Consider the following 72,089-nt stretch of genomic DNA (forward strand, 5'->3'; position numbering starts at 1 on the left):
ACTTTCTAGAGTTGTGAGGACCAAATGAGATAATATGTGTAAAGTGCTTAGCACTGTGCCTGATGTAACAGTTGCTTAATAAGTTCTTCCTTCCTTCCTTTCTTCCTTCCTTCCTTCCTTCCTTCCTTCCTTCCTTCCTTCCTTCCATCCATCTTTCTTTCCTCCTTCCTTCCTTCCCTCATTCCTTCCTTCCTTCCTTCCTTCCTTCCTTCCTTCCTTCCTTCCTTCCTTCCTTCCTTCCTTTCTTCCTTCCTTCCTTCCTTTTCTTCCTTCCTTCCTTCCCTCCTTCTTCCCTTTCTTCCTGTTTATAGCATTTTCCCATTTCTAAGGTATAAATGCTCACAGTAAACATTTATCAGTCAGTTCTAGTGAGCCAGTATGAACCAGCACACCACTGAGTACACATGAGAGGTGGGAAAAGAGTGGCCTTTCTCTATCCCAGCATTTTGATGATCATGTCCACAGGGTGGCTAGCGCAAGGAGAATCAACTAGGTGAGTTTGTCCCTGAGTCTCTGGATACCTTTTCCTCGTATGTGTTCCTTTCCTGTGTAGGAAAGCATCAACCTTGAGATGGCCCTGTACAGGCTTAAAGGTGACCTTGTGATAGTATGACCTTGAGACATATGTGAATGCAGCAGTGACAGTGCCCAGTGGAACAATAATGTCAGAATCCACTGTACCAACAATGCCCTACAGCAGGGCACACTATTATATCAGAGAAGGCATCCAATGACAGAAAGATTGAGCTAAGCCTGACTGTTTTACCAGTAGTAATGTGCAGAGAGTGGTTTTAACAGTACATGGTCAAGGTTAAACGTAAGGTGCCTTACTAGGCATCCTGTGGAAAATGCTTTATCTTCCAAGGTGGTTTGAGTATTGATATCTCAGCAAATTTTAATACTAGTTATAAGTTGTTAGTAAACCCTATTTTAAATTTGTCTTTGTCAAATGTGAATTGTGAGTATACTATGTTTAGCATTCCTTTTGTGTATGGGAATAAATGACCTGCCTTATACCAGATATATATTATACATCAAATATTTTCTCCTTCCCCCATTTTGGGGAAAACTTACATGTGAGCTATCACTTAATTACTTAAAACCAACCCTAAGTACTAACATGAGGGACTTGAACTGAAAAGTGTTAGAAGTGGGAGCTTAAACTATCTCATTAAAGTCAGTTTCTTTTAAGATTAATAGTAGTCCAACCTGGGTTCAGAACAAGGAGGGTACAGTGCCATACCCCAGTAGTGAACCAGCAGTGGTTTCTCAAGCTTAGATGATAAAGCAGATAAATCATAAACTGATTATACATGCCAAGGTGTCAAAGGACAACCATTTTTAGAGATGAGGCAAAAATAGTTAATAAATATTTAAGTGCCTACTATGTGCCAGGCACTGTACTAAGTATTGATGATAAAAATATGAAAAAAGACACCTTTTGCCCTCAAGAAGCTTGCAGTCTAATGGGGATAGCTAACAAACAAAAGAATATGAAAAGCAAGGGGATTTAGAGGAGGTACTGGAAAAAGGGGGGGTGTGGCAAAGACAGAAAAGTCCTAGGGCAGTGCAGCCAGGTGAGAAATGAAGAGATAATGGAGCTCAGCTACCACCTACAATGGAGTTTTGGGAGTTCATGCCTCCACCCTCCTATTTGAGGGGCAGAGAGTCATCCGAAATCTGTCATTTTACAGATGAGGAAAGAAAAATTATGGAGTTTAAAGGAACTTTCTTTAATAGCACAACAAAATAAGGAATCAAATAGAGGTCTTCTAATTTCATATCTAGTGCTCTTTCAGCCTCAGGGACCCTGCTGTTTTTCATTGAATGTTACTAATGATGATTAAATTCCTCTAAATTCATTTCTGGTAATTGCCATTAGATTTGTTTTTTTACTCATTTGTTCATTTGTCTACTTATTTGTTTGTTTACACAGTCATTGATTTATCTATCTGTATGTTTTTTTTTTCATTTGCACTTTGACATACCCTGTAGATTTGTGTTCCCATGGCCCTTCCCGGAAGTAGAGATACAAGCAGTTCTGACTATGGTCTCCAGTTGAAAGTTCTCCATGGCTTATTTTAATATTACCTTCATTTGTGCATATGGCTTTTCTTTCTCCCCCACCAAGTAAACTGTGCCTTGTAACAAAGAAATAAAATAGGAGGGTTTAGGGGAAAGCAGTTCAGCAAAACCAACCAACACATCAACCATATCTGATAGCATATGCAGTATTCCATCTTAATAGTCTTCCATTTTAGCAAAGAAGGGAAGGAAGTACATTTTCTACTCTTTCTCTGGGGACCAAACTTGGTCATAATTATTAACATAGTGAATAGGTTCCCATGAACTGATTTTTCAGCGTTAGCATGCTATTTGTGCAGCTCAATTTTTTTCATTAAATCTTAGCAGGCCTTGTGCCTGGACAGGTCAGCTCAGTGGTGCTAATAATGCGACAGTCATTTTCAGTGCTGATGCAGTGCCTGAAGCTCATAAGGGCAGCATTGTTTTTGCTAGAATTTATTGCAAGGGCAGCATTGTTTTGCTATAATTTATTGCAAAATTACATATAGCAGAAAAATTTGGAACAAGTATATTGTCTGTTACTGTGGTTCTTACAGACTGGCTTTATGACTGAGGAAAATTTAGATACTATTGATAAGAATTACAGTAATGTATGACCATCAGAAAACCCTTAGTAGGAAAAAATGAATTTGTTTTTGAAATGCATTTTTATAATTATGTATGGAGACCATTAGCCTCTCTGATGTTCAAGTACTCACACTACAAGGGGCAGCACAGAAAGAAATGAAACAGCAGTTTGATATTATAAGAGACAAGTACTATGAAAAATGAGAAGGCAGTCTAGGTTTTTAGATGAAAAGCTTAAGTGTTGTATTAGGATATTATCAGGAACATATTTGACTGACTCTAATGTCAAGATGTTTAAAGTGTATAGTGAGAAAAAAATCAGAATCCAGTCAAGGACCTTAGATGAGAGGCCGGAGAAGATTAAAAGTAAAAAGACACGATTCCAGGAGGCATTGAGGGTATAGGGGAGTGGGCTTGGATCATTATTGTCACGTTAGGTAGCTTTGCCATTGTGCCAAAACCTCTAATTCTCTATACTTGAGGGACCACATATTGAATTCAATTCAAAGATACTATTAGGTATCTACTATATGCCTTAATAATAATAACTCGCATTGTTATAATAACTTGTACATAATAACTCACAGCATCACACTCACATAGGGCCTTAAGATTTGCAAAGCCTATTACACATATAATCTCATTTGATCCTTCAGCAAGTCTTTGAGGTGAGTGTTATTATTATCCTTATTTTATAAGTGAGGAAAGCGAGTCTGAGAGAGAATAAGGTCTTGCCCAGGATCACACAACTTAGTAAGCATTTGAACTCGTCTTCCTGGCCCACTCCACGTCCAACACTCTATCGTGCCACAAAGGCCATACTGGAAACTGTCCTAGGCACTGTGCATACAAAGAAAAAATGAAACACTCCCTGCCTTCTAGGTACTTCTATTCTTCTAAAAGGCTATAAATAACATAAAAGATAATTTGCAGAGGTAAAGAGCAGTAACTGAGGCTGTGCATACTGAGCAGGTCACCACTAGATGGCGAGCTTCTTCACTTTGTTAGAAATAACCAAGTATGAAGTAATAGTAATAACACATCCATATAGTTTTACAATTTGCCTCATGGCAATCCTATGAAATAATCCTTCTCTGAGATGGGGCTGGGGATAGTACCTGTAATGAGCTGCTGATTTCCTGCTGAAGGGAGCTGAGGAAGACTGCAGCTGCTTCAACAGTTCCTGCTCCAATAGCATAGGATGGATTATGGGAAAAAAAAACAGGCTGTGACCATGGATCTGAGGTGTTAAACAAAGGGGCCAAAGGCAGAGGGTAATAACTAGACTGGAGGTAAGGTTTAATGTTGGTGTTATTTTTCAGTCATCTCTGACTCTCTATGATCCCATTTGGGGTTTTCTTTTTTCTTGTTGATGTATTTTGTTTGTTTTTTATAATTTTTTTTATTTTTAATTTACAACATTCTATTCCACAAGTTTTGGGGTTCCAAATTTTCTCTCCCTTCCTCTCCTCCCCCCTCCCAAGATGGCATGTAATCCAACGTAGTTTCTACATATACCTTCACATTGAACTTATTTACCTAATAGTCTTGTCGGAGATACTGGAGTGATTTGCCATTCGCTTCTTCAGCTCATTTTACAAATGAGTAAACTGAGGCAAACAAGGTTAAGTGACTTGCCCAGGGTCACACATTTAGTAAGCATCCAAGGCCAGATCTGAACTCATGAAGATGAGTTTCCTGATTCCAAGTCCAAGCACTCTATGCACTGGGCCACCTATATTAGTATACAGACAGTCTGAAGACAGAAAAAAGAGATTTGGTGCAGGGGCAAACATGTGCTGGTAAATATTTAACGACCAGCTCTCCAGATACATACATACATACATGTATGTGTTTGTGTGTATGTGTGTATGTATGCATATGTATATTCCTGGCATTCTTTTAAGTTTAATCATCATTAAAACCAGGAGAACATTGTGCACAGTAGCAGCAATACTATATGATGATCAACTGTGAATGACTCAGCTCTTCTTGGCAATACAATGATCTAAGACAATTCCAAAGGACTCATCATGGAAAAATGCTATCTACCTCCAGAAAAAAAAAAAAAACTGATAGAGTCTGAATGCAAATTGAAGCGTAAGGTTTTTCACTTTATTTTTTCATTTTTTTTTCTTTTAGTTATGTTTCTTCTTTCACAGCATGACTAATTTTGATGTATCTTTTGCATGATTGCACATGTATAACCTATATCAAATTGCTTACCATCATAGGGAGGGAGAAGGGGAGAGAGGGAAAAAATATTTGGAACTCAATTTTTTAAAAATGAATGTTAAAAATTATCTTTACATGTAGTCGGGGACATATTGTAAACAAAAAAGTTTAATCACTATTATTAACATCTTCTCCCATTACTTTCTTAAGTCTAGACAAGCAACAAAAAAAGAAACCAAGTCCTAATTTGTAGTGTTTGCCAGTTTGTGAGGTATCGCCTTGGAAATTTAATAATCAGCTCTCTTGAGTTCATCAAAGCTGGCTCCAGCACACCCCTGCTAGTTAAATGAATTTATACAAATGCACTAAAACTGGCTATCTACCGAGTGGATCTCAATGATTCCTTAAGAAAAGACTATACTTGCGAAGAAGTTGACTGTACAAAGTATTAATTTACTGCAAAGAGAACATGATATGCTAGAGGACAATGTGGATCTGATTCCCAGTCACTTCCTAGCCATGAGATTCTCAGGGCACTTACATAACCCGCCTAGATTTGTGCCCTTGTATGTAAGGTGGTTATAATAGTGCTTGTTAGTATGAGTTAGCTGTCAAGAGTGGAAGCTACAACTAATTTGAGCGAGGTTAAAAGGTGGGAATGACTAAAGGGACAAGAACTTGAGTGCCAATAAATTATGTGAACTTTGAAGAGCTCAGATTCTTGCTGTTACCCAAGTATTGAACTCATTAATAATAGAAGCAGAAATTGCACCCCAGCATTCCAGACTTCAGATCTGACTCTAGTCACGATGCCAAGCTGCCTCTATGGCATTGACATGACATTTTATGAGTATAATGAAAAAGAATCTTCAGAATTGTTTCACATTGCATTTCTCTCATTAGCAGCAATCTGGAGTGATTTTTCTTATGATTGGTAATAATTTGCAGTTCTTTGGGGAAATTAAAAATGCAGTTCTTTGCAACTATTTGTTTATATCCTTTAACTAAGACAAAATCACAGGATGTGAGATTTGGAAGGGACCTCAGCAACCACATAGTCCAACCTGTATTCAAAGGGACTACTTATCCAGCCTTTGAGTGAAGACTTCTAGAAAGGGGTGGAGGCAATCTCTTAAGGCAGCTCATTCCACTTTGGGATAGTTCTAATTGTTAGGTTTTGTTTTTGTTTTTGTTTTCCTGAACTGAAGCCAAAGTTTGCCTCATTATAACTTCTATGCATTTGCTTGTGGTTTGGCCTCTGAGGCCAAATGGAACAAATTTATTATCTGTTAAATAAATATAGCAGCCCTTTAAATGTGTGAGGATAGCTATCATATTCTTCCACCTAACCCTGGTATTTCTTCTTGTTTTTAGTGTATTTGTTTTTGTTTGTCTGTTTTAGAGGCAGGGTCTCCTTATCTAGCCCCAGGGCTGAAAGTGGTGGGGGGGCACTCCTTCCTTTTAGGAAAAGCATGGGAGCTTTATCTATTCCATTTCCATCCTAGACTAGTTTGCCCCTCCTGGAGTCTCCCTGTTCCCAAAGGTTCAGTATGCTGATGTCTGACTTGGTGAGGTAATATGGATGCCTGATCTGCTTAGTAAGCTGCATCTCTGAATTCTCGAGCTCAATGCACCCTGAAGCCATAGCCTGGGGTAGCAGAGATTAGATATATGCAACCACCCCTAGCCCAACACAATATATTCTATTGATTTCTTTAATATTTTGGATATAAAAACTTTATCTCACTTTGTGCAAAAGTTAGTTTTCTTCATTGGTAAATTCTTTTCTTATCCAAGTTGTATTTTTATGAAAAAACATTTCATATAATCAAGTCCTATGAAATTTAGAGTTGGAAGAGATATTACAGGTCATCCAATATAACTCCTTCATTTAACAGTTGTGGAAAGTAAAGACTAGAAAGGGGACATGACTTACCCAAGGTCATATAGCTAGATAAGTGGCATATCCAGGATTTGAACCCAAGTAACCTGACTACGAATCCAGCAAATTTTGAACTACACCATGCTGTTTCCTTTTCAATTCCAAAAATTATCTATATTTACCTTTGATAGTTTTCTATATTCACTGTTTCCTTGAGAATATTCCCCTTAGCCATAATTGTGAAAGGTGCTTCCTTCCATTTTTCTGCATTATTTATAAAATGTGAACTTTCATATTTCTATCGCAAATCCATTTGGAAAATCATCATATTATAAGATGCTCATCTAACCCTATTTTCTGCCAAATTATTTTCCAATTACTACAGTAGTTCTTTTTAGAGGACTTCTCACCATTCATTTATGTTTTAGCTTAATGGAACCCTGAATTCCTCAGATTGATTCTTCCTAATACATGCTTTTCTGGTTTATTCCACTGATGTCCTTTTCTATTTTTTAATCTGTACAAAATGGTTTTGATGATTTCTGTTCTCTAATATAGTTTGAGGTCTGCAAGCACTATGTCCCCTTTATTCCTACTTATTTTTTCATTAAAATTCTATACCTTTTATTCTTCCAAATGAATTATGCTATAATTTTCTCTAGCTTTCTAAAAGTGATCCCTTGGTAGTTTGATTGTTATAACACTAAATCTATACATTAATTTAGGTAATATCATAAATTTTATTATATTGGCACAGCATAATCATGAGCAAATAAATATCTCTTCTGTTATTTAAGTCTTCCTTTATTTCTCTAAAGAGCATTTGGTTTCTTCTTCTAGCTTAGCATCCCTCCTCCCCACACACACCTCAATCCTTCCTTTCTACTTATTTTATCCTTCTTTCCCAAAGTTCCATAAGCTTGAATAGATATTGAAGGAAATGTTTCCTTCTCTGCTCACATATGGACCTTTTTTTAAATAACCTAGAAACATGAGAGCATTGATTTCATTGCTTAGTCTTTTCTTGAAAGGGTATCTATTTACTTTTCTTTCTCAGATTGGTGGGTTTTTCAAGTCAAGGGCTTGTCTCATCACTGGTTTCTTTTTTCAGTAACTCAAATGGCTTTTTTTTGTTGAAGGTTCATCATTTTTCAACCGGGATTAGGCTCCACTTTGCAAGATATGTTATTTAGGGATGCACCTTAATCTTCTTTGCTTTTTTGGAATACTCTGTTTCTATATTTATTGTGATTTCTTTATGAGTTCAGAATCATCTTAGCCTATCAAAATGCCTGTCTTTCATAGGTGAAGAAAAGGCTTTCTGCTGGCTGCTTATAATATTTGTTGTTTGATATTGAAAGTTTGAAGTTTAACCACTACAAGCCTTGGAAGGTCAAGCTTATTTTGTTCCTTTTTTTTTCTCTCTGTTAGTGAAATGTAGAATCAGTCAATTAATATCTTATTGCCAATCTTTGAAACTTATGGGAAGTTTTCCTGTGTTGTTTCTTGCAGTATGATATTCAGGCTTTTCCATTTATCATGTTAGCAGGTTTGAAATTTCCTATAATATTGAAATGTACCTTACTAGATTGAAAGCTAGTCTCAGAATCCAGAAGACCTCTGACCGATATTGGATGTGTGACCATGGATAAGTCACTTAACTGTATCTGAAGCCATTCTCTAAAACTATAAATTGATATATACAGGTCATACACAATGAAATAGACAAATCCTCCTCCCTAGTCCACCTATCCCTTTGCAAAAACAGTTAAAGATCAATTATATATGCCTCCCAAAGACAGTAGAGATACAAAGGAGTTAAGAAGCAATTCTTAAGCTAAGGGGAAAATATGCAGATGAAAAAACATCTATCACATTTTACCTTATTCATTTTTACACTGAATATGGCAGAGAATACTTGCCTAATTATATGTGATTTATGACTGTTACCACCTATACTCTAGGGAGGAATTTACTGTGTGAGAATATAGCATTTGGTTCCATAACAATTGGCAAATATCTTGTAAGTCTCCTTTTGCTACAAATGATATAATTATAAGCTTTCAGTATGAACCATGTGGGAGAGAAAGAATGTTTATCTGCAGATTTAAGAAATAAAGGTGAAAGGGAAATGTTTTCCAAACTTCAGATTTACAGACCCCAACAGGCACCACTGTAAATGTAACAAAGCTTAAGAAACTGGAAATACACATCTACCCACAGGTACATAAAAATGAAGAATGGGACCGCCGAACTCCTTAGCCAACTTCTTTTCTCCTCTCGTGGCTGCTGCTGACAGAGGTAAGCTCAAGCTTCCATGGGCTCTTCTCGTTGGCCTAATAACAAATCAAAACCTCTTGTATTTACCTGACATTAATTGGTTAGAAATTGCTTTGTTGGGGCTCTTCAGCTTCATACATTCTCAGCTATTTTCTGCATGCAGTAAACACTTTTGTGTTAGGACATGTATCTATTTCCAATTACCTTCTTTTTTTTTCCTAAAGAAATCCCTAACTTCACAGGAAGAAGGCTGGGCTGGGTAACTTAATCATCATGGCCTCTATACTTCACACTTTATTTCTCGCTGGGGTACAAACAGCTCCCTCAGTCCCTTCCATTTTTGTGCTCCCTTGTGTTACAATTACAATTTCCTCTCTACACATAGCCTGCTAACTCAACACAATAAAAAAAAAAACTGGCAACTTGAGCCATGTTTGGCCAGAACTTTCATTTCCCTGTTAGAGTTTGAACAACAAAAAAGGGACTATCACACATGATCAAACAAAACAGAGAAAGAAAGAAAGAGGGGAGCATCATCTCAGAGGTGTTAAAAGAAAATTATGTTGTATTAGAGGAAAATCACAGGAAATCATCCACTTCAGACTGCCATTCAAAAGAGAATTCTCCTTAAATGGATGATACATTTTGCCCTAAGTAATGGACTTTTCACTGTCTCCACAAAGTTAGCTCCTAGTCGATCTTGGCAGGTTTTGAATCCTAAGATACTTCGATTCAATCGAAATTCTCCAGAGATACAACAATGTTCTGGAAATAAAAACATGAAAATAAGTGTCCTTTAAAATAGTAGAATAAATGGTATTAAATTTGTTATAGCAAGTATCACAGATCTATAACTAGGACGTCTTTCAGTTTGGGCAGAAACAATCGCGAAGTGAGAATAACAATGCAGAAATGGTCCAATTGCTGGTGCAGTCATGATAGAAGAAGTAGCCCATTGCCAAAAGAGCCAAAATGCACACCTGTGGTTCTGAGTGGGGAAGGCAATCCCTTGGAAGAGGCATTATGGAAAGTATACTCTGGGAGTGAGTTTAGGGAGAGAGTCTGACAGGAATGGGCTGGTAAATATTTAACAAGCAGCTTTCTAAAAAAAGAAAAATGTATTCACAACACAATTTTAAGTTTAATCTGCACTATTGACATTTCTTCATCACTTTATTAACTCTAGAATTCAACAAAACAATAAATCAAGCCTAAATTTATACTGTTTGCAATTTCCAAGATATAAATTCTCAAGCTAAAAAATTTAACTTTTGGCTCTCCAGAATTAGTACAAACTGGCTCCAATGCACCCCTGGAGCTGAGTGATATATACAGTGATGCCAATCAGTAAAGAACCACAAAGTATAACTCCTAAGGATATGAGGATCTGGACTACAAAGAGGAAGCATACCTCATGGATTTTAACACTCTGGGACAAAGCTTTGGTTATCCCCAGCTAGTTACATCTGTGATGTAACACCCTAGAGCTAGAAGGGACCTAGAGTAAATTACCTCCTCTATGAGACCTTTGCCTTTAGGCATGTAAGGCATTATCATTCTCATTTTATATATAGGCCTCTGAAGTCCAGAGAGTTCAATGGACTTGCCAAGGAGTCATTTAATAATTAGGAGAATAGAGATTAACATTGTCTCTTGGAGCAGTATTCTTTTCATTGTAATATATTCTTATTGCATTCTGTCATGAAGTTGTCACCATGCAGTGGCTCAGCTGAGATTTAGCCTATGCCCCAGAGAAATCTTTCTTCTTATAGAAGCAGAAATAAACTCCCTGTAGCATTGTTAATTATTTCATTTAGTCTATTCTTATTTGTCATGACCCCCAGGAAAGTATCCTTTCAGAGTAAAAAGAAATGAATGCATTTGGCTATTATTTTTAAGAGCAGTGCCTCTGGACCTCTGGGCCAAATCCACCTAAGGGGCCATGGAGGAGAGAAAACTGGTACAAGAGGTACTCCAATCCATATACTCACCAAACATTGCCACTAGGAGCTTTATTTAGCCCTGATGAAATATGCAGTGTGACTCAGTATAATAAATAAGCCAACAAACCTTTTTGCAGAATGAATAAGTACACCCTGCATGTAAAGGCATTACTACTTCCAAATTCTCTTGTGATTTATAAAATACAGATTTTTTTTCCCTTAAATTGGAGAATGTAAAGGTCTGATCCTGTAATTTCACATATGTAGGGAACTCTTAGCACAGAAAATTCTTCTACCAAGGTTGGTCAACAACTGTTTTCAGTTAATAGTAACCATTTATGAAGTGTTTACTATGTTATTTGCCAGGCACTACCCTAACTACAAGGGATAAAAAAGAAGGGCTAAATACTCTTCCTGCCCCGAAGGAGACAACATGCAAACAAACATATATACATATTATACATATATATATATATACGCACACATGTATACACATATGTACATATATGCATGTGCATATGCCTGACACACAGTAGGTGGTTAATAAATGCTTACTCCCTCATCCTTTCCCTTTTCTGTCTACCCTAGCTTCCTTCAAAACTCAGCTCAAAACCCACCTTGTGAAAGAAACCTTTCTTGCTTCCTCTCCCACCTTTCCTCTGCCTGCCATTTATTATATGTGTGTATATGTGTGTGTGTAATTATGCATGTATGTATGTATGTATATATATTTGTGTGTGTGTGTGTGTGTGTGTGTGTGTGTATTTTACAGTCATCCCTTCCACAGTGCAACTTTGCCCATCATGGTTTCAATATGTCTCAGGTCATCATAAGAAATTAAATAAAAATTTGGGAGGAGTTCTGCGAGTCACAGATAACACATGAAGGCCAGCAGATAACACAGAAAAAATTTAGAAACTCAGAAATGCATAAAATATATGTATAGTATTGCATAATATCAACATATTTTATCTTTTAATACCATAGTAATTGAAACTTCTTCTCTGGTACAAAGGGAGGGCCAAAAAAAATTATATAGATCTTCCAGATAGCAAGGCACCATACCCCTAATCCCTGTGATGTGGAAAGGATAACTGCATATATGCTCCATATAGTATATTATATATACCATATGATATGTATGTTATGTAAGGTATATACACCATAAACTATATGGTATATGCACTATATATTATATCTAGTGTAAATGGGAGTTAATCCCATCAGAAGGTGAATTTTGGCTGAATTTTGAAGAAAAGTAGGGTAGACAGGAAGGGAAAGGGGAACTAAGTAAGCAATCACTTACTATGTGTCAGGCATTGTGCTAAGCACCTGACAGAAATGAGCACAGACAAGAGGCAGAGGTGAGGGGAAACTACATTCAAGACATTGAGAGACAGCCTATGGAAAGTGAGGGCTGGATCAAAAGATCCGAGAATTCTCTGCCTAGAAATGATCATTAAACCCATGGGAACTGGTGAAACCACTAAAGTAGAAAGTCCAGGTGGAAAACTCTTGGAGAATGCCCATAGTTAATAGGAATGACCTAGAGTAAAATCCAGCAAAGGAGAATGAGGAGCTTTCACTATGTGGAAAATAAAGTAGGAGAATAAAGAGAGAGTAGTATTAAAAAAAAAAAAACCTTCAGTGGAGAGAATATCAAGGAGAAGAGGGTGATCCACAATGACAAAGGAAACAGGGAGGTGAAGGAGAATGAGAATTGAGAAAAACTCATTAGAGTTGGAAATTAAGAGATCATTGGTAACTTCGGGGAAAAAAAAATAATTTCAGTTGAATGACGAGGTTGGAAACCAGATTGTCCAGAACATTTAGAAGAGAGTGAGAGAAGATTTGGAGGAACTGATTATAAATGGCTTTCTCAAGGAATTGAGCCACAAAAGAGAGAAAAGATATAGGAAAATAGGTAGTGGAGATGGTCATACTGAGTAAGGATTTTGTTTTTATTTTTTTAAGGTTAGTGGGGACTTGGGCTTATCTGTAGGAAACAAAGAAGCAATCAATAGATGGGGAGAGGATAGTGAGAGAGTAAGTACAACTGGATAGTCTCCTAGAAAACAGAGGATGAGATGGGACCTTGGCAAGGAGAAGGTATAATTCTTTCTGTGAGAAAAGAGTGAGGGAGGAGAAAGTAGGGGAAAACATCTTAGAAAAGGGAGAAGAGGGAGATCTTGGTAAACAGTCTCTTTTTTCCCCCTTTTTTAAAAAAATATTTATTTTTAGTTTTCAGCATTCACTTCCATAAGTTTTTCATTTTTCCCTCTCTCTCCCCAAGACAGCATGCAATCTGATATGGGCTGTACATTGCATTCCTATTAAACACATTTTCACATTAGTCATGTTGCATAGAAGAATTATTTTCAAATGGGAGAAACCATGAGAAAGAAAAACAAAACAAAACAAAAAAAGTCTGCTTCACTCTGCATTCCGACTCCATAGTTCTTTCTCTGGATGTGGATGGCATTTTCCATCTTGAGTCCTTTGGAATTGTTTTAGTTCCTTGCATTTTTTTGTAATAAAAGTTTATCCTTACACAAATCTACAAGCTTTAAAACAGAGTAAAAATACCTGTTGTCACTTAGCAAAGAAAACATTAAAAGCAGCGAACAGGCAGGGGTGGCCCCGATCATCCTGATTGTGGCTCTTGGTTATCTGCTTTGTTCAATGTATGTGGAAATGTCAATTTCTTCAGGCAGTTCTGCCATGTTTACTTCAAAGTGGTCCTGGACATCATTAAGGATCTTGGCATCCCCCTCATCAGACACAAAAGTGATGGCCAAGCCTTTGGCACCAAATTGGCCAGCCCTGGCAACCTGGTGCAGGTAGGTGTCAGAGTCCTCAGGCATGTCGTAATTGACCCTCTCAATATCCATGCCTCAGCCAAAGAGATTGGTGGCCACCAGGATCCACTGCTGGAAATCCTTGAACTGTTGGTATCCTGATAGTCTTTCCTCCTGAGAATGGCAATAGCTGGAAAGTTCTGTTCTACCAGGAGCTAAGCCAAGGCTACACAGCGCTGCACTGACTTCACAAAGATCACCACCTGGTTAAACTCCAGAACATCCAAGAAATCAAAGAGTTTTTCTGTTTTTCTCACTGTCCTTAAGCTTCACATAGTATTGCTGTGGTCCATGCAGCATCAGTTTTGTCTCATCATCCACAAAAACTTCCCTTGGATCCTGTATGAACTTTCTGCAGATAGGTCTTAACTCCTTACTTGGAGTGGCACTGAACATCATGCACTGCTTCTTATGGGGTGTCAAGTGGAAGATCTCTTGCACATCCCAGCTCATATCAAGCTGCTCTAGCATCCTGTCACACTCATCCAGTACAAAGTGCTTCACATTTTTCAGATTGAGACATTATGTACTAAGGCCAGAATTTGGCCAGGTGTCCCCACCACTACATGAGGGCAGTTCTTTTTCAGAACTTCTTCATCCCTCTTGATCGGAAGGCCACCAAAGAACACAGAAACCTTGACATGGGGCATGTACTTGGAGAAGCGCTCATACTCCTAACAGATCTGGAAGGCCAACTCCCAAGTGTGGCATACAACAAAAACAATTACCTGTCCATCCATGGGCTCAATCTGCTGCAGGGTAGCCAACACAAAGACTTGTCTTGCCCATTCCAGACTTGGCTTGCCATAGGACATTCATTCCCAAGATGGCTTGGGGAATATATTCATGCTGGACTTCAGATGGATGCTCAAAACTGCAGTCCACAATAGCCCTCAGGAGCTCAGGCTTCAGAAGGAAATCCCTGAAGCTTGAGCTAGTGGAGACATAGGAGCCCTTCACAGCCTTCTTGGCAGGGGTAGGCATGCTCTCTGTTATGGACTGGGGCTCCTCATTCTCTTTATAATCAAGCAGGAGAAGGACCAAGTCAATTAAAGTCTATTAAAATCAGTCATTGCACACTGTGGCTATTACTGGGTACAGTGTTCTCTTGGTTCTGTTCACTTCACTCAGCATCAATTCATATAAGTCTTTCCAGGTTTTTCTGAAGTCCACCTGGTCATCATTTCTTATAGCACAATAGTATTCCATTATATTCATATACCACAACTTGTTCAGCCATCTCTTTTTTTTTACTAATGAAGTATATGAGTCATGGTCCTCACCTGAAAGTGAGGTGGGGAAGGAATGCCAAGGGAGACTAGAGGAGCAATCAAAGAGTTCGGATAACCACTGTGATAGTTGGGATAGTGAATTGATTAGGGAGGTTTAAAAAGGATTGCCTTACTACTGTGACAATCCAGTTGAGATTATAAATAGTATCCCTTAAGTCTTTGTGAAGTTTAAAACTTTAACAGCTTAAAGGAGAATATAGACTCCTCAAGGGCAGATTATTTTTTGGGGGGGAATGCAAGTGACTTGCACATTTTGAGAATTGGAGGAGGAGCAGGGCTATGTAATTCCAGTGTGAAAACTCCCTTTACTAATGAAGATCAGCATCTGTTCTACAGCACATTGTCTTACAGAGTTGCAAGGAGCACTGAAAGTTCAAGATCCTTGCCCAGGCTCTCAAAGCCAGTTAGTGTCAGAAATAAGACTTGAACCAAGTACTCGTAACTCCAAGACTAGCTCTCTAGAATTAAACTGTTCACCATGTAGTTTCTCAGTTAATGAATATTATACTCAGAGTATAACTACTACCATTTTTATGTCTGTGAAAGTTATTGACCAGAAAAATCAAATAGTTCGGGAATCTTTTTTGTTAATAATGGCCATTGGTTATTTCAAAAGCTTGTAAAGGAAATAAATAACAAAGCAAGTTTTGTTTAAAGAACAATAAGTTGACTTTTCTCAGATACTGCATCAATCAACAGAAGAAAAAAATGCTACCTTCCTTCCTAGGATAACCCTAAATTCTGAAGCTGCATCTACATAAAGCCTCAAAAAAATTTTGGAAATAAAGAATGGTTAAGTCAGCAGCTGATTATCATTAGGATAATCCAAATTTGATGTCCACCAGATACATTAGAGTGAATCGTAAGGCAGATAATTTTTTTCTGATCATTTATTTTTCTTTTTCCTTTGGTCTAGGCTCCTGGCCATCTGCTTCATCAGTGGCTAAACTTGATTGACATGTATGCCTAAAACCCTCAGAGAAGATCTTTGGAAAAGCAATGGATGACTCTGAATACATCAATTACCTGATACTCATCAGACTGTTTACTTAGGCTTGACAATCCAAAGGTGTGATTCCAGGATAAAGGTCCACCCCCTTAAAGAAAATTATTTCCCTAGAAAATATTTTTGCTTCTGCAGGCCTGTGATAAAAAGCAAGTGGCTCTATGTAGATTCACCCTTAGTGTTAGTGAGATATTTCAGGATTCTTTTTCCCCAAGATCAAGAACACCAAGAGAAAAGGAACAGGACACATTTGATTTCCTTTTTTGTCATAGGCAAGGAGATGGGAGATATGCAGCATGAATGATTTATCAAAATTCTAGTTTAAATGGGTGCCTAGAATTGAGCACAGTATTCCAAGTGTAGTCTGAACATTACAGAATATAGGGAGACTATTGCTTATTTTCAGCCTGGGATATACACACAAACACACACAATATACATTGAGAGGGATATATACATACACAGACACACACACACACACAGACACACACACACACACATATATATACACACACGTACATACATATGTATGTATATATTTGTAGGTATATTTGTGTATGTCTGTGTGTTCATATCCCAAGACGATATCACTTTTTTTGCAGGTGCACCAAGTTTTGGGCTCAAGTGAAGTCTATGATCAATATTCAAACTTCCATGAAATTGTGATATGGCTTACTATCAAGTCAGATTCTCCATGATTTGTTTAATTCCTTTTAGAATTATACTACGTGAAATCTTTAAGTTTGGCCCTGATAAATCTGACCTGGTAAATTTCCTCTTGCCATTTTCAATCCACCATTTCATCTGGTTGAGAAATTTTGAAATCTTTATTCTGATATTTACAACACTGCCAATCTCACTCAGCTTTGTGCTATCCCCACTGCCTGGAATTTTCTGCCTCTCACCTCTGTCTCTTAGTTCTTCTAGCTTCCCCCAAGACTCAGCTCAACTCCCAGTTTGAGCAGGAGGGCTTTCCTGTTCTTTTCCAACATCAAGACTTCCCTTCTCAAATTGTTTTCCATTTGTTTTGTATACATCTTGTATGTACCTAGTTGTTTAAGTGTTGCCTTACCCATTAGGATTTAAAATCCATGAGGGCAGGGACTGTCTTTTGATTTGGTGGGGTTTTTTTGGGGGGGTATCCCTAGAACTTAGTTCAGTGTCTGGCATGTGATAAGCCTTCTCCTATTAATAAATGCTTGTTGACAGACTATGTGAATAAACATTGCAGGGCCAAGCAGAGAGTTCTGGAGCACACTGCTAGAGAACTAGTCTGAGCTAAGGGCTTATGGTATGAATGCTACATGAAGATGTAAAACATTCACTTAAATTTTGCAAGGTTATAAATGACAATGTGCACCTTGATCTTTTCTGGTAGCACTTTTTGACAGGGGGTAGCAGGGTCACAGTATGAAAGCTCTCACCAAATAAATGAGGGGAAAGAAAAGAGCAAAAAGGTAGAGGAGAGGCATGCTGAGGGTGTCCAAGATAAAAAGGCCTTATCCTACAGCACAATTTTACCTAGAAGCATCGTTCTCTCCCCGAACCCCCTAAACTATTTGCATTTCTAAGAGAGTCTGGGAATAGAACAGGGAAGAAAAATAAACTCTCAACACTTCTTCAAGTTAGGGCTCCTTTATTTCTTGGTCACAATAATGCCAAATGCCAGCTAATAAAAAAAATTTTGTTTAAGAGTAATTCCAGGGGCAACTAGGTGGCATAATGAGTAGAGCAACAGCCCTTGGAATCAGGAGGACCTGAGTCCAAATCTGACCACAGATACTTGACACACTTACTAGGCATGTGACCTTGGGCAAGTCATTTAACCCCAATTGCCTTGCTTCCCCCTCCAAAAAATTAAGAATAATTCTATGTATTATATTTTATAATATCAATTGAATAATTTTCCTTTGCTAAAGAAGGGGTTATTTATTTAAAAAATACACTACATAGTGGTTTTCATATAGCAAAACATAAATGAAGAGTTAAATGGGATCATTCAATATATTCATTAGGTTGTGTAATATATTAGAAAGGGCTTTGAACTTAGAAAAAGGTTCAGATTTTGCTCTGGCAGTTACTATCATAGTATCTTAGAGTTGCAAGGGAACTCTGAGGGCAACCAATCCAAATTAAATCTGAATAGGAAACAATTTTTACAAGATTTAGTCTCCACTTGAAATTCCCCAATGAGTGAGAGACAGCCCATTCCACTCTTGGACAACCATAATATTTAGGAAAATTTTCTTTAGTGTGGGCCTAAATCTCAGTAATTTCTACTCATTTCTATAGTTCATCACTTTTGAACCAAGTAAAACAAACTTAATTCCTCTTCCATATGAAAGCCCTTCAAGTATTTGAAGAGATCTAGAATGCATCTCCCCTGAGTTTCCTCTTCTTCAAGTTGAAGATCTTCAGTTCCTTCAAACAACCCTCAAATGGCAAATAAACCTTCAGTTGAACTTGAGACATTTCACCATCCAAATATTACTTCTGTAGGATATTCCTCCAGCATTTCAATACCTTATGGATTTGTAATTTTATTGGTATGAATACCCTCACCTTGGTTGCAGATTAGAATCCTTCTCCAATTTAAGAAATGGTCCTCGAGAGATGCAATAGCAAAAAAAAGAAGAAAGGAAGGAAGGAAGGAAGAAAGAAAACACCTTATAATGAACCTCCAAAGTCAGGTTCATCACTGGCCCATCAACCAATCACTCAACAATTATTAAGTGCTTACTATGTGCCAGGCACTGTGCTAAGCTCTAGAGACATAAAGAAAATGAAAATAAACAAGGTTCTTACATTCTAATGGAATATTAGTAACTAAGAATTCGATGTCTTTCCTAAAATGTGGCAGCCCAGAACTGAACGTAATACTTCCTATATAGTTGAATGAGCATAACAGGATATACCAGCACTCATTCTAGACACTATGGATCTTTACATAAACTAAGAATATATTAGCCCTTCCAGGTGCCATGTTATACTGCTAAGGCATATTAAATGTGGTCTTAGAGTGAGGAAAATCTGGGTTCAAGTACTGCTTCTGACAGAACAGCTGACACTAGGCAAGAAGATAGTCACCCTTGAGGCAGCCAGGTGGTGCAGTGGATAAAACATTGGGCTTGGAATGAGGAAGACCTGATTTCAAAACCAGCCTTGGATAATAGACAATGTGTGGCCCTGAGCAAGTCACTTAACCTGTTTACCTCTATTTCCTCATCTGTAAAATGGAGATAACACCAAATACCTTGCAGGGCTGTGAGGATCAAATGAGATAATGTTGGTAAAATGCTTAGTACAGTACCTGGTACTTTGTAGGTGTTATTTAAATGCTTATTCTCTCCCTCCCTCCCTTCAACATCCCCGAAAGCATTCTCATACTGTAAGTAGAAGTGCAGGTAAGGACCTGTATTGGTGGAGAATTTTTCCTCATTAGGAGTTCCCTGATGAAATAACAGAAACAACCAATGGAATAACAGGGCCAGCCCCTCCTCCACCCCCAAAAATGTCCTTGATACCTGTCCCCTCCAAAACCTGTATTTTACGTGAATGGTTATCTAAACATCTTTATTTCACTTATGAAGCTTATGCTTTGAATCTGTATCAGATTTTTGCCTCTATTAAATTTCATCGCTCATGAAGGAAAAGGTTATCTACCCTTAGAGAAACAGAAGGCAAATAAGTATAGTATGGTCTTACATAGATGCATATGAATGTAGATGTCTATATATGACTTGTTATCAATATCTAAGTATATGTATTGTAAGTGTACATATGTATGTATGTACAGGTGTATGTGTATATTTGTATATCTGTGTGTATGTGTATATATGTAAGGGTGTGTGTATATATGTATATGATTAATTCTAGCTTTCTGGGGTAGGGAGGAAGGGGGGAAAACAAAGTAAAAAGTGCACAGTAGAGAATAAAAGAAAACTTATGGGGAAGCAAAGAAAATATGGACAGCTCTCAACACAATGTGTAGTATTTATTATATAGGCTTTCTTGAAATGGAAATTTATTGTTATATATTTTGAATTCTCTCTTACATTCTTTTGTGCACATGCCAATGCTTTTTTTCTTTACTTTTGTATTAAGTTTGTTTCTCTTTTTCTCTTATTTTGTATTTAAATTCAAAATAAAAAAAACTACAAAAAAATTCATCTTTTTAGTTGTAGCCCATTTTTGTAGCCCAACCATTCCATTTTGAATATTGGTTCTGTTGTTCAACATTGTTTATTGTCTGTCACACTTGTATTATCTGCTCATTTGATAGGCATTCCCTCTTAATTCTTTATCCAAGTGCTACATCAAATGTTTTAATAGCAAAGGACCAAGGACAAATCCCAGGGTCTCTTCAGTAGAGTCCTCCCTCTAAACTGGCAAGAAGCCATCCATAGCTATTCTTTGGTCCAATTGTTTTGAATCTGCCTAATTGTGCTTTAATTTAGTGCACATCTTCCTGTCTTGCCCAAAACGATTTCATAAACGACTTTGTCAACTTCTTTGAAGGACCCTAGACATGCACTATATGTCTACAGAATTCCTCCGATCTAACAATCTAATAATATTGTGCAGAAAGGAAATAAGGAAAATCTGTCAAGACCTTCAGCAAGGCAAGGCTTGCTGATGTCACACCTTAATGATCTCTCATAACTTTATAAATGCTCACCAATTATTCTTTCAGTAATATTATCCAATTTATGTTTCTCCTCTCCACTCACACAGACACCATAAGCTTGAGGGCAGGGACTATTTTGTTTTTGTCTTTGTAATTTTTTTCTTTGTATCCCCACCCAGACAGTGCCCTCCACATACTAAGCACTTGATAAATATTTACTGAACTGAGTTGCATTGCATTACACTGAAATTAATTTCATTGAATTAAAGTTTTTCTTGGAGACTCACAGCATTTCACAAAAGAGGCAGACCAATCAGTGACACTAAAATCAGTGGGCAATGTTAGCTCCATTTTAGCCAACACAAGGGAAGTCATAATGTCAAAATAAAACACCTAAGAATGGGAGAGGGCAAACCAGGATGTACCTGGGAGAGAGGTCGGGGCAGAGACAATTAAGAATATAATCAGGAAACCTTATACACCATTGTTTGTAGGCTTCAGGAGAAGGAAGGGAATCACAATGGCCAGCAGGAGGCTGCCCTCTAGATTTAGACCACTGATTTTACATCAAGTTCTATCATATCTCCTAGTCGTTTGTAAGTGACACGTGGATCCTTCATCCATCCTATATCAGGACAGCTCAGCATTTGACCACTTATTATGGATCTTGTAAGGGGGATTCCTGCTCAGATACAGAAAATAAAGGCTAATCATACTTTCCTTACTAACTACCTAAAAGACTTGTTTTTAGAAAAAATGCTTTGCAAATCTTACATCTGCATTCTTCTTATATTCATCATTAGGGAAAAAAAAAAGCAGGTGCTAAAATTCTGTGATGCTGGACAGTATTTATTTGAAAGCTATAAAGGTTAAAATGATTGCATAACAGCTCATCAGCCTTCCAGGTGATTTAATTTTATTGTATTTCAAACTTCTTGGGTGGATCTGAACTAAATAGAACATTCATTTCTGCTCTTCAGTGAAAAGCAAGGAACCAATCACTCACTTAATGGTTGTTCTAAAGCGGATAGTCCAAGATGTACCACATTCTCTTGGAACTAATCCAAGGGTTTTCTAGGAAATTGTCCTGGAAAATATGACAACACTGGAACACTTAAATCTGAAAAACTTTGCTTTAGGATGTTTAGCTGCAATAACCCAAATCCTAACTCCACACAATCATTTTAAAAAAGGATCCCTGTTTAAATAGTTACCTTTATCCCATAAATCATCAGAGAGATGCTTCGATATACAATTTTCTTACCAAAGACACTATTATCCTCAATGATTTTCATAGTAACAGTATGATAAAGTGGGAGAAGCACTAGGTGTAGAGTCAGAGGACCTGGGTTCGAAGTCTAGTTCTGACACTCTCTACCCTTGTATGACATCCAATGATGTCCTTAACTTCTCTGGGCCTGTTTCCTTAATGAGGGTATTGAACTAAATAGTCTCAAAGGTCTCTTTTGGTTCTATGATCCCATGTTTGAAAGGGACTGTGGCAGAGAGTGACCCAATGTATAGAGAATGGAGTTATAGAGTGTGTAGAACAAGAAAATAAGGGAGAACAATAAAGTGAATGAAAATCATTGAGTGAAGCTTTCAAGGCTTGATTTGCACCTACGTCCCCACACCAAATTACTTTATTTATTTTGTAGGCACTTTTATAAATCATTAATGTATATGTCTCCCCTTGGGGAGTGTAAGCTATTTGAAGGAAGGGACTGTTTAATTATTTGTCTTTGATCTTCAGTGCCTAACATAGTGGCTGGCACATGAAAGGTATCCAATCAATGCTTCTTGATGGATTGATTAATTTTTTTTGCCCATGAATTTTAAGCCTTGGTTTGAGGAAACTTGAGAGAATATAAGTCATCCAACAAATATTTATTAAGCACTATTATGTGCCAGCCATGGTGCTGGCATACACTGGGGATAACAAGGAAAGGCCAAGATAATCCTTGCTACAAAGAACTCACATTCAAATGGGAAAGACAACATTTAAACAACTATGTACATGTCAGACAGATAGAGGGTAAATGGGAGGTAATCTCAGAGACTATTGAGAAGGACTGAGAAAGGCCTCTTGCAGAAGGTAGGATTTGGGTTGAAACCTGAAGGAAGCCAGGATGTAGAGACAAGGAAAGAGAAGATTCCAGGTGTGTGGGAAAACTAACAGAAAGGCATGGTTTCAGGAGATGTAGTATTGTGCACAAAGAACAGAAAAAAGAACAATGTCTCTGCATCACAGAGTCCTAGAGTTGAATTAGGTTGAAGAAGTCTGGAAAGATAGAAAGGGGTCAGGTTGTAAACGGCTTCAGAAACCAAAAAGAGAATTTTATATTTGATCATAAATATAATAGGAAGCCATTCGAGTACAAAGTAAGTCCAGAGGTTGGTATATCCTAACTGCTTATTAAGCCCGGAGGAATTATGCCCCAATGCCCTCCAATACTACAATGTCAGTTGGAAGCAACAGATTGATCAGTTCAGCTGATCAGCCTTTGTATATCTAAATGATATATTTCTGAACCTGCCACTGTGGATGTAAGGAAAAAGAACAACCAGGGGCAATACGAGCCAATGTAGGATTTAAGATACGAATGAAATCAGTAGTAACAACACTGCTACCAGTGTATATCTCTATAGGTGGGTTGAAGAAACAAAAATCTATTCTTTGAGCTCGATTTCCCCATTCGTATAATGGGAATAGTAAAATTGATACTGCATCCCTTGCAAATTTATTGTCAGTAAAATATTTGTAAACTACAAATTCGAGGTGGTATTATTTTCTACTAGTCAAGTCAATAAGTGTTATTTAGTGCTTACTGTGTGCTAGGCCATGTGTTAAGCCCTGAGAATATGAATGCAAGAGAGTCCCAGCCCTCGTGGAGTTTACATTCTCATGGGGGAATATAGCACATAAAAGGGACCTGAAAAGGAAGGGGGAGGACAAGGGCATTGTAAGAAAAAAAATACAAGGAGATTGAAGAGTGCAGCTGAAAGAATGAAGATTTCCTTTATCTACAAAAGAAAGAATATGAAGAGAAAATTGATAGTGTGAGAATAAGTCACTAATGTAAAATTTCATGAGCAGAGCAGAAATTATCAAGAAAACTCCTTAAAACATTTATAATACTAATGGAAAATATATCAGTCTATGTTATTGCCATCCTTATTTCACATTTTCAAGAGACTGAGCATTTAGATAAAATATCCCAGAAGGCAATCCTATGGATCATTTAGTGGTCTGCTTTTATATCCAGTAAAACTTCAACTTAAGTGTGCAAAATGACTCTTCAAATAACTAATTTAAATAATTTACATCTACAAATGTTTCATCTGAGGCAATTAATGATTTTTATCTGACTCACTATTAATTACCTTTGCAAATACAATCATCTAACCATGAAAATAAGCTCTAGTCCACCTAACGAGGCACTAAAAATGGTCAAGGAAAACTCAGGATAAATTTCAGGGTCTAATGAAAACTAGGCAATAGGGTTATTACTCACTTATTCAACAAATATTTGTTAAGCATCTTCTAGGGCAAAGTATTGTGCTTTGCAATAAGAGTTGAGGAAGAGATGGTGGCTTTCCATGACGTATAAGAACTGATCCCAATCCAGACCATGGGAGTTTACAATCTATACAGACAGATGAGACATGAGTGTAAGTAATTATAGCATTGGACAATATATGATAAATTCAGATAAATGGCATTTTAAAAACTGCTATTGGAATACAAGAACAGGAAAATACAGCTTTTGGCTGAAAGATCAGGGACAGGTTGGTGAAAGTGACAGGATTTGGGTTGTGGTTTGAAGCACAGAACAGAGTTCAAAAGATTGATATTAAGTTTCATCCTTATTACCTCTTCTTTCTACTTTCCCTTTGAGTTGAATGTCATTTGTTGTAGTAATACAATGATACAAGACAATTCCAAAGGATTCATGATGAAAAATGCCATCCACCTCCAGAGAAAGAACTGATGGAGTCTGAATGCAGATCAAAGCAGACTATTTGCCAATTTATTTTTTCATGTTTTTTTTAATATGTGTTTTCTTTCACAACATAACTGATACAGAAATATGTTTTTCTTGATTGCATATGCATAACCTATGTCAAATTGATTACCATCTCAGGGAGGGAGGAAGATAAGAGAGGGAATTTGGAACTCAAAATTTTTAACAATGAATGTTAGAAGTTGTTTTTATATGCAATTAGAAAAATACAAAATATTATTTAAAATAAAGAACCCTGGATTTAGAGTCAAAAGACTAGGGCTTGAATCCTGGTTATGTGTGACTTTAATAACTTTGTCTCACCTCTCCAGGCCTCAACTTTACCACTTTTCAAAATAAAGGGGTCAGAACAAGTGGTCTGTCAACTCCCTTCTAGATCTGAGGTTCCATGAAAATGTGTGTACAGAAGAAAGTTAAGCAAGCATTCTTCAAATGAGTCATTAATGTTGGAAAAAAACAAGCAATATGGCCACTAAGAGGAAGTAGCAAAGTAGGAAGCTGCAGTCATAGCAGTATTTCAAGAAGATGTGGGGACAGTAGAGGATTTTCAGAGGATTGTAGAGACCATGAAGGATTGTCAGAGGATGCTGAGTACTATACAGAATTGTCAAGGGGTGGTGGGGATCATGGACGATTGTCAGGGGATGATGGGGACCATGAAAAATTGGCAGGAGATAGTGGGAACAACGGAGGATTGGAAAAGGACGGGAGACCCAGACTACACAGAATTTGGTGAAAGAACTAAATGAGCACCACCACCTGTAAATCTTGGCAAGCCAGGGCCCTGCACCTCAGTGAGCCAGACACTTTGGAAGATCCAATTCAAATAAATCTAGTTGTTCATTCTCAAGGAAGTAGGAAGAGAGACCTCACCACTGCCTAGGTAAGCTTTTCACCACAGAGGCAGCAATTATCCACCTGAACTAGGAATCAGGAACTTCCTGCCACCTTCCTATTCCACCTACTTAGATGCCACCTATTCCCCAACCCTCCTACTGTGTGTTCTTTCCTAATTAAATTTTTCTTGGGCTCTTTATATCCTATCCTTGTACTTGTCATAATGTATTTGTGCACAAGCCCCAAGAGGGCAAGAACTGTATCCTTACCTTTGCGGTTTCAAGACAAAACAATATGCATGTATTAAGAGCCTGCTATGTTTCAGGTAGCTAGGTGCCATAGTGGATAGAGCACCAGGCCTGGAGTTAGGAAGGCTCATCTTCCTGAGTTCAGATCCAGCCTCAGATACTCACTAGTTGTATGTCCCTGGGCAAGTCACTTAATCCTGTTTGCCTCAGTTTCTTCATCTGTAAATGAGAAGGAAAAGGCAAACAATTCTAGTATCTTTGCAAAGAAAGCCCCAAATGGGGTTACAAAGTGTCAAACACCACCGAAAAACAACAAATGCTTTCAAGTACTACGCCAGGTGCTGGAGTGAGATACTGATGTTAAAGTGAGACAGTCTCTGTCCTCAAGGAGCAACATTTTACTAGGGGAAGGCAATGTGTTCACAGATCAGTAAACGTGGGTTATATTGAAAATAGATAAGCAACGATTTGGAGTGAGGCTAACAATTGGAGGAATCAGGAAAAGTCTCTTGAAGGAAATGGAACTTGAGCTGAGGCTTGGAGGGTTCTAAGGGTCCAAGAGGTGGAGGTAAAGAAGGAGAGAATTATAGGCATCAGGGACAACCTGTGCAAAGACACAGAGAGGAGATGGGATGTCATGTATGAGGAACATATAACCATACTGGAAAGATAGGTTAGATCCAAATTGTGAAGGCTTTAATTGCCAAAAAGAAAACTCTGCATTTGATCCCAAGGCTAGTAGAAAACCATTGAGGCTTCTTGAGGAAATGAATGACAGTCAGGGTTGCACTTTAAGAATATGAATTCAACATCTGTCTGTAGGATTATTTGGGGGAGGAAGAGCTGGATGCAGAGAGACCAATAAGGAGGCTGTTTCAAGTGATTTTCAAGTGATGATGATGCCTGAGGCCAGTCACAGGATTGTAACTCAAGTGGTCATGTGGATTATTGGAGTAATACAAATTTAGACAGTCATTTCAGTTCTGTATAGTTCTGTTGTAAATCATAATACTTCTTCTAAAAGTGCAAGTGCTCCAAATCTTCATAAAAAAATAAATGTGCCTCACATGGGTCCATGAATTTTATAATATGTTTTTACATCGAATTGCTGATATAAACAGGAACTTACACACACACACACACACACACACACACACACACAATATATTTGCCTGGGGGCCCACACACCCTGAGAGTAGTCCTGTGATTGAGCAACACAGCTGGATCAACAGAATACTAGGTCTCAAATGCAAATCAGAACTTTGAAAAGACCTGACTCCTTTCCACTCATCTTAAACCTTATAATCGTCATTATATTCCATAATCCAACAGCACTGACCTTCTGTGGATTGCTGTTCCCCACACAAAATATTTCATACCCCAACTCCAAGATTTTTCATTGGCTGTTCGCCATACCAAGAATACTCTTCTTCATCATCTCTGCCTTCTGGCTTCATTCAGGACTCAGCCAAAATCCCATATTTGGGAGGAGGCTTTTTGGTATCTTCATTCCCACCTTACTCCACTAACCCCACCCCCACCCCCACTGCACACATACAGACAGAAACAGACACAGATCCTTCCAATATCTTCCCTCTGAGATTACCTTTCATTTAAGCTGTACCTTGTACATACAGAGCTGTTTGCATGTGGTATCCCCCACTAGGATGTGAACTCCTCAAGAGCAGGAACTTCATTTTTGCCTTTCTCTGTATCTCTAGTGCTTGGAACATAGTAAATCCTTAATAAATATTTATCGACTGGCTGATAGAGAATGAAACAAAATGAAGGAAGGGGAGAAATAATGAAGACTGAAGCATAATAAGAAAAAAAGCAGTTACAGCTGGTTTGCCAATTTTTTTTCCTGTTAGGTACATAGGTGAGACAAACAGAAGGGAGACACAAACGTGTATTGCTTCTGTAGGGGAATGAAGACAATGGAAGAATCCTTTCAAATGAGCATTAGTGGCTAGGGTCTGCTCTATAAATGATAGAATGAATACAACATCTGCCCAGCCCTGGAAGATGAAATGAAGACTCTAATTGTCATTTCAATCCAGATGATCCTAAAGGGAGTCTTTGCAACCATTCAAAACCCTGGAAGTAAAGACTTGAATGGGAGCTTCAGATTTACAGAGAAATTGAATTTGTTTGGCAGAAAGCATCCAGAGAACAGGGGGTAGAATTGCTGAAAGAATTCTTTGGGTAATTCCACTTAGCCCAAGTGAACTAAAGATCCTATTCATTTTTCATTCTATTCAGGAATGAAACAGAGGCTATAGGAGAAATAATAACCAGGTTAGAGACTTTGTCATGTGTTAACAGTTAGTAATGTGGTAAGAGGCAGATACTATTGGAGTTTTAATTATCTTCCAGGTGGTTTTCATTATTGCTGGTAGAGGGAACAACCAAAGACATGCTATGGATATAGCCCAAGAAATTATTAGAATATGGTGTGTCTCAAAGACAATGTTTCAGGTGCTTAGGAGAAAAACACTTCTATAAAAATAAATAAATGAAAGTGAGGAAGAATTGTGCTTACCATTTTGGCAAGAAAGATATACCTGTGAAAACTAAGAGTATGTTAGGGCAAAATGGAACCAGGCATAGTTGGAGCAACTTCAAAGACCCAGAACAGAAGAGAAATCATAAACTTGAGTCTTATCAACCCAAATAAATAGGGAAACTAACAAGGGTGCTAAGAAATAAAATCTCACTTGGAAAGGTCCCTCTGAGCCTATCTCATCCTGGGAGTCTTTAACAAAGAATCCATGAAACAAATTGTGGTAGACGAATGTAAGGGAATAAGACTATGCAGTAAGAAATAATTCATATGATGCCTACAGAGTATCATGGAAAGATTTACATGATGTGATGTAGAGTGAAGTAAACAGAGCTGAGAAAATAATATAAATGACAACAACAATATAAAAGGAAAGAAAACAAAACAATCAACAATGAATCTTGCAGAACTAGAAAGAAGCACAGCCCCAATGAAGACATGAGAAGGCGCACTTACCCCACTCTTTTGCAGAGACAGGTGACTTATGGGAATGGTACATTGCACTTATTTTCAGACTTTCTAGATATATTGATAAATTTTACTGCTTTTTTCTCTCTTTTCTTTATTGTTATGTAGGATGTAAAAAAGATAACAATAAAATATTTTAAGTAGAACAAAGTGAACATGGAGAGATTTCAGATGAGTCTGTGGAATTCTGTGGGAAAATTACTTCTATTTTCACTAATCTCTAAGTGAAATTTATCCTTTCCTTCAATTATGATGTTTTGAAAAGTATTTTAAGATGGGGTCCATGAGATTTACTAAATTTATTATCAAAGGGGCCCATGACACACAAAAATGTTAAGAAGCCCTGACTTAGTACAACCCATAGTTTGAAGAAAGGGAAGCAAGTAAATGAGGTCTTTAGACAAGATTAGGAAAAATAAGCTAGAATTCTAGGACAAAGGAAAGAAAATAAAAGGACCTTAGAATAGTAACTGGGTATCACATTTTAGGAATGGCATTGATGAATTGGATAATACTCAGAGGAGAACAACTACAATGATGAAGGGCTTTGAGTTCAAGCTATGAGCATCAGCTGAGGAAGCTGAAGGTTTTAAGTAGATAGAAGCAGAACGGCAGTTATGCTCAGTGTTACGAAATATGTAAAAGTTAAACAGGAAAATGAGAAGAGGAAATAGTTCCTGCTGAGTAATGGGGATGGTGTAGTGTTAGGTCAGGAAAAATAGTTTATCTTAAGTCAATAGAAAAATGGGGGGAAATAGAATGAGGCCCACTGTAATTGGAACTAAAGTCCAAGAAGTAGGCATAGAGAAAAGGAAAAATAATGGAGTCTACAACAGAGAGAAGAAGCTGAAAGAGGGAGTTTAGTGAAATAGAAAAAGAAACACTAAAAACAATTAAAATCACACACATGAGTAAAATAGCTTAAAGTCATTAATGATGAATATTATAAAAATTAACAATAAGCTAGTGTAGCGTATGTGGTGCTGAGAAAAGAAAAAAATGATATAGACAGAACAAGAGGGTAACATTATCCATGAAGTGACTGAACTCGATGCTCTAAAACTTGACCATTAGGACAAGAGAGACATACTTTGGTGGAAATTTTGATTAACAGAATATATATATATATATATTTTGAAAGATTTATCTCCAGGTCAGATGTATAATCTAAACTCAAGAATAAAAGAGAACATACTAGAAAGTGTATTTGCTCCTTAGCAAACTAAGTGTGAGAATTTAAAAATATTCAAGTATCAGATTTTTCAGGCATACAATAAAAAGGGTGATTTTAAAGAGATTTCAACTGTCTCAGGAAAAGGGATTAAGATGGAATATCATCTGTGAAGTCAAATTCTCAGGATTAGTATATAAGAAAACAAAAAGAATTAAAGGATCTTAATACTTTTGTTTATTGTCAACAATATAATTAACACCCTCTTTCACATTCCTTCACTCCATAAACACTTAAGTGCCTACTGTGTGCCAGTCACTGGACTAAGCACTGGGGATACAAAAAGACAGTCCCTGCCCTTAAGGAGATGACAATCTAATGGAGGAGACAATATGCAAAGAAATATATACACAGCAAACTATGTACAGGATAAATAGAAAATAATCAAAAGAAGGAAATCACTGGAATTAAGAGTGTAGGGAAGGCTTCCTGTAGAAGGTGGGATTTTAGTCGGGATTTAAAGGAAAATAAGGAGGGTATTTCAGGCATGGGGGGTTATCCAGAGAAAATGCCCAAAGAAAAAATGGTCTAGTAGAATTGATAAGGCTAACTTATAAGTGGGGGAAGTTGTAGTGTACAAAACAAAAGCTGCCGCTCTTCTGATCATGTAATAGTAGTAGCTCAAATTTATTTCTCAAAATTGCTAATGGCTTGAGGAGGATGAGGAAATTCCTATTTGAAAAAGAAGACATGAGGAGGATGACTAAAATGGTGATGAAATCAAGTCATCAATAAGCATTTATTAAGCACCTAATATGTGCCATTCACTGTGCTAAGGACAGAACAAGGGGAAAGACACCTTGTTGCTCTTTCAAGAACGTGGTAAGTTTAAAGAATGTAAAAATACTTGAGGGGAAAAGCAGAAGTATATAGTCTTTAGAGACCAAGATCAATCTTAATATCTAAAAATGAATTAAGGATGAGTATAGATTATTTTTAAAACTATGAAATCTGAATAGGAAAAAAACTAAACATTTTATTTCTGTCAAAGAAGCCTAAGTTCTCATAGTAGTTTTTTTTTGGGGGGGGGGCAGTTGCAGCACGTGATTGATTCTTTTATCTTTTGATCATCAAACACACATAAATCACAATTCTCCTCATATTTTTCAAAGCTGAAAGTGACCTTAGTGATAACATAACCTAGCCACCTCATTTATACATGATGAAACTGAGGCCCAGAGTATTACATTCTGTGGCTTCCAGACTTGAAAGGCAAATAGTTCTATATAAAAGGAGACTGCCTAAAATTGTTGATTATTCCTCAGGTGGTAAAATAATTAGGAAACATTATCTTGAAAGTGATGATCATGGCTGGCATGATGGTAGGTATAATACAAGAAGTGGATAGAAAGGTAGTATGGTGATTGAGATAAGGCACAGATTAGTTATATGAGTCTAAGAAATATAAAGATTAGCAGTTAAGTCACTATTAATGAAAATGAGTAAAAGGGAGAGGAACATCCTGACAAGATAGTTGCTTAAATAAGAGGCAGGCTGGCCAGCTGCCACGTATTAAGAAAAGAAAATGAAATACCACTTTTCACATTAGACTGAATGATGATCAAATATATGCATAAACACATACATATTTCACTTGAGAAACTACAATGACTTTTTATTTTACGCCAGAATTACACAAAATCTAGCCAGAAGAGAGAGAGAAGGGGGGGGGAAGGAAAGAAGGAAGGAAGGAAAGAAGGAAGGAAGGAAGGAGGAAAGGAAAGAAGGAGGGAAGGAAGGAAGGAATGAAGGAGGGAGGGAAGGAATGAAGGAAGGAAGGAAAGAGGGAGGGAGGGAGGGAAGGAGGGAAGGAAAGAGGGAAGGAAGGAAGGAGGGAAGGAAGGAAGGAAGGAAGGAAGAAAGGAAGGAAGGAAGGAAGGAAGGAAGGAAGGAAGGAAGGAAGAAAAGGAGAGAGGGAGGGAGAGAGGAAGAGAAAGAGAGAGAGAGAGAGTGAGAGAGAGAGGGAGAGAGGGAGAGAGAGAGAGAGAGAGAGAGAGAGAGAGAGAGAGAGAGAGAGAGAGAGAGAGAAGTCAATGCTTCCCATCTTGACCAGAGACTGCCAAAGACACAAGTAGTTTGCTATGCTATGTATCCTGACCTAAGAATAGAGCCCTTGCCTTCATAAGGCCCTGGGATGGTTAGAAAGCCCCTAAGTAGGGACCTGGGAAGTGCCAAAGCACTGCCAGTTATCTTATTGCCCAGCATATCAGTGATCAGGCTGCGCCCTGGACAGCTCAGACCTAAACTAAAAATGACAGGAATATCTTAGAACACAATATTCCAAAAAGCAAAAGAGATAGATTTATAAGCAATAATAACTTATCTGGCAGAACTGAGTATAATCCTGTGAGGAAAAATGGGCATTTAGTGGAACTGAGGACTTTTAATCACTTTCTGACAAAAAGTTTAAGAGCCGATTTGGAATTTTAAAATACAATGAAGGGTAAGTTTATTTCAGCAACTGGATTGAACTGTATGATGGTGTAGGGCTAACATTCTAAAGTAGAAGAAACAAAAATCCCTTCAGAATTTCAGTGTCTCCAAAGGGTATTTGAGGGAGTTAAAAAAAACAGATAAGAATGGAATGGTAAGCATTAAAGGAGAAGGAAAAGAAGAAGAGGGAAAGGTTTATAATAATATGAAAATAGCTTATATGCTATTTCTCAAAATTGACATGCATGAAAAGTATGTTTGTTTGTGTGTGTGTGTGTGTGTGTGTATAAACACACACACATATGAAGAGAGAGAGAGAAACAGAGAGACAGAGAGAGTTAATGACAGTAAACCCCAGATGAAATTCACTCTTATCTGAAATAGAACATCTGATAGGGAATACCTGAAAGAAAAATAAATTTCCTGATCCTAAAATGGAGGGAGGAGAGTAAAGAAAGTAGGAATGGAGGAAATGAGCTTCAGATGAAACTTATTCTTATAAGAAACAGACAAAAAAGTGTTCAGAAGAAAGCACAAACAGGAAATATTTTAAAGTCTAGTGTTTTATTATGTAGTTCCAAAAAAAGTGGAAGAGGATCAGAAAAAAAAGTAATAACCATTTGAATGTATTGTATTTAATAAGAAATTGGTAGTAGTTTTGTGGAAATTTTGTTGGTTTTATGGTGAGAAAAGAATATCAAATATGTATAATAAAGAAATATTTTTCATACTAATCTTCGACAAGATAAAACGAAATGAGAGATATAAAAATCCTAAATCTGCCTCTCTTAGATCTCTGCCTTGATCTCTCTTAATTTCTTTGATGCCACTTTCCACCATCTCCTGCTAGATATTCTGTCCTCCTTTGACTTCCAGTACAATGCCCTTTTCTGGTTTTCCCCCACTTGCGTATGATTCCTCTTTCTCAAACACCAGCTTCACTTCCTCCAAACTTCCTAGAGAAGGGGGATAGTTAAGTTATATGTTGGCCCTAACACTGCACAAAAGCCATAACTGTCATTGTTGCTACTGATAAATGTATATAAAATGTATATAAAAGTCACGATTGTGGACCAGGTGGTTGGAGGACAATGACCACACCTTCTCTTCTTAGCTTTTGATCTTTGTTATTTGCATGCCAAACAAAGATGATCTTGGGTTTAAACTAGGCTTCATTGCCCAAATCAATACAAAGCTTCTTCTCACCAGGCTTGAGGTGGTGGGGTGTTAGAGTCCTCAAAATATTTTTGTTTGTTTCAATGGAGTTACACAGGATATCCTTTAAGGATTAAATAGAAATCACAAGGAATTTTCCAATCATGTCAGATAGCTGTCAGAACAATGGTCTTTTAGAGCATCGATGAACTGAATAGTATCCAGAGGAGAATGACCAGAATGGTGAAGGGCCTTGAATTCAAGCTATGAGAATCAGCTGTGGAAACTAAAGATATTTCTTGTGGCCACTAGAATGTAAGATCTTTGAGGGTAGGGATTGTCTTTTGCTTTTTTTGTATCCCCAGTGTTTAACAGTGTGCCAGACACATTAATATTTTTTAATTGAGGGGGATGGAGGCAAGATGGCAGCTGGAACGCAGGGACTTGCTTAAGCTCTCCCCCAGATCCCTCCAAACACCTGTAAAAAATGGCTCTGAACAAATTCTGTAGTGGCAGAACCCACGAAATAGCAGAGGGAAACAGGGCTCCAGTCCACGAAAGCCTGGATGGTCATTGGGAAGGGTCTATCACTCTGAACTGGGAGCTGAATGGAGCACAGCCCAGCATGGGCTACACCAGGACCAACCAGACCAAGAGCCAGGCAGAACAGGCAGTAGGGCCCTGAATCATTGAGCTCTGGCAGTTACCATACTTCTCAACCCACAAATGCCAAGATCAACAGAGAAGGTTAGTTGAGAAACTGCTTGATAGGAGTGAGAGGAGTGCACAGTCAGCCCTAGCCCCAGGGATGCAGAAGTGGTGCAGCTCTGGGGCTGCTTCCAGAGCTCCAGCTGTAGTTGCCTCCAGCCCCAGGCACACCCTGTGGGAGCAATTAAGCAGTGGATAAGAGCAGGAGTGCAGAGGCTGCTTGGATGTGGGTCCCGGTTGGGTTGGCGGTTCTTAGGGGAGGAGGAACACAGGTGTGGCAGACTTTGCTATGTAGAAGTAGCTCTGAAAATAGCAGCGCAATCCCTAAAGCTTGGGAAAAAGTACTCTCTACTCTACAAGCAGTCATACACTGACAAAAAGTTCAAGGGTCAAGTAATTGGCTGGGAACATTAACAGGCAGTGAAAATAGACTCAGATTCAGACTCAGAGTTTGGAATCCTTTCTTGGTGACAAAGAAGATCAAAACTATATATAAAACTATATATAAAACTAAATATAGCTAGAAGAAGTCAACAAAGTCAAAGAGTATACATCAAAAGCCTCCAAGAAAAATATGAATTGGTCTCAGACCATGGAAGAGCTCAAAAAGGATTTGGAAAAGCAAGCAAGAGAAGTAAAGAAAAATTGGGAAGAGAAATGAGAGTTTTGCAAGAAAATCATGAAAAACAAGTCAATGACTTGCTAAAGGAGACCCAAAAAATACCAAAGAAAATAACACCTTAAAAATAGACTAACTCAAATGGCAAAAGAGCTCCAAAAAGCCAATGAGGAGAAAAATTCCTTGAAAGGCAGAACTAACCAAATGGAAAAGGAGGTCCAAAGGACCACTGAAGAAAATACCACATTAAAATTAGAATGGAGCAAGTGGAGGCTAGTGACTTTATGAGAAATCAGGATATTATAAAACAGAACCAAAGGAATGAAAAAATGGAAGACAATGTGAAATATCTCATTGCAAAAAAACTGACCTGGAAAATAGATCCAGGAGAGATAATTTAAAAATTATTGGACTACCTGAAAGCCATGATAAAAAAAGTCTAGACATCATCTTTCAAGAAATTATCAAAGAAAATTGCCCTGATATTCTAGTGCCAGAGGGTAAAATAGAAATTGAAAAAATTCACCGATCGCCTCTTGAAAAAGATCCCAAAAAGAAAACTCCTAGGAATATTGTTGCCAAATTCCAGAATTCCCAGATCAAGGAGAAGATACTGCCAGCAGCCAGAAAGAAACAATTTGAGTGATGTGAAAACACAATCAGGATAACACGAGATTTAGGAGCTTCCACATTAAAGGATCAAAGGAGCTAGGATTAAAACCAAGAATCACCTACCCAGCAAAACTGAGTATAACACTTCAGGGCAAAATAAGGATTTTCAGTAAAATAGAGGATTTTCAAGCTTTCTCAGTGAAAGGACCAGAACTGAATAGAAAATTTGACTTTCAAATACAAGAATGAAGAGAAGCATGAAAAGGTAAACAAGAAAGAGAAATCATAAGGGATTTACAAAAGTGGAACTGTTTTGTTTACATTCCTACATGAAAAGATGATGTATGTAATTCATGAGACCTTTCTCAGTATTATACCTATTGAAGGGAATATACATACACACATATATATGCATATATATAGACAGAGGGCACAGGGTGAGTTGAATATGAAGGGATGATATCTAAAAAAACAAAATTAAATTAAGGGATGGGAGAGGAATATATTGAGAGAGGGCGAAAGGGAGAGATAGAATGGAGTAAGTTATCTCACATAAAAGTGGCAAGAAAAAGCAGTTCACTGGAAGGGAAGAGGGGGCAGGTGAGGGGGAATGAGTGAATCTTTCTCTCATCAGATTTGACTTGAGGAGGAAATAACATACACACTCAATTGGGTGTCTTACCCCACATGAAAGTAGGGGGAAGGGGATAAGAAAAGGGAACAATAGAAGGGAGGGCAGATAGGGGGAAGAAGTAATCAAAAGCAAAGACTTTTGAAAAGGGACAGGGTCAAGGGAGAAAATTGAACAAAGGGGGACAGGATAGGATAGAGGGAAATATAATTAGTCTTTCACAACATGAGTATTGTGGAAGTGTCTTACACAATGATACATGTCTTTCCTATGTTGAATGCTTGCCTTCTTAGGGAGAGTGGGTAGGGAGGGAAGAAGGGAGAGAATTTGGAACTCAAAATTTTAAAAGCAGATGCTCAAAAAAAAGTTGTTTTGCATGCAACTGGGAAATAATATATACAGGCAACAGGGCATAGAAATCTATCTTTCTCTACAAGATAGTAAGGGGAAAGGGATGGGGGGATGGGGAGTAGGGTGACAGAAGGGAGGGCTGACTGGGGAATGGGGCAATCAGAATACTGGAGTGGGGGGGAGGGTAGAAATGAGGAGAAAAATGTGTAACTCAAAATCTTGTTGAAATCAATGCTGAAAACGAAAAACTATTAAATAATAAAAAAATATTTTTAATTGATTGAATCTGCACCAGACGCAGGTAATCAATCAATAAACATTACATAGCTACTGTGTATCAGGCACTGTACTAAGCACTGTGAATGCAAAGAAGGCAAAAGACAGTCCTAGGCCTCCAGGAACTCACAAACTAATAGGCAAATACAGAACATTAAAAGAAGGCAGCAGTGGTTGGAGAAAGAGAGGGCTACATGCTGCTTAACAAGAAGAAGTCAGCCAAGTGAAACATGGGGGAAATGAGGGGTTAAAAGATGAAAGTAGTGAAAAACAGAGAAAGAGTGAACAATCACAACCTAGGAACCTTCTAGCTAGCTTTTGTTAACTATGTTTGTTGGCTCACAGAAAAAATACTTTTAAAAAAGAAAGTAATAGACTACAATCAATAGACTTTTTTTCTCAAAGACTAATACATTACACACACATTTTGCATGTTTTGTTCACACTGCCCAGATACTTTCAATTCTGTATTTTTTTTAACATGGCTTTAGTGTTGTTTTCAAGCAGATACTCTATATGTTTGCTGAATTGAATTGAATTCAGGTTGTTGACAAATAGAAACAATGGTGCCAAGAAGAAGCAAATATTGTGACCCAATTAGAAGCAGCGAAATCTAAAACTTTTGAGAAATATACAAACAATTTTCAAATCCAAGTGCTAGAGGCCCTTTCCTGAAATGGTCATGCTTGGACTTACTTTTGAAGTCATTTGGGAAATCAGCATCTGACTATGCCTCACCCCAAGGTTAATCACAGTTCCCCTTATGATCAAGGGAGCTAACAAGTCTTAAAATAAGACATATTTTTATTTGTTTGTTTGTTACAAGTTAATGGATCCAGATAGGACTGCAAGCTCATGTTGTCTTTATCAGGAATAGGCTCCCTAGTCCTCATAGCATAAAAACAGTGGCAAGCACTAAATAGGTGAAACCACAAAGAGGCTAACAAATATAAACTCTGGGACCACAGGATTCACAGAAATAAACAAGAGAGACAATACACCCGGAAGGGATAAGTGGAAAGAACAGTGACGATATCATGTCATCAGAGGATATGGATGGCTATTCATCATTAGAAGTGTCCATCATGCAATTCTCCAGGCACCATACATTTGTTCCTGTATATGTGTATTTGCCACATGGATTCCTGATTCATGCCCTTTTGATATATGTTAGCTGGCTGTACATGTTCCCTACATGTGTGCCCTCCACATTCCCTGGTCCTTGATATTCTTTCTTTATGTCCTTCCCCCCAGTGTTGTGCTCATCCATAAGAGAGTATACCTCAGGTGTGCATAGGTATGAGGGGCAGTGTTGCCACTTAGCCATGCCTTTTATTTTGAACGTATTTATCTACTGTATGGCTGATCAAATTCAATATATCTGTGGTAGAATATGAGATACATAGTTTTTAGTAAATGGTGACCCACTCAGTACCTCCAACCTGGGGTAACTTTTCTGGCACCTTGTTGAAGAAGAGGTACCTCGGGTGTTACAACTATTTCTATTGAGGCCACTACCATGCTTACAGTCACTCAAGTTCCTAACCTCAGTATTATCTTTGACTGTTCCATGTCCCTCATGCCCAAAGCTTCTAAGTTCTTTCAATTTAGCACTAAAACCCTTGCCTACCTTGATTTCTCTCTATTCACATAGCCACATTACTGATATTTATCACCTTACTCCTAGATGATTGTAGAAGTATCCAAATGGGTCTTCCTGCCTTTGGTCCCACTTTCCCCATCCATCTTCCACATAGCTGCTGAAAGTTTCCTAAGGCAATGTCTGACAACATCACTCTCCTCTGCAAAACCCTAGGTCCTTTCACATAAAATTCGGAACCCTTAGCCTATCATTCAATACCCTCTACATTTCATCATTAATTTGCCTTTCACCCTTATCTCACATCCTCTGTCTTCATACAGTCTGCCTTTTTTCCAAACTGGACGATTAGCTTTTCCTTAAATATGAAATTCTAACTCCTATCTTTGTGCATAAAAGATCTTGCATTTCATTATTCCTTCCTCTCTCTGCCTCTCAGAATCTTTATTTTACTTCAAGGCTCAACTCACAGATCTCCAAAGTGAAGCCTTTCTTTAACCCCTACCCCACATACTCATAATTATTCTCGATTCTCAAATTACCTTGTATTTGAAATATACATGTATACATATATACCTATATGTATGTGCATGTATGTGTGCACATCTATCCATCTATCTATCCCTACTGGCAGCTAGGTAGCACAGTAGATACAGTCCTGGGCCTGGAATCAAGAAGACTCAACTTCCTGAGTTCAAATCTGGTCTCAGACATACTAGCTATGTGATGCTGGGCAAGTCACTTAACTTTGCCTCATTTTCCTCATCTGTAAAATGAGCTGGAGAAGGAAATAGCAAACCACTCTAGTACCATTGCCAAGAAAACCCCAAAAGGGGTCACAAAGAGTTGGATAAGACTGAAAAATGACTACACAACAAATAGCTCTACAGTAGAATGTATGCTCTTTGAGGGCAGAAATGATTTTCTGTCTTTGTATCACAAAGGCACAAGGCCTTGAACATAGTAGGCATGCATATTTGTGGAATTGAATTAGCTTCTCTCCTGAACAATCATCTTACACTTGAGAGAGAGAGAGAGAGAGAGAGAGAGACAGACAGACAGACAGACAGACAGACAGAGACAGAGACAGACAGAGATAGAGACAGACAGAGACAGAAACAGAGAGACAGAGACAGAGAGAGAGACAGAGACGGAGAGAATTTGTTAGCCACTTGCAATGTACTAGGTACTGTGTTAAGTGTTGGAGATAAAAATAAAACCAAGCAAGATAGTCCCTCCTCTCAAACAGTTTACATTCTAATGAAAGACCATATAAAAGAGAGCTGGAAGGGGGGTAGCATGGCCAGAATTGGTTGGAGAATGATGTTGAATTTTCAGACCAAAAATCAGGCTATTGGGAGCTAGGTTCCTGGGTTGAAGTGCAGGTTACTGTTGGGGAGGAGGTGGAGGTGATAGTCTGAATAGAAAACATCTCTACATGTATGCCCCATCATTTCAAACTCAGTATAACTAAAGCTGAACTCATCACTTAAAAAAAAAACTCTTCCTAACTTGGGTCTCAATGATTCTGCTATTCTCCCCTGAATCCATATTAATAACTTTATTGTCATTTCTGACTACTCAAATTCCTTCATCCAATACTGAGGCAATTGCCAAGTCCTATCACTTTTATCTCTACTTCAATAGCCTTCCTTACCATTCTTGTGGCCTAATTTAGGCAAGGAACTCTAACACAAGTGCTTCTCATTCAAAAGTGAGGCAAATTAGAAAGATGCAATAACTCTGAATCCCCCAGATTAATAGACAGCATGTGTTCAAATGGATTGAGATAAATCTATTATCTCCTGGACATTAGATGGACATGACTTTAATCTTAAATAACTTTAATTTGCCTTGACTTTAGTCTTGAATTCAAATTCTGCCCTTTGATCACAATTTACTTAACTGACTGTGTTACATGGAGAGCACCTTTGTTTCTAATCCCTCTGACATTAATATAGTACCTACATCATAACTATACCTTGGACAAATCTATTGCTCCTGCCCTTGACCATTTGCTTATGACCTAGTTCCTGGCCCAGCAACTTCATTCTTGAATAAATACAAATGAAAATATGACATAAGTAATTATTAAGTAATTTTATCTATATTCCTTAGTCATTGTGAGCCTCTACCATCAATTTGCAACTTGTGTTCTTCACTCCATGTTACCCCACCCAGCCTGAGACTTAGCACAGTAAGGCCTGTTCTACCCTGGATCATAAGGACAGATTCAGAAGTAAATGAGACTGCAGAGGCCACCTAGTCTAAGCCCCTTCCTCCCCGAGATAAAGAAAATGAGACAAGGGATGTTACATGGCTTGTCCAAGGTCACAAAGATAGTAAGCATGAAACTTGAAGCATATCTTTCAACTCTTGAATTAGGGTTCTTTCCATTGTACCATGGTTTTTACTACCAATAGAAGACCCAGGCCCCAGGTTCTGTCACTGGTCCCACCAAGTGAGACAAAATAAGACCTTCCCTGCCTCTCACCATGATTATTACAGTTGTAGCCTACAAAATAGCCTTGCTTCCATTCTCTAGCCATTTCCGCACCATGCCACTTGTGCTCTAGCAATCCTCCTTCTCCTCCCACTAGAACTTTCTGCTCCTGCAACCCTGGGTTCTGAGAAATGAGCCCAGGAAGGCAAGCCACTACTACAACTTCCTGGCCAAATCGTGCCATACTTTGAGTAGGTTGGATGCTCCCTCTTTTCAACTCTAGCTCCCCTTTATGAATTGTCTTCCTCTATAAGGATGTAAGCTCCTCGAGGGCAGGAACCATCTTATTGGTTTACACAAGTAAATTCTCTTATAACACTTGTTTTAAAAAAATGCAAATTCATTTCAGTTCAATTGCTATGTTTGGGAATATTTTGAGTATAACTCGAATTTTATGTTTGCTTATCTACAACTTCCTCCATGAGAAAAAGTGAGAGAAGACAGAACACTGTATCACTTCACAATAACTCATAAGTTTCAACCCTTCAGGATATTTTCATCCACAAGCAAACCCACTATTTTTCAAGATTCATTCACTTAATAAACATTTGTTAAGAACCTAATATGTACTGTGCACTGGGCTATGCACTGGGGATACAAACAGAGGGAAAAGACAGTCCCTGCCCTTCAGGAGATTACAACCTGATGAGGGAGAGAACATGCAAGCAAATATATGAAAAGCAATAAATAGGAAATAATTAAGAGAAGGAAAGCACTGGAATTAAGATGGGTTGGGGAAAGCTTCCTAGAGGATGTTGATTTTTTTTCAGAAACAAAACATACTTTATTTTTAAAAGCATTTTATTTGTTCTCAATTACACATCAAGACAATTTTAGCATTCCTTTTTACAAGATTTTGAGTTCCAAATTTTTCTCCCTCCCTCCCCTCTCCTTTTCTAAAAATGGTAGACAAATTGATATGGTTTATTCATATGCTATCATATAAAACATTTTCATATTAGTCACAATTGTGAAAGGAGAAACAGGACAAAAGGAAAAATACCACAAAAATAAGGTCAAAAAGGTATGCTTCAATCTACATTCAGAGTCCATCAGTCCTTTATCTAGATGTAGATAGCATTTTCCTTCTTGAGTCCTTTGTACTTATCTTAAATCATTGTGTTTCTGAGAAAAGCTGAGTCATTTAGAGTTGCTCACAACACAGTGTTGCTGATAGTATGTATAATGTTTTCCTGGTTCTGCTCATTTCACTTTGCATCAGTTCACACAAGTCTTTCCAGGTTTTTCTAAAATCTGCCTGTTCGTCATTTCCTATGCCACAATAGTATTCATTACATTGATATGCCACAGTTTGTTTAGCCATTCCCCAATTGATGGGCATCCCCTCAATTTCCAATATTTTGCCACAATGAAAAGGGCTGCTGTAAATATTTTTCCACATGTGGGTACTTTTCCCTTTTTATGATTTATTTGGGATATGGATCTAGTAGTGATATTGCTAGATCAAAGGGTATGCACAGTTTGCTTACCCTTTGTGTATAGTTCCAAATTCACAACTCCACCAACAGGACATAAGTGTCCCAATTTTCCCACGTCTTCTCCAGCATTCATTATTTTGCTTTTCTTGTCTTATTAGCCAATCTGATAGGTGTGAGGTGGTACATCAGAGTTGTTTTAATTTGCATTTCTCTAATCAATAGGGAGTTTAGCACTTCTTCATATGCCTATAGATAGCTTCTATTTCTTCATCTGAAAACTGCCTGTTCTTATCCTTTGCCAATTCATCCGTTGGGGAATGGATTCTTATAAAATTGACTCAGTTCCCTATCTACTTGAGAAATGAGGGCTTTATTAGTAATACTTGTCGTAAAGACTGTTTCCCAGCTTTCTGCTTTCATTCTAATCTTGGTTGCATTGGTTTTGGTTGTACAAAAGCTTTTTATTTCAATATAATCAAAATTATTTACTTTACATGTTCTCTATCTCTTGTTTGATCATGAATTCTTCCCTTCCCCATGGATCAAAGAGGTAGACTATTTCTTGATCTTCTAATTTGCTTATGGTGTCACCTTTTATATCTAAATGATACACCCATTTGGGCCTTATTTTGGTATAAGGTGTGAGATGCTGGCTTATACCGAGTTTGTGTCCTATTGCTTTCTAGGTTTCACAGTGGTTTTTGTCAAAGTTTAATCTCAAAGGCTGGGGTCTTTGGATTTATCAAACACTGGGTTACTATGATCATTGACTACTATCAATGTACTTATGTACTTAATCTATTCCACTGATCCACCACCCTTGTTTTTAGTTAATATCAGATAGCTTTGATGACTACTGCTTTATAGTATAGTCTGAGATCTGGTAATGCAAGCCCACTTTCCTTGCATTTTTCATTAATTACTTTGATATTCTTGACATTTTGCTCTTCCAGATGAGTTTTGTTGATATTTATTCTAGCCCTACCAAATAACTTTTTGGTAGTTTGATTGGTATGACACTGAATAAGCAAATTAACTTGGGCAGAATTGTCATTTTTATTATATTGGCTTGGCCTACTCATGAGCAATTGATAGTTTTCCAGCTGTTTAAATCTGACTTTATTTGTGTGAAAAATATTTTATAATTATTTTTTTCTCTGAATGATTATTTTATTATTTAATATTTTAGTTTTCAACATTGATTTCCACAAAATTTTGAGTTACAAATTTTCTCCCCATTTCTAGCCTCCCCCCACTCTAAGATGGCATATATTCTGATTGCTCCATTCCCCAGTCAGCCCTCCCTTCTGTCACCCCATTACCCCCCACCCTCTTTCTCTTTACTTTCTTGTAGGGCAGGATGGATTTCTATGCCACATACCCTATATATCTTATTTCTCAGTTGCATGCGAAACAACTTTCTTTGAGCATCTTCTTTTAAAACTTTAAGTTCCAAATTCTCTCCCCTCTCCCTTTCCCAGCCACCCTCACTAAGATGGCAAAATTTCAACATAGGCCACACATGTATCATTATGTAAAATATTTCCACAATACTCATGTTGTGAAAGACTAACTCTTTTTCCCTCCATCCTATCCTGTCTTCCTTCATGCAATTTTATCCCTTGACCCTGTCCCTTTTCAAAAGTCTTTGCTTTTGATTACCCCCTCCCCCTATCTGCCCTCCCTTCTATCATCCCCCCCCCCGTCTTTTTTATCTTCTTCCCCCTTCTTATCTGTGGGGTAAGATGCCCAATTGAGTGTGTATGTTATTCCTTCCTCAAGTCAAATCTGATGAGAGAAAGATTCACTCATTCCCCCTCACCTGCCCCCTCTTCCCTTCCAATGAACTGCTTTTTCTTGCCACTTCTATGCAAGATAATTTACCCCATTCTATCTCTTCCTTTCTCCCTCTCTCAATATATTCCTCTCTCATCCCTTAATTTAATTTTATTTTTTTAGATATCATCCCTTCATATTCAACTCACCCTGTGCCCTCTCTCTCTCTCTCTCTCTCTCTCTCTCTCTCTCTCTCTCTCTCTCTCTCTGTGTGTATGTGTGTGTGTATGTATATATATGTGTGTATATATATATATATATATATATATATATATACATATATATATATATACATATAATTTTCCCTTCAAGTACCCTAATACTGAGAAAGATCTCATGAATTACACACATCATCTTTCCATATAGGAATATAAGCAAAACAGTTCCACTTTAACAAGTCCCTTATGATTTCTCTTTCTTCTTTATGCTTCTCTTGATTCTTGTGTTGGAAAGTCAAATTTCCTATTCAGCTCTTGTCTTTTCACTGAGAAAGCTTGAAAGTCCTCTATTTTATTGAAAATCCTTATTTTGCACTGAAGTATTATACTCAGTTTTGCTGGGTAGGTGATTCTAGGTTTTAATCCTAGCTCCATTGACCTCCAGAATATCGTATTCCAAACCCTTCGATCTCTTAATGTAGAGGCTGCCAGATCTTGGGTTATTCTGATTGGGTTTCCACAATACTCAATTGTTTCTTTCTGGCTGCTTGCAGTATTTTCTCCTTGACCTGGGAACACTGGAATTTGGCAACAATATTCCTAGGAGGTTTCTTTTTGGGATCTATTTGAGGAGGCGATCTGTGGATTCTTTTAATTTCTATTTTACCCTCTGGCTCTAGAATATCAAGGCAGTATTCCTTGATAATTTCTTGAAAGATGATATCTAGGCTCTTTTTTTGATCATGGCTTTCAGGTAGTCCAATAATTTTTAAATTCTCTCTCCTGGATCTATTTTCCAGGTCAGTGGTTTTTCCAATGAGATATTTCACATTGTCTGCCATTTTTTCATTCCTTTGATTCTGTTTTATAATATCTTGATTTCTCATCAAGTCACTAGGTTCCACTTGCTCCCATCTAATTTTTAAAGTAGTATTTTCTTCAGTGGTCTTTTGGACCTCCTTTTCCATTTGGCTAGTTCTGCCTTTCAAGGCATTGTTCTCCTCATTGGCTTTTTGAAGCTCTTTTACCATCTGAGTTAGTCTATTTTTTAAGGTGTTATTTTCTTCAGTATTTTTGGGCTTCTCCTTCAGCAAGTCATTGACTTGTTTTTCATGGTTTTCTTGCATCACTCTCATTTCTCTTCCGAATTTTTCCTCTATTTCTCTTACTTGCTTTTCCAAATTCTTTTTGAGCTCTTCTGTGGCCTGAGACCAATTCATATTTTTCTTGGAGGCTTTTGATGTAGGCTCTTTGACTTTGTTCACTTCTTCTGGCTGTATGTTTTGATCTCCTTTGTCACCAAAAAAGATTTCAGAGTCTGAATCTGAGTCTGAGTCTGAGTCTGTGCCCTTTTTTGCTGCCTGGCCATGTTCCCAGCCAACTACTTGACCTTTGAGCTTTTTGTCAGGGTATGACTGCTTGTAGAGTAGAGGGTGTTTTGTCCCAAGCTTTAGGGAATGCGATGCTGGTTTCAGAGCTACTTCTACTCCACTGTCACTGCAAGCTTTGCCACAGCAGTGCTGCTACTTCCCCAAGAACTGCCAACCAGGATTGTGACCCAGATCCAAGTGGGGCAAAGCAAGCCCTGCACTCCCGCTTTGGTCTGCTGCTTGATTCCTCCCACTGTGTGAGCCAGGGACTCCCGAAGCAGCTGATGCTGGAGCTCCACCACCACACCACCTTGGCCACCCCCAGGGCTGGTGGCCAGACCACTCTCTAATCCCATCTGGCAGTTTACCCACTAACCTGCTCTGTGGTCTTTGGCGTTTGTGGGTTCAGAAGTCTGGCAACTGCCACAGCTCAATGATTCATGGCACTAAGGCCTGCTCCTGCTGACTCCCAGTCTGGTCTGTCCTGGCACCATGGCCCATGCTAGGCTGTGTTCCACTCCCAGCATGGTGCGATAGACCCTTCCCAGCAACCATCCAGGCCATCCTGGGCTGGAGACCTGCTTCCTTCATTTATTTTGTGGGTTCTGCTGCTCTAGAATTTGTTCAGAGCCATTTTTTACAGGTATTTGGAGGGATTTGGGGGAGAGATTAAGCAAGTTCCTCCTTTCCATGCAGCCATCTTGGCTCCGCTAAACTTACATTCTAAAGTGTTTTATAATTATGTTCATACAGTTCCAGGGTTTGCCTTGGCAGATAGACTCCCAAGTATTTTCTATTTTTGCAGTTATTTTAAATGGAATTTCTCTTTCTAACTCTTGCTGCTGGGCTTTGTTGATCATATGAAAAAATGCTGATGATTTATGTGGGCTTATTTTATATGCTACAACTTTGGTAAAGTTGGTAATTAGTTCAAATAGTTTTTGATTCTCTAAGTACACCATCATATTATCTGCAAAGAGTGATGGTTTTCTTTCCTCATTGCCTATTCTAATCCCTGAGATTTCTTTTTCTTCTCTTATTGCTATCGTTAACATTTGTGTCTACTATATTTAGTAATAGAGGTGATAATGGGCATTCTTGCTTCACTCCTAATCTTACTGGAAAGGCTTCTAGCTTATCCCCACAATGGATAATAGTTGCTAATGGTCTAACTATTTACTACTTATCATTTTAAGGAACACTCCTTTTATTCTTAGTTCTCTATTCTTTTTAATGGGAATGAGTGCTACATTTTTTTTCAAAAGTTGTTTTCAGCATCTGTTGAGATAAGCATATGATTTCTGTTGGTTTTGTTATCAATATGTTTAAGTATGTCGATAGTTTGAACCAACCTTGCATTCCTGGTACAAATCTCGTCTGGTGATAATGTATAATCCTTGTGTTATATCACTGTAATCACCTTGCTACAGTTTTGTTCAAACTTTTTGCAATGATATTCATCAGGGAAATATGTTTATAATTTTCTTTTTCTGTTTTGGCTGTTCCTGGTTTCAGTATCAATGTATTTGGCATTATTTCCTTGGTGGTTTTATTTTGAGATCTCTTTCTGGAGATGATCAGTGGATTCTTTCAATGCCTATTTTGCCCTCTGGTTCCAGGATATCAGGGAAGTTTTCCTTGATAATTTCTCGAAAGATGCTGTCCAGGTCCTCCTTTTGATTATGACTTTCAGATAGTCCAGTGATTCTGACTTTGTCTCTCCTGGACCTATTTTCCAGGTCAGTTGTTTTTCCCATGAGCTATTTTACATTTTTTTTTCCTGTTTTTTCATTCTTTTGAATTTCTTTGATTGATTCTTGATGTCTTGTAGAGTAATTTTCTTCAATTAGCTTCTGTATCTTCTTTTCTATTTGGCAATTGTACTTTTTAAAAAGTTGTTTTCTTCAGTGGATTTTTGTATCTCCTTTTCATTTGGCTAATTGTACTTTTTAAGCAATTATACTCTTTTTTCCAAACTATTAACTCTTTTTTTCATAATTCTCATGCATCATTCTCATTCCTTTTCCCAATTTTTCTTCTACCTCTCTTATATAATTTTTAAGTTTCTTTTTGAGCTTGTCTATGAGTTCTTTTTGGTCATGAGACCTCTTCCCATTTTTCTTTTGGGTTTTGCCCATAGATGTTTTGACATTGCTGTCCTCTTCTGAGTTTGTGTCTTGATCATCCCTGTCTCCATAATAACTTTCTATGGTCAGATTCTTTTTGTTGTTGTTGTTTTTACTCATTTTGGGCCTCTTTTCTCTATTTTACATGGGAGCTCTTCTCCTGGGGTGGAAGGGACACTGTCTCAGGCTTCTTGTTCTAGGGGCTGCAAGCCTTGACTATTTACCTGGTGCTACACTGATGTTACCCTGAGACCCATGGGAGACCCTCATGTCTGGTGCTGTGCTAAGGGGGTGGGGTTGGGGGTTGACTGTTACTACTAGAGGCCATAGTGGTCTGGTAGCTTATATGGTGCTTAGCTGGGGTCACAGTGGTGTTGTTTGTCATGTGCTGAGGCCAGTGGGGTTTCTCTGCATTTCATGGTGGAAACACTGGCCAGTGGGGTTTCTCTGCATTTCTGGGTGGAAACACCAGAACACAGAGAGGTCTAGCCACTGGCAGCTACCTATTTGCACAGGGCTATGCTGAAGCACATGGTGGTTCTCAGAGCTAGAGTCTGCCCATTCCCCTGGCTATGCTGAGGAATGTGGGGTCCTGGTGTTGACTTCCTACCACTGGTTTGCTGAGGTGGGACTTGCTGCTGGCTTTCTGGGATGCTTCCTGTCCTAGACTGCAACCTCCTTTTACCCCCACGTGAGAGAATTTTCCTGATGATCTTCCAAGTTTCTGGGGCTCCAAGATTGTTTTACCCCATCTCTTTTCTGGCTCTGCTGTTTCAGGATTTGATTTGGGAAACTATTTTGTGGTTGTTTGGAGGTGAATTAGAGAGAGTTGAATCTCTTTCCTGAGGTGATCAGTGAAGAGTTATGGTTATTTACTGCTTAGTCTGCCATCTTGCCTCCCAGAAGTTAAGAGATGGAATTTTAATTAAAACTTAAAGTAAGCCAGGGAGATCAGGGTGCAGAGTAGAGGAAGTAGATTGTTCCAGGCCTAGGTGACAGCTACAGAAAATGCCAGAGCAGAAGAAGAGTGTTTTGTTAGTGTAATGTGCAGGAGGTCAGTGTCACTAGGTCGAACAGTATACATTGAGTAAGGTTCAAAAAGGCCAAAAAGGTAGGAGGGGGCTAAGTACTAAAAGCCCTTTGAATCATATCACCAATTACCCCTAGCCTAGACATGAGGAAGAAGAGAGAAAAGGGATTAAATGTTGAATGTTCTTATTTTTTTTCTATAAAATATGAGGTAAGATTATCCACTGATAGAGTGGAAATAGGGAGACACGGGAGGTTTGAGGAGGAATGGAAAGGTTTGGAAGAGCCACTGTGAAGAAGGGGATAGTGAGCTGATAAGGAATATTTGAAGCGGCCAATGAAGAATAGATGGCCCGGGAGAACAGATGATTCAAAGGAATGAGGTCATGGTGAATATGAAGAGTAGGTTTATGTAAGGGATAGCAGAGGGAGAGATGAAAAGCCAATAGATTAAGGTTGGATAAGGGAATCCCAGAATTCTTGAACACTGAGGTAGTACATTTGTGGGTGATGGCAAAATCAAAGGAATGACCATCTTGTTGTACAAGAAGTGAGTAGTTTGAGGAGCTGAGTGGTTAGGGTATTAGGGAGAGAATCAGTATGTATGATGAAGTCCCTTTGTATGAGGGCAGGAGTGGGAGAAAGGAAAAAGCATAAGCCAGATACTAACTCACCAAGGAAGGAAGTAAAATGACCTGAGGGTCTCTACATAACAGCTACCAAAATTTTGACTGGGTGGTAGATGTGAATAGCATGAAAAGGAAGAGAGATTACTGAATGAAGGAGGAAGGGAGAAGGACTTAGAAGTGCCAAGAGGGAGCAACGAGTATTCCAACTCCCCTGCCTCAACCAGTGAGCCAAGCATAATGATTGAAGGTGAAGTGAGTTCTCAAAAGCGAACTATGTCATTAGAGTTTCAATAAAAGTGAGTAGATGGAAAGGGTGGGAGAGAAATGGATTTAAGTTGAAGAAAAATATGGACTATACTTATTGTACATCTTCTGTTGCAAAAGGTGGGCTGAGTAGGGTGGATCTGTTCTTACTCCCCCTCTGACTTTCCTAAATGATTAAGGTCCAGTGAGGCAGCCCCTCTCTCAGCTGTGTTTAGATTTTGCCAACTTTGGCCCAGTGGGAACTAGGTGAGTAGCAGCCCACGGCCAAGGACACTACTACTGGTAGTTATGTATTTCTTAACCATTTAACATGTGTAAAACTGTGCTACCATTTCCATTAGTTTCCTGTCTTTCTACACATCATTGATGAAGTTTTTGAGTGTTGTGTCCATAAATCTATTTTCCCCATAAGCCCTATCATTTTTATGGTATGAATTAGTATAGTGCATTGATTTTTAGGAACCCCTCTGTTATCTTATAGCATCTGTTATCTCTGGTTTTTAGCACAGTACTTGGCACATAGACAAAGCTCAATCAATGTTTTATTTTTTTTATTCAGTTAGTCTCTCATGTCCAATCCATTTTACAAACTGATGTCAGATTAATCATATAAAAATGTATATAATGTTCCACTCATATTGATATTTGACTTTGCAAAAGAATCCAATGAAGTCTCTTCTCAAATATCTTCTTTGGTGCTACACTTATTCTTGTAATTTTACAACATTCATTTTCACTTGTTTTGTTATCCTTGTTTTTTTTCTGTTTCCATTGTTGCAGTCATTGCATACATGTATCATTTTCTTGGCTCTGCTTATTTAACTCCCCATCAGTTAATGTAAATCTTTCCATGCTTCTCTATATTCACCATACATATTGTTTTCAGAACATAATAATATTTCATTACATGCATGCATGAACCATAATTTGTTTAGCTATTGCCCAATTGCTGGGCATTACTTTGCTTCCAGTTCTTTGATACCAAAAAAGTGCTGCTATTAATATTTCAGTCAATTCAGAATAATCTTATTAATGCACAGTTCTGATTATATTATTCCACTACTCAAAATTTTTCAATAACTTCCTAGGCAAAGTACTCTGCATTCTAGATGAAACCTATCTTGCAAATCATATTTCATACTCTTCCTCCTCTCTACATTTTTGCCAAATAGCCTTGCTGGTTGGCAAACCTGGAATTTTCTCCCCATTTCCCATCTCTACCTACTGATATTCTACTCAGCTAAAATGTTTCTTCCTTAGTGAAGTTTTAATGGATCCATCCACACCTAGAAATTATCTCTTTAATCTAATCTAACTTTACCCCTTATGTGTTTGTGAAATATTAATTTGTACCATATTTATTTTTGGATTTCTCTATCCCCTACTAGATTTCAAGGTCCTCAAGACAGGGACAAAATCTTACTTATCTTTTTTTAATCTTTCCCTAGTTTCTAGCAGAGTGTATTATATGTTCATAGTTAGTACTTAATTACTATTTATTAATAAGAACTACCCAGAAACATATAGGCCTCATAGATTACAAAGTGCTTCACTCACTACAACCCTTTTGGGAAGATAGTGTATGTATTATTATCTCAATTTTTAAAAATGGGAAATTAAGACTTAGAGGATTTATGTGATTAGCCCATAAAGTTTACAAGACTAGTGCTGAGACTCAAACCCAGGACCACCTGACTCTAAGTCCAGTGCTCCTTTTGTGACTAAACTAAGGGCGCTGCCAACCGTTAAATGAATAAATTAGTACAATTCTATTTAAATATGATGTTGGGACATGACAGGTAGAAACCAAGTAGACAAATTTCTACTATGCCAACAAACTTCATGAATCAAAAGGAATAATCTTCACCATATATTCCAAAAGCTGGGTAGCCCACTTTTTTATTGAGCTGACAGAAGCCTAAAAATGTTTGGCATTTTTCTATATGTTAGAAAGTGAGTTATGAGATTTTCACTATTCATGAAAATGAGGTCATCACCCTGATTTAGTCCAGAGTCTGATTCTCTTTAAAACCAATATGGAATACCATGTTCCTCCCATGAAGGTTGCTCTTTGACAATATAGGTCTCTATAATATAGATGAGCAAGTCTCATAACTATTTCTTTCTCTGCTTTGAGACAAAGGTTTCTTTTATTAAGCCCACCAGAACACGGACATCCCTGCTCCCTTTCCATAGTAAGTTTTGTGAACTGTATATGGTATAGAGACCCTAGCTCTTTTTTCTGGATTAGCGCTTTGCTTTTATTCAGTACCAGAGGGACCTGGGGCTTGTTTGACACTGTTTCCTTCCTCTGTTTATCCCCTTTTCAATTTTTTATGTGTCTTCATTAAAGATTCTTGTTTGAATGATTTTTTTAAACTTCACATTTACCCTGAAGCAATTCCCCAGCCTCACATCTCCTCTATTCTATAGTAAGTAATCTCTTTTCTTTTGTGAATAAATAAGGAGTATTATGAATTTTATTAGTACAGAAAAACAATATTTCTTACTTTCCATAAAATAAACTTTTTGGTTATTGGTTTTAAAAGGATAATGTACCATTTGTCTGACTCCTGTTTCACTTTCCTTCTAAAACCTAAACCCTGGCTGTATTACTGTTTGAAACTCCTCTGGGTCCTCAACATTTGCATGGCTCACAAAACACACTATGTGCCAATGTCTCAAGAACATTGTATGAAAGCTGATGGGCATCTTTAGGAGCCTCTAGGTAGTATAACTGGCATCTAAATTTAAAATCAAGCAAAATCATCTCTAGAGTGAAATGTGACTCCTAGATGAGGAATGTAAAAAGACTTTTAAAGAAATCTTTTGTCTATACCTCTCATGGCATTGCTAGTGGATTCTAGTCACAATAATCACAGAAAAATTGATGACTGCCATCTCTTTTCACAAGAGTTCAATTCTGAAAGAGAGCACATGCTGTCATGTTCTGAGCCACAGCATAGTAAGTAGCATGGACCATTAGGGGTTTCTCAAGGAACATCTGCTCTCTTTCAGTGGAAGATATAATTACAGTAGAGTGTTCTATTCTTCTCTCCTTGCCTACTCAATCTTTTTGTTCTGTTGTTGATTTCTCCATCATTAAATGTATCAAACAAAAGCATTGTGCACTTGGATGGGTAAGGGTAATCTTTCTCTTTCTTTTGTATTAAATCCAAGGTCTTTATTTTCGTTATTGTGTTGCCAGAAGCTGAATGATAAGGTAGCACATCAGAAGACTACCTATAGAATCATGGAAAGTTGGGGCTTTCAGAGACCATAGAGATAATATCATAAATCTCTCTTATTTTAAATAGGAGGCATCTGAGACACTGAGATTTTTAAGTGACTCGAGATTTTAAGTGACATGTAATGTTCACATTGAGACTAGAACAAGTTCTTCTGTAGCGATATACTTTTATCTAATATATCACACTTCTACTCTTTATCTACTTTTTCATTAATTCCTTCCATTTTTGTAATGTTTTCCTATCACTGACATTCAATAATCCCTACATCTATCACTTCCTTCCTATATTTTTTTCCACCAGGTCTGTCCATCCATTCATCACCACAGGGCCTCTTTTTCATTGATCACCTAGGGTCATTGATTAACCTAAAGGATAAATTCTTTATTTCTAGTTTTTTTTTAATTTCTTTACTTACTGTTTTTGTTTGTTTCTATTGTCCTCATTTGGAGCCATTTTCTGTTTCATCTGAGCAAGGCAGAATTAAATAAAATCATGAGGTCAGTGAAATGTGCCATCAATAGTGGTGTCCCCATTTCCTGTTCAACGTCCTTATATCCCTTAGACACACTATCTGATTGTCATGCACACTCTATGCATGTACACCCTACTGTCAAACACTCTGTTGTGCAAAAGCCCTAATCTCAACACATCACTCATATCTTCCTAAGCAATACCTCATGTCCTTAAACTCTGCCTCTGCTCCTCAAGCCTCCCATAAAACCCTACCATTCTATTTCTTCAAAAGATTTTCCTCTTCCAACTCTTGTGACTTCTGACACAAGTTAATTAGCAATGGACAAATTAATGGTATACATTGGGTTATGCTTTTTGTTTACAAAAAAATTGCCTTATAACAGAGTGTTCTACAAAATACCTTATCCCCCCAAAATTATTTTCTAATGGTGGAATTTCAGACCATATAATCTTGACATATAGCATGATTTCTGAATTATATTTGGAAAAATTCACAGGGCATTTAACAATCCCAAGATGCTCCCTCTTCTACACATGCAAACACATACACACACAATTTTTTAAAGCAATATTCTCCTTCCGATGTTATTTGGTAACAAGTTATGGAATACTACAATTTCTGAAGAATCAAAATTTCCAGTAAACCAAGGGGCAATAGAGAGATGGGTACACTTAGTCAATAGTATACTACCAATAGGCATGAAGTGGCATAATGGTTATGATTCAGAATGTATATGATAGGGGGGAAAGTGGGTGTGGTGAAGTGGGGTGGATAATAAAAAGGAATAGAATCTGGGGTTACATGTAGCATTGGTGACCAGCAAATGTGAAAAGATTCAGAGGAAGACCTCCAATATATTGGGGAGATCTTCTATGAAAGATTTAAAGGATGACATGAAAAAGTACTATCTATACTAATGAATATTGATACAAAAATATTAAATAGCATTCAAAAAAGGAGTCTTCAGCAATATATGAAAAACTAATTCACTATGAGAACACAGGATTCATTCAATGGATAAAAGAATGCCTCAGCATTAACAAGAATAATCAACATAATTAGTAAGATAAAAAAGAAATACCCTGAAATCCACATGATTATTATTGCTAAAAAATAAGGTAAAAAACCTTTAACTAGATATAGAATTCATTCATTCACAAGAAAGAAAAGAAGGAAGGAAACAAAAAAGAAGGAAAGAAAGAACAGGCCTATTTTTAATATGAATATATATTCAATGTAGAATATGTTTAATATGATATATACATATATATATATATATATATATATATACATATATATATATATCTAAACAAGAGCTCTCACAATTTACAATTGAGGAAATTGGAAATTTTACTAGTAGAAACAGGAGTAAAACAAAGGATACCTTCTCTACCCATCATCATCTAATTCTGGAAATGCTATCTCTAATGTTAAGCTTAGAGAAAGAAATTAAAACATGAATATTGGCAAAGAGGGAACAAAATTATCTCAATTTAGAGGCAAAATAATGGATTATTTAGAAAACTACAAAGAATCAGTGGAGAAACGAAAATGGTTGATGGTTTTTTAAATATCGTATAGTAAAAATAAAATCATAAGCATGTCTATATAACATGTCTATGTAACAATAAAAACAGAAATAACAAGAGAAAGTACAAGCAAAAGAGCCAGAAAATATATAAAATATCTTGATGTTACCTCTGAGGATACACATGGTATTACTATGACATCTACAAAGCACTCTTTTTGCAGATAAAATATGAAAAATAATTGCAGACATATTCACTGTTTGTCATTGGTCCATCACAATGTAATAAAAAATGAGCATACTTCCTAAATTAATTACTGCTTTTATATTGTAAAAGTCAAACCACCAAGGTGATGCCTTATAGAATTAGAAAAAAAAATCAACATTAAATTGAAGGAAGAAAATGTGTAGAAACTCTAGGAAAATGATGGAGAATATTTCAAATGAATGGAATATTGCTTTACCGTATTTGAAACTACATATTGCCTTTATAAAACAGTAATCATCAAAAGTTATTTTTTTACTGATTAAAAAATAGAAAAATAGTTAAGTAGAACAGACAAGGTAAGAAAGACAGACAACCAAAAATAGCAACCTAGTGTTTGACAATGAAGACAAAAACATAAATTACTGTAATAAGGACTCTCTAATGAAAACCACTGAGAAAACTGGAAACCAGTTTAGCAGAAAATAGGATTAAGGCAATATCGCATATTACATTTGACAAAAAGTACCAAATAAATATTAGTTCTAAATATACAAAGTCATAACAAAAATAATAAGAGGAAAAAAGAAGGGCACTCTCCATACCTACTTAGGTAGAATAGAGAGTTCTTAATACAACTGGAGATAGAAGGAATCATCATAAACATAATAAACAACTTTAACTATGTAAAATTGAAAAGCATAAAGATGAATAAAAATATCATTAGAATAAAAGGAGAAACTGTTGAGCAGGGATTTTTTTGCCTCAAATATCATGTTAAAATGTTTATATCTAAGGCATGGGAAATTGGCAGAAATTTATAGGACTAAGAGGCATTCTAAGCGGTTAAGTGATATTAAGAGTTTTAACAAGATTTGTCAACAATCAATAACTATATGAAAGTATGCTATGAATGATTAATAAGAGAAATGATGAAAACTTCCTTAAGTTACTTCTCACACCTTCCAAATGCGCAATAACAATAAAAATGAAAACAGTCATGTTGGAGCACCTGTGGAGAGGTGGGTAAACTAACCTCCCACGGTTCTTATGATGATCAAATGAGATAATATTTTAAAAACATTTAGCACAGTAGATGGCAGAGAATATATACTATGTAAATGTTTGCTATTATTATTATCATAATTAGCTATTTTGAGGGAGCCTGTGAATTAGTTTAGTCAATTTGGAAATTTTATAATGATGGGAAGAAAGACACTAATCTTTTCATAACCTATTATACCTACTATCCAAAATATACCCCAAGGAGGATGACAACAGAAGAAAAGTTCCAAAAGATAGATAGATAAATAGATAGATAGATAGATAGATAGATAGATAGATATAGATAGATTGATAGATATGTATAGATACATAGTTATAGATATATACAGATAGACAGATGATAGATATGTTTGTAGTAGTCTCATTTGCAATAGCAAATAACATGAAACTAAGGGAGTTTCATTTGAATCAGAATGGTTGGCGGGGGTGGGAGTAGTATATGAATGAAATAAGAGATTATTGCATTATAACAAATGATAAATATGATGAATTGGGAGGAAATAGGAGGATTCATATAATTGGATGAAGAATGAAATCAATAGGACATGAAAAGCAATATGCCCAATGACTACAACAATGTAAATAAAAGGAATACTCAACAGAAACTAAATTCTGAGTGATAGAAAAATCAATGATTCTGTGGGAAAGAAAATTAAATACAGCTGAAAGATGAATGACTACTGTTATGGTAATTAGGATGGGATTTTTTTTGTTTTCTCTTTTAGAATGGTAAGGTAATTAAGTAGTTTTGATGAGACTTGCTTTTCAAATGCAATGGCAAACAAAGTAGACTTTTTGTTGTCTTTTGTTTCTTTGATTGAATCAAGAGTCTTTGACCTGCTTAAGAATCAAGAAAGCCTAGTTCACATAGGATTGAGTCACATTGTTGTGACATCCTCTGACCCTGAGAAGGGTATATAAGATCTGAGGTTGGCATTTTGTTTTGGGGCTCTCACTCACTGGAAGAGTGTCGTGTGATTGGACCAGATGAGACTCTGGGTAGCCATTGTTAAGAGCCCCCCAGCTTTGAAAACTCACATGTTAGTGTTTCTCTTTTTGGTAACTCTGTATGTGATGTCTCGATCAGACAAAGCCTGTCTATTGATCTGTTTGTAATTTCTGTTTGTATTTACTCTGAAGTTCAGGGTGCTGGCTTTTCCCCCTGAACTATGTGAATGATATATGTATGTTTAATTAAAGTGAGATTATTAACGCCTTTAAGTTGCTTTCCTTGGAAAAGCAGATCAAAGAATCTGTGCTGGCAGCCGTTCTGTGTGCTCTTGTTGTTGGTCTTGTTTGGTCTTTCACCTCCGCAGCAGCTGCTAGCAACATTGTTGTTACAAATACAGAGGCAAATTGTTGCATACATTATAAAATGCAGTCATTATCCTGATTTTTTTAAATAAACTATCTACCTTTGTTACATGAGAAGGTTGAATTGTAGAAAAGAATAGTCAGTTAAGAGAAATGGTTTACCTATAAATAGAGATGTCTGTGACATAAAAATAAAAGATGTTAATATTTTTTTAAGAAATGCACTTAGCTATGGGAATGTTTTACATGACTGCACATATATAACATATCAGACTGCTTACTGTCTCAGAGAGTGGGGAGGAGAGGGAGGAAGGGAGGGATAGAAATTGGAAATCAAAACTTAAAAAAATGTTAAAAATTGGGAAAATGTTTTTAAAAAGAAATGCATTTAGCTCTAAATCACTACTGATTAGATAAATATAAATTAAAATAACTCTGAGATATCACCCCATGCCTATCAGATTGGCCAATATGACAGAAAAAGAAATGACAAATGTTGGAGGGAATGTGGGAAAAATTAAGATATTAATGAATGGTTAGTGGAGTTCAGCCATTCTATGGAACAATTTGTAAGTACACTAAAAAGGGTATAAAACCATAAATATCCTTCAACCAAATAATGTCACTACTAGGTCTGCATCCCCAAAAGATAAAAACAAAAAGGAAAAGGATCTATATGTACAAAAATATTTACAGCAGCAATTTTAGTGATAGCAAAGAATTTAGAAATTGGAGGGCTGCCCATCAATTGGTGAATAGCTGAAAATGTTGTGGTTTGTGATTGTGATAGAATACTATTGTACTATTAAAAATGACAAGCAGGATACTCTCTGAAAAACCTGGAAAGACTTACATGAACTGAAGCAAAGTGAAATAAGCAGAAACAGAACATTGTGCATAGTAACACCAGTATTGTATGCTCAACAGTGAATGACTTCGCTATTCTCAGCGATGCCATGATCCACAAGAACTCCAAACGACTTATGTTGAAAAGTCCTATCTATCTCCTGAGAAAGAATTTATGCATCTTCTTGCACATCAAAGCATATTTTTTTTATTTTCTTTATTTTTGGTGTTAGTTTTGGGGCTGTTTTGTTGCGGTTTTTTTGTGTGGAGTTTTTTTTTTTTTAATCTGTGTTTTCTTTCACAAGACTAATATGGAAATGTTTTATATGACTGTAGATATATAACCTTGAAACATTGCTTGTCTTCTCAATGAGAGGAAGGAGGAAAGAAGAGAATATGGAACTCACTTATTTTAAAGTGTTAAAATTGTTACTACATGTAATTGGGGGGAAATAAAATATTAAAGAAATATATTAAAAATAAAAATTAGAGAGAGAAAAATAAGAAATGCATTTATTCAGAAATGTTTGCAGACCATATCTAAGTATTCTGAGTCAACATTAAGAGCTCAATATTTGACTGAGCATGGAAATATATGTATTTATGTATATATATATATATATATATATATATGTATATATACATATACACATATACATATATACACATCAGTTGGTTCAGTGTAATGACATGCATATTATTAAAATAACCCAAAATACTTGGTTTATTAAATCACTAACTTTTACATTTAGTACTCTAGATATAGCTTTTGTATCATTTACCATAAGTGTCTATTTTCTTATACATTAAAGCCAAGTATATATATATATATATATATATATATCATTCCTGAATTCTAGAGAAGACATGGAGACCTGATTTCTTGAAAACTATATAGATAGGCATATGTAAATTCATTCACATTCCAAAAGATGGCTAATTAAGGCCCTGTAAGAAATGCTGGCAAAGACTCCTTACCTGTTGTAGGAAAAAATATTTGTAGGCTATATTATGCAAATCCCAACAACCTATTCTGCAAGCAGGCATAGGGCAATGATAGAACAACTGCAACAAAATAATTATGTTTTGTGTCAAAAAGCATAGGTTCAACTGTCAGTTATGAAATTTACCATCTATGTGATTGTAAGCCAATCTCTTTCCTGCTCAGAGCCTCAGTTTCCTTCAGTTGGTCAAGGAACTGGTATTTATTAAGCACCTACTATATGCCAAGCCCTGTGCTAAGCACTAGTGATACAAAGGAAGGGAAAAGAAAAGAAGCACAGTCCCTGATCTCCTCATGTGTAAATGGCAGTAATAACACTTGCTGTACCTACTTTACAGGTTTACTTTTAGAAAAGCACTGGTAAACCTTAAATATTGTTGTTATTTTTATTATTATTGTTATCCAAGCTGACCTAATGTAAAGGAGGAAGTAGAACTCCAGGAAACAGTTTCCTCCATTTCTCTTTGCTCCAAGCTTTAATGGACTTAATTTCCTTGGGAATTTGTAAGGGAAAAAGTGAGTATGGCATCTGTAAACAATCTGGCATGCCCTCTTAGCCTATCTCTCTGAACACTAATAGAAAACAATTCAGCACCCCAGCAATGCGCTCATAGATGTCATGTTAGTGAAGTTGAGTCATCATTTCTTTTAATCATTTCATAATGGGTTCGGGGAAAGAGGTGGAACAACCCTTAGAGTTTGGCTTCCCCCTTTCTCATTTAATAGATGAGAAATTGAAAGCCCAAAGAGTTTCGATGATTTGCTCCATGTCAGACAGAGCTATGATTGAGATAACAGGTCTCTGCTTCCAGATTTATGCATTTCACCATCATGGCTCACAATGATATAGTACCTTGCAGTTTTATTATATACTTTTCTCTCAACAAGCCTATGGCATTACTACCATTCCCATTTTAGAGGTGAGAAAACCAAGGCACAGAGTGGTAAATTCGCTTGTCCATTTCCACACAGATACTAAGTATCAGAGCTGAAATTCAGGCTGAGGTCTCCTGACTTCAAATCCAGAATCGTATCTCACCGTGTCTCCTCAGGTAGCTCAGGAGTACTAGTAATTATAATAACAGAACAGAAAAGGCAATTGTTTTCTAAGCACTATTCTAAGAAATATTCTGATATAGAAACACACCACCTCTGGCTAAGAAGTTCTGGGTGACTAGCACTTATCCTCTGCAGGCCTGAAAGCAAGAGAAGATTAAGGGTATTAGATTTAACCAGTAAGGAACTCAAAGCAGCCAAGAGGCCATGAACTTTCATTTTATCCCAGAATCCTCCCAGGTTAACAAGTCTCCTTTCAAAATAAAGTGTTTGAACATAGCCAGGAGCAAATGTTGTGTGGCATTTATTCAGGGACAGATTTTCAGTAGAGTACATGTTAACTTTAATACGGCATTTAATTAAACTTTATTTCCCTACAGTGACTCTAGTTGGCTTCATTTCCCTGACATTATCAATTGAATTTGATTTCTCAGTGATTTAGAGATTATCAAGGCTAATGTACACTTGTACTCATGACTCTTTGGCTACTCCTTGGATCCAAGACAATTAACTATACCATATTTACTCAAATATATCCTACCCTCTGCACATGGTACCTCTCTATGATCCTTTGGAAGAAAATGAAAAAAAATATTTTCCTCACATAAATCCTCTTCTCCATAACTCATATTTTTATTTTTTTTCTTTCTGCTAAGACAGAGCAATTACTCCTATGGCAGAAATTTCTCTAAAGAAATTGTTTAGCCAAGATGGCCTAAGAGTTAAATTAAAGGTATGAACAACTACTTGCCTGTGGCAGAGCACAAGACAATTTATCAAAAATCCTTCCTCTACCTTACTCTTTCATACCTAGGGTTTCAGGCCTTTCTCTCTCTCTCTCTCTCTCTCTCTCTCTCTCTCCCCCTCCCTCCCTCTTTTTCTCCAATGAATCTCATAATTTTCGTAGGGAGACAAGAGTATTATCTATTTCTTCTTCTCCAAGATGAAACTGACTTAAACTACTGATCTGAAATTTGAAAAGAAAGGAAAACTTTACATATAAATACCAACTTTTAATCAATTCAAATAGAGTAGGCTAGGAGAGCTAGGTAGTGCAGCAGATGGGGTGCCAAGCCTGGAGTCAGGAAGACTCATTTTCCTGAGCCCAAATCTAGCCTCAGACACTTACTAGCTGTGTGACCCTAGGCAAGTCACTTAACCCTATTTACCTCAGTTTCCTCATCTGTAAAATGAGCTGAAGAAGGAAATGGCAATCCATTCCAGTATCTTTGCCAAGAAAACTCCAAATGAGGTCATGAATAGTCAGACACAACTGAAACAACTGAACAACAACAAATAGCATATTCAAACATATTATAAAGAGAACTAGATTTAAAATCAGGAGACCTATGTTCAATTCATAGTTTGGCTACTATCTGTGCGACTGTGGGCAAGTCATGGGATTTCTCTGTGCCTTAGTTTTCTGATATACAGAATGAGAAAATTGTGCTAGAACTTCTTTAAGTTTTCTTCCCTTTATAAATTCTGTGCATTTATGTTTCATATTATTATTTTCTATGAAAAACAATGCCTTTATTGTCCATGGATAATTAGTATTAGAAAAAAATCTACTTAAAATGAACCAATTAAAATGGGCACCAACATTTCATAATAAATAGTGAGGAAAAAAAGCTAGACTGGGATTTTATCTTAAAAATTGAACTCAAAATGTTAAATTAAGTATATTTATTTTATATTTAAGAAAATATACATTTTAATTGAAACTATGCATTAAAACTTTTCAAAAGGATTCATGTTCTTTTGGGAATCATTTTTCAACAAAATTATGTGCTAGCATGATATAACTTCCTTTACCTCACATTTGGCTTACACAGCACAGTTATATATAGTTTCATCCTGGCAAAAATATTTGAGAACTTTATGAATTTTTCCAAAGGCCTCTATTCATCCTTTGAAATTCAAATCAGTCTCTTCAGAAATGGGTATCAGAATGGGCTAAAATCTTAATAGAGGAGACAACATGTGTATAAATCCATTAGGTACATACAAGATATATATATATATATATATATATGTGTGTGTGTGTGTGTGTGTGTGTGTGTGTGTGTGTGTGTGTGTGCAAGGCAATCTGAGAAAGGAAGGTTCTAGCAACTGTGAGGGGTTGGTGTGGAGATGGCGGGGAGGACTCTTGAGGAAAGTGACATTTAGCTGAGACTTGAAAGAAACCAGAGAAACTAAAAAAGGAAAAGCTAAAGGACAAAGCATTCCAAAAGTATGACACAAAACAAAGCTGAGTGGGATACACAATATCATAGGCAATAATCAATATTTAATTTTTTCCTAATGAACTGAGGGATTGAAAACAAGATTTAATTCACCAAGAACAAATGTACAATTTTCATTCTCATTTCTAAAAGGAATTAGACAACTTCTGAGAAGATTTGATTTTACTGCAGGATGTGTCATAAATACCTCAAGGTCTGAATTCACAACAGGTTTCTCTTGCACTAGCATTGCAGTGAAACTGCTATAACTGATGTAGTCATCTTGTTGTTCTTCAGTCACATCCTACTCTTCATGACTCTATTTGGCATATTCTTGGCAGAGATACTGGAATGGTATGCCATTTCCTCTTCCAGATCATTTTATAGATGAGGAAACCGAGGCAAACAGGGTTAAGTGACTTGCCTAGGATCACACAATTAGTAAATGTCTGAGGCCAGATTTGAACTCAGGAAGATGAGTCTTCCTGAATACAGGCCGAGCACTCAACCCACTTCACCACCTGTCTGCCTGATGTCATTTTAGGCTTCATGAATAAATACATAGAGATTAGGATGAGGAGAATAATCTTCCATATTCTCTGCTAGTCAGACAACACTGGGAGTAATGTGTTCAGTTTGATTCATTAGACATATTCCACAAGCTGTGCTCATTTTTGGAGGGACTGAGATGCTGTTTAGCTCTGCTGAGCCAATCCTCCTTCACTCTCAAATCTTGCTCCTTCGATGAAATTGACAGTAGTTACTTCAGTTGACACTGATCATTCCCTTTCCTCACTATCTGTAGTACTTACTGCCTGAATTTGGGCACTTCATCACATTCTACTTAGTTCTTCATTGTACATTCCTGTGTACTTATTTCTCTAAGGAGATGCCTATCAATTGAAGGGTGGCTGAACAAATTGTGGCATATGTAATGAATGTAATGGAATGTTATTTTGTACTAAGAAATGATGAAAGAAATGAATCCAGAAATTCTTGGTTAGTGCAAAGTAGTAAAGTGAATAGAACAAGTTATAAATGACTTCATAAAAATATATTCATTTTTATTTATGTGATAAATTAATTTTATTTATTTATTCATGAAGCCTAAGATGTATCATCTTTTTTAGCCATTGCTAAACTGCCTGTACAAAAGAAACTTGCTGGAATTCAAATCTCCAGGTATTTCTTACATGTTTTACAGGCAATTCAGATACCACCAAAACATTGTTTTTAAAAAATTATGTCTCCAGAGGAACTATAACTAAAAATGTCATCTACCTCCTGACAGAAAGATGATTGTCTTAAGGTGCAGAAACATTCTTTTAGTATGGCCACTGTATGACTGTAGTTCGATTGAGTATGCACATTTGTTTAAAAAATAAAAAAAGTTTTTTTTTCTTTTCTTTCTCTTTTTCTAAATTTGAGGTTGTAGGATTCAGAAAGAGAGACTGGAATCAACAATACTGATGCAAAAGGTCATTGAAATATTATTTAAAACAGAGAAAAAGAGTATAGAAGGAAGTTCAAAAGGAAACACAAAAAAGCAAGAGATTTTTGAAAATAATATTGTGATATATTACACACTTTGAAAAAAAAGCAAGTAGAACAAAATTAAGTTTTCTGGTTTTGTAAAAAATCCTCTTTTTATGTTTAGCCTTGTACATGGAAATAATCTTCTTGGAGTGTTTGGAATTTTTGAAAAGAAAAAAAGAAAATTAGCCATAAGACTTCTCATCTCTATATGCTTGGATTACTACATTAGCTTTCTAATTGGACTCCATACTTATAGACTCTCTTCCATCCAATCCATCCATTCATCCTTTGCTTTTCTTGAGACAATTCCCTCCCTGGCTGGTATCCTGGTGGTTTTTCTAACATTTCACCTCGACTTCCACCACTCCTCTTTGTTTTCCTGTTGAGACTGATGAATTTTCACACCAGTTTTTGTGTGTATTTGTGTGTGTGTGTGTGTGTGTGTGTGTGTGTGTGTGTGTGTATTTCTGTGTGTCTATTTAACTGCCTGAGTTCAAACTTCAGATGTTAATTTCAGTAGTGTGGTCTTTTATTTCTGTTCCCCCACCATTTCTTCTATGTTGACATACTCTCCTCACACACTGCAATTATGAGAAATAGCGAGTCCTGCCCCTTTTTCCTTCTTTTTATACTAATATATTTATTTATATATTATTATTATTATACAATATACATTATATACTACATATTATATAATATGTTATATAATACATATTATATTTCTCTTCTCTTTTCCCTCTTTAAACCTCATAACAGAACCAATCCATTCGCAAGACTTCTGTTTTTCTTATTTAAGCCACAAATGCCTTTTGAAAGTGTTAACAGTCTAAAGGGATATATTTGTTTCTCTTTACCTTTTTGAATGTTAATGCTACATTATCATAGCTCCCTTCCATTACTTAAGTAGATTTACTTTCTTGATTTCTCTGGACTCTTATATTTGTATTTCAAAGTTCCTACTCAGCTCTGGTCATTTTATCAGAAATGCTTGCAAGTCCTCTATTCCATTAAAGATCCATTTTTTCCCCTGTAGGATTATATTCAGTTTTGCTCAAATATATTCTTCGTTGTAAATCTATACTTTTTTCCCTTTTGAAGTATTTTATTTCAAGATCTCCCTTAATATTTTGTAGAAAGTTTCAGATATTTTGCCATCTCAACTATAGTTATCCCTTCAACATCACAGGAGTTAGGGTCATGGCACCCCCATTATAGGGAAAAATCTATGTAAAATTTTTTGACCCTCCCTTCATACCAGAGAAGGTCTGATTTTTTTTCTTTTTCTTTTATGGAGTATTTACAGTACCTTACTGTAAAATTTGGGTAAGTATTTTATCATAGGCCCTGTGTCATCTTCTGGCCTTTGCATATCATCTGTGGCTTTTTCAAAACTCACCAAGAATTCCCATTAATTTCTTGTGCTGACCTGTGATATATTGAAACCACTGTGGGGAAATTCATGACGTGGGAGAAATACCTGTGATTGGGGTATTAGTAAGGGAAAGAAAACAGAGGAAGGAGAACAGATCATATGAATCATACAGCACTGGTGCTAAGCACAGTTTTCTCTCATGACTCCCTCTTTTATAAAGTGTTGGTGTTCAGAATTATTGGACTACCTGAAAGCAATAATCAAAAGGAGGACCTAGACAGCATCTTTCAAGAAATTATCAAGAAAAATTGTCCCAATATCCTGGAACCAGAGGAAAAAAGGCATTGAAAGAATCCACTGATCACCTCAAGAAAGACATCCCAAAATAAAAACTCCAAGGAACATTATAGCCAAATTTCAGAACTACCAGGTTAAGAAAAAATACTGCAAGTGGCCAGAAAGAAACAATTCTAATATTGGGTAATCACAATCAGGATTAAACAGGATTTAGCAGCTGTAGCATTAAAGGATCAGAGGTCATGGAACATGACATTTAGGAAGGCAAAGGAGATAAGACTACCACCAAAAATCACCTGCCTGGTGAATTTAAGCATAATGCTCCAAGGGAAAAAAAATTGTCGTTCTATGAAATAGAAGGATTTCAAGCTTTAATAAGAAGACCAGAATTGAACGAAAAAAAAATTTGATCTCCAATATCAAGACCCAAGAGTAGCCTAAAAGGGGGAAAAGGGAAAAAGGGAAAAAAGAAACATAAGGGATTCAATGGAGTTGAACTGTTTACATCCCTACATGTAATTCTTAAAAATCCTATCACTAATACTACAGCTAGTAGGAATATACATACATGGAGGGTATACAGTGAATTTGAGGGAATGACAAAAATAATTAAGGGATGAGAAAGCATAGTACACTAGGTGCAGAAGGGAGAGGTAGAATGAGGTAAATTATGTCATGTAAAGAGGCACAAAAGCCCTATTAGAGTAGAGGGAAAGATGAGAGGGTAGGTGATGGACATCACTTAAACCTTATTCTCAACAGTATTGGCTCAAATAGGGAATACAATCAGTGGAATTGAGACAGGGAAGTAGGAGGGGAGGAGATTAAATAAATTTAGGGTGGGAACTGACAGAAGGGAGGGCAGGCCAGGGGAGGTGGTCAAGGAGAAAAAGGGTAAAAGGAGAGAGGGGACAAAAAGGAAGAAAAATAGGATGGAAGGAAATACACAGTTAGAAATCATAACTGTGAATGTCAATGGGATGAAATCTCCCATAAAAAAGAAATTGATAGCACAGAGGATCAAAAACCAGAATGCTACAATATTTTGTTTACAAGAAACACACCTGAAGCAGAGAGACACCCACAGAGTAAAGGTAAGGGGCTAGAGCAAAATCTATTATGCTTCAGCTGAAATAAAAATTAAAAGCATAAAAATCCTGACCTAAGATGAAGTAAAAGCAAAAATAAACATAATTAAAAGAGGTAAGGAAGGAAATTACATCTTGCTAAAGGTACCATAGAGAATGAACTAATATTGATGCTAAACATATATGCACCAAGCACTATAGCATCCAAATTCTTAAAGGAAAAGTTAATGAGTCACAGGTTCATGACCAAAAAGAGCTAGAGAGTATTACAAAATGCAAAATAGATCAATTTGTTTATATTAAATTAAAAAGATTATGCACAAACAAAACCAATGCAACCAGGATTAGAAGGAAAGCAGAAAGCTTCAAAACAATATTTATAGCAAACGTCTCTGATACAGGCCTCATTTCTCAAATATATAGAGAACTGAGTCAAATGTATTCCCCAATTGATAAATGGTCAAAGGATATGAACAGGAAGTTTTCAGATGAAGAAATGAAAGCTATCAATAGGCATATGAAGAAGTCTTCCAAATCACTTTTGATCAGAGAAATGCAAATTAAAACAACTCTGTCATACTACCTCATACCTATCAGATTGGTAAATATGACAAAAAAAGGAAAATGATAGATTTTGGAGAGGATGTGGGAAAATTGGGACACTAATGCACTGCTGGTAGCATTGTGAACTGATCTCACCACTCTGCAGAGCAATTTGGAACTATGCCCATAGGGCAACCAAACTGTGTATATCCTTTGAGCCAGCAATACCACTACTAGGTCTATATCCCAAAGAGATCACATAAAAGGGGAAAGGACCTACATATGCAAAAATATTGAGAGCAGATCTTTTTGTGGTGGCAAAATATTGGAAATTCAGGGAATGTTTATCAATTGGGGAACAAGCTGCGATACATGAATATAATGGATGCTATTGTGCAATAAGAAAAGATGAACAGGCAGATTTCAGGAAAAAAAAACTGGAAAGACTTGTACAAACTGATGCAAAGTGAAATGAGCAGAACCAGGAAAACATTGTTCATAATATCAGCAACATTATGTGATGATCAATTATGAATGACTCATCTCTTCTCAACAACATGATGATCCAAGACAAGTACAAATGACTCACAAAGGAAAATGGTATCCACATCCAGACAAAGAACTGATGGACTCTGAATTCAGATGGAAGCATATTTTTTCACTCACATTTATGTTCTTTATCTGTATCTTCTTTCACAACTATGGCTAATATGGAAATGTGTTTTACATGTTCCCACATGCATAAATGCCTACCATTTCAGGAAGAGGGGAAGGAAGGGAGGGAAGAAGAAAAATTTGGAACTCAAAATGTTATAAAAATGAATGCTAAAAATTTTCTTGATATGTAACAGGGAAAAATACTATTAAAAAGAAAAAAAAATAAAGTGTTGACAGAGGACAAAGGGGGAAGAGAAAGTGTACAGAATGGGTTAGAAGGAAATATACAATTAATGATCATAACTCTGAACAAGAATGATTTGTACTCACCCATAAAATGGAAGACATTAGAAGAATGGATTCAAAAGCAAAATCCAGCAATATGCTATTTACAAGAAAAATATCTGAAGCATAGTTTCACACAAATGAAATGAGGACCTAAATTAAAATCTCTTATCCTTAGGCAGAACACAAACATTGAAAGTAGCAATTATGATCTCAGACAAGGCAACAGGAAAAAAATAGACTTGATTAAAAGAGATAAATAGGGAATCTACATTAGGCAAAAATGCCATATAAAATGAATTGATATTAACATTTAAAACATGTGAACTGAAAGCATAGCAACTAAATTCTCAAAGGAAAAGATAAATGATTTACTATGAGTAGGATATTACAAAACTATAATAATTAATTAATAATATATAAATAATAAATGATAATAATTTATTTGTCCTTTTTAGACATGGAAAAATCTAACCAAAAAAAGAAATTAAACAATTAAATAAAATTTCTGAAAAGCAAGATAAGATTTTGGGTAATAAGAATAATTTTTATAAATAATAATAGTAACTAATATGCATATTTCTCAGCACTATATGTCATCTTACAATAAATTGACCATGTATTGAGGGATACAATCTCACAATGAAATGTGGAAAAGCAGAAATATTAAACCCATCATTTATTGACAACAAGTAAACAAAATTATTGGATTCAATTAAGGGTCATTGAAGAAAGGATTTAAAAGGGGGATTAAATACCTTATTTAACCCTATAGAATCAAACAGTCAAATAATGAATTATCAAAAACACAGGCAATGTTCTCAAACATAATTACAATAGTGAGATGCATACCAAAATTTGAGATACAACCAAAACAATCCTTAGAAGAAAATTTATATCCATAAATCCATTAACAAAAGAGAGAAAGAACAATGAATTGGATTTACAATTTAAAAATAAACTAGACAACAAATGGATTCCTCTCAATAGATTCTGGCTGGTCTTGGGGGCGAAGCCAAGATGGTGGCTGGAAAAGCAGGGACTTGCATGAGCTCCACACCAGGTCCCTCCAAAAACCTATAAAAATGGCTCTGAACAAACTCTAGAATTGCAGAACCCATGAAATAGCAGAGGGAAGCAGGGCTCTAGCCCAGGACAACCTGGATGGTTGCTGGGTTGTCTATCACGCATAGACCTGAGAGCAGAGCAGAGCCCAGCTTGTGCTGTGCCTGGACCAACCAGACCAGGAGCCAGGCAGAACAGGCCCTAGTGCCCTGAATCAGTGAGCTGTGGCAGTTACAGATTTCTCAACCCACAAACACCAAAGACAACAGAGGTTAATGGGAAAAACTTCTGGGACAGAATAAAAGGAGTTGTAGGTTTGGCCACCACACCAAGGGCAGCAGAGGTGATGCAGCTTTGAGGCTGCTTACAGAGCTATAGCTGCAGTTGCTTCCGGGCCCCAGACCCACCTGGTGGGAGGAAATAATTGGCAGATCCGAGCAGGAGTGCAGAGCGAGCTTAGATCTGAGTCCAGTCCAGGTTGACAGTTCCTGGGGGAGGAGTAGCACTGGTGTGGCAGAGTTGACTGTGTAGAAATAACTCTGAAAACAACAGCACAGCCCCTCAAGCTTGGGACAAAGTGCTCTATACTCTACAAGCAGTCATACCCCGCCGAAAAACTCAAGGGTCAAGTAAGTTGGCTGGGAACATGGCCAGGCAGCAAAAACAGACTCAGATTCAGTCTCAGACTTTGGAAACTTTCTTTGGTGACAAAGAAGACCAAAACATACAGCCAGAAGAAGTCAACAAATTCAAAGAGCTTACATCCAAAGCCTCCAAGAAAAGCATGAACTGGTCTCAGGCCATGGAAGAGCTCAAAAAGGATTTGGAAAAGCAAGTTAGAGAAGTAAAGGAAAAACTGGGAAGAGAAATGAGAATGATGTGAGAAAACCATGAAAAACAAGTCAATGACTGGCTAAGGGACACCCAAAAAAAATACTGAAGAAAATAACATCTTAAAAAATAGACTAACTCAAATGGCAAAAGAGCTCCAAAAAGCCAATGAGGAGAAGAATGCCTTGAAAGGCAGAATTAGCCAAATGGAAAAGGAGGTCCAAAAGACCACTGAAGAAAATACCACCTTAAAAAGTAGATTGGATCAAGTGGAAGCTAGTGACTTTATGAGAAATCAAGATATAAAACAGAATCAAAGGAATGAAAAAATGGAAGACAATGTGAAATATCTCATTGGAAAAACCACTAACCTGGAAAATAGATCCAGGAGAGATAATTCAAAAATTGTTGGACAACCTGAAAGCCAAGATAAAAAAAAGAGCCTAGATATCATCTTTCAAGAAATTATTAAGGAGAACTGCCCTGGTATTCTAGAGCCAGAGGGTAAAATAGAAATTGAAAGAATTCACCAACTGCCTCCTTAAAAAGATCCCAAAAAGGAAACTCCTAGGAATATTGTTGCCAAATTCCACAACTCCCAGATCAAGGAGAAAATATTGCAAGAAGCCAGAAAGAAACAATTTCAGTATTGTGGAAACACAATCAGGATAATACAAGATCTAGTAGCTTCTACATTAAGGGATCAAAGGGCTTGGAATATGATATTCTAGAGGTCAATGGAGTTAGGATTAAAACCAAGAATAACCTACCCAGCAAAACTGAGTATCATGCTCCAAGGAGAAATATGGATTTTCAATAAAATAGAGGACTTTCAAGCTTTCTCAGTGAAAAGACCAGAGCTGAATAGAAAATTTGACTTTCAAACACAAGAATCAAGAGAAGTATGAAAAGGTAAATAAGAAAGAGAAATCATAAGGAACTTACTAAAGTTGTTTTGTTTACATTCCTACATGGAAAGACGATGTGTATAATTCATGAGACCTCAGTATTAGGATAGCTGAAGGGAATATAGATATAGATATAGATATAGATAGATAGATAGAAGGCACAGAGTGAGTTGAATATGAAGGGATGATATCTAAAAATTAAATTAAGGGATGAGAGAGGAATTTATTGAGAGAGGGAGAAAGGGAGAGATAGAATGGGGTAAATTATCTCGCATAAAAGTGTCAAGAAAAAGCAGTTCTGCAAGAAGGGAAGAGGGGGCAGGTGAGGGAGAATGAGTGAATCTTCCTGTCATCGGATTTGACCTGAGGAGGGAATAACATACACACTCAATTGGGTATCTTACCCCACAGGAAAGAAGGAGGAAGGAGATAAAAAGGGTGGTGGGATGATAGAAGGGAGGACAGATGTGGGAGGAGGTAATCAAAAGCAAACACTTTCAGAAAGGGACAGGGTCAAGGCAGAAAATTGAATAAAGGGGGATAACATAGGAAGGAGGAAAATATAGTTAGTCTTTCACAACATGAGTATTATGGAAGGGTTTTACATAATGATACCCATGTGCCCTATGTTGAATTGCTTGCCTTCTTAGGGAGGGTGGGTGGGGAGAGAAGAAGAGAGAGAATTTGGAACTCAAAGTTTTAAAAACAGATGT

The 72,089-nt window shown here is 37.0% G+C and overlaps 1 pseudogene; it reads right to left on the minus strand.

Annotated features, from left to right (window-relative positions):
- Positions 1-13,598: 13,598 nt before the first annotated feature.
- On the minus strand, positions 13,599-27,282 carry LOC118836877 (annotated as a pseudogene).
- Between the last annotated feature and the right edge of the window lie 44,807 nt (positions 27,283-72,089).

This window comes from Trichosurus vulpecula, chromosome 2 (assembly GCF_011100635.1).
Source record: "Trichosurus vulpecula isolate mTriVul1 chromosome 2, mTriVul1.pri, whole genome shotgun sequence".
In the NCBI taxonomy this organism is placed as follows: domain Eukaryota; kingdom Metazoa; phylum Chordata; class Mammalia; order Diprotodontia; family Phalangeridae; genus Trichosurus; species Trichosurus vulpecula.